The sequence below is a fragment of the Pteropus medius genome, unplaced genomic scaffold (genome assembly GCF_902729225.1).
Source record: "Pteropus medius unplaced genomic scaffold, Ma_sr-lr_union100, whole genome shotgun sequence".
Classification (NCBI taxonomy): domain Eukaryota; kingdom Metazoa; phylum Chordata; class Mammalia; order Chiroptera; family Pteropodidae; genus Pteropus; species Pteropus medius.
Window position 1 is genome coordinate 1,026,265 of NW_024354360.1, and position 62,541 is coordinate 1,088,805.

The 62,541-nt window shown below is 40.5% G+C and overlaps 2 protein-coding genes across 8 annotated transcripts; both read left to right on the top strand.

Moving 5' to 3' along the window:
- Nucleotides 1-21,272: 21,272 nt before the first annotated feature.
- CKS2 (CDC28 protein kinase regulatory subunit 2) lies at nucleotides 21,273-26,368 on the top strand. The gene is made up of 3 exons (XM_039852169.1): nucleotides 21,273-21,474; nucleotides 25,014-25,141; nucleotides 26,034-26,368. The coding sequence occupies exons 1-3, from the start codon at nucleotides 21,416-21,418 to the stop codon at nucleotides 26,084-26,086; spliced, it is 240 nt and encodes a 79-aa protein (XP_039708103.1). The 5' UTR covers nucleotides 21,273-21,415; the 3' UTR covers nucleotides 26,087-26,368.
- A 1,604-nt stretch (nucleotides 26,369-27,972) lies between these two features.
- SECISBP2 (SECIS binding protein 2) lies at nucleotides 27,973-60,253 on the top strand. 7 transcript variants are annotated; one of them, XM_039852163.1, is made up of 17 exons: nucleotides 27,974-28,132; nucleotides 29,093-29,241; nucleotides 32,754-33,003; nucleotides 33,598-33,718; nucleotides 34,995-35,224; nucleotides 37,500-37,581; nucleotides 39,086-39,294; nucleotides 41,397-41,519; nucleotides 42,771-42,860; nucleotides 44,192-44,324; nucleotides 48,467-48,633; nucleotides 49,273-49,399; nucleotides 50,907-51,057; nucleotides 51,708-51,928; nucleotides 58,481-58,635; nucleotides 58,733-58,925; nucleotides 59,380-60,253. In XM_039852163.1, exons 1-17 carry the CDS (start codon nucleotides 28,097-28,099, stop codon nucleotides 59,481-59,483), a joined length of 2,541 nt encoding a protein of 846 aa, XP_039708097.1. In that variant the 5' UTR covers nucleotides 27,974-28,096; the 3' UTR covers nucleotides 59,484-60,253. The 7 variants fall into 7 exon arrangements, 6 of the variants coding, with proteins under 6 accessions (XP_039708100.1, XP_039708097.1, XP_039708101.1 ...); XR_005650500.1 differs by lacking the exon at nucleotides 58,481-58,635 and having other exon boundaries at nucleotides 27,975-28,132; XM_039852164.1 differs by lacking the exon at nucleotides 42,771-42,860 and having other exon boundaries at nucleotides 27,975-28,132; nucleotides 59,380-60,094.
- Nucleotides 60,254-62,541: the final 2,288 nt, after the last annotated feature.

A 62,541-nucleotide genomic window follows, 5' to 3' on the forward strand; every position in this document is an offset into this window, starting at 1 on the left:
ATGCATGAATTCCTCTCCAACAAGCCAAGCTGGAAGCTGCCTGCCACTGTCTTCCTTTCACACCTGGCTGACATTCCTCACTCCAGCAGTTTCCTGGTAGGTATTTTTAGAAGTAAAGCTTCACTGGACACTCGGGAAGAGTAAACCATAAAAGCACAACAAAGTAAGTTAGCAATAATGACTTTATTATGCGTAACTACAGCACAGAGTAATGCCACATATATTGGCATATTATATAGCAGTGGACTTTAAAACACAAAAACGGATTTAGAGAGCATTGCCTAAGCGTAAATAAATTTTAAGATATATGTAATTTAAAATACTATATAATGATTACAAATAGGAATTAAGGTTTTGTCTTTATAAACCATTTCTACTTTCTTTTTCTTGGTCTCCAGAATTGTGTTTGGGGCCAGCTTATTTTGGACTATTCTACAGCTGCTACCTGAAAAGCACAAACAACTTTAACTATAAACAACCAACATCACCTGGGGAGGAAATCTGCCTAGGCCGAACTCAAATGCTGCCCACCTGCCCTGCCTCTCAGAGAGCTGATTTTCCATTAATGCCACATGGGGAAAGGGCAGTGCCTTTAAGGGTTTCAGCAAGGAGATAGCCATTCTTCCCATAGGCGCCTCTCACATGGCTGCTCTGTAGAACACCTTCAGGCCCAAATCATCTCTCTCCAGTTCTAAAGGAGTCCCAGCAATAATCCACCTTTGGGGCAGTTTCTAGTCTTGCAAATCTCAATGAAGCAGCATGCTGGTGGAAACTCAGAGTAAAAAGTATCTGGACAGTGAAAATAAATAGCACAAAATTCTTGCGCTTGACCTCATCAGTCTCTCAAAATCATCCTCAGAGCATGCCAATTCTTCTCATTTGGTTTTCTGTCCCTGCTGATCACACGTGGCATAAAAGGAAAAAGCATAGATGACACAAATAACAGACAAATGAATTCACCAAGGATTAAGCAAAGAAAAAAACAGGAGCTACTCAGTATCAACCACAAATCAGGCATTGTGTTGTCCCTGGAGAGACAAAAATAAGTCTCTGATCTTGCCCTCATGTTATACACAATCTCTGTGTTAAAACCAACGTATAAATGATTAACTTTCTCCCTCACTTCTTGGGGACACTGTCACAGGATGACTTGGCTTCAGCTGCATTCAGTCCCTATTAACATTCAGACATCCAGAAGAGAAGACAACTTGCTCAGATGGGGCCAAGTGCTTTCCAGGGAGCTGAGGGACAAGGTCCCAGTTTCCAAAGCCAACATGTATCAAAGAGACAGCTCCTCAAAGGAAGGGATGCTGGGAGCCAAAATGACAGGTGTCCGTGTATTTCAGTCAGCCTGAGATAGTGATCGGAACCATTTATGGGCCAGAGTGCATTCTCCATGTCTGTATGTCCCCTGAGTGAATGCAGATTGCAGGCCCAAGCAGTATAGGACAAGTAGTTGACACGTTCACAGTCAGTGCTGTCTCCCTAGCCTGGGCCAGGTTGTAGCACTTCTCTCAGTTTCCTTGGGCAATCACTGAAACATAGGCTGCCCAGCCTGGGCCTCTGGCAGTCAGAAGGTTACTAAGGGTCCTCAGAGGGGTCCACCTCTGAAAAATTTACAGAACAGTACAAAGAACTTCTGTGTACTCTTTACTTGAGATTCACCAGTTTTTCACATTCTGCCACATATGTTCAATCATTTTTTTCTGTCTTTCTCTCTATATACTCACAAACCCATGTAAGAATATGTCCTCATTTTGAGGAACTATACTACATTTGTGTATATACACATATAGTGTTTTATATATAAAACGTACATGTAATTTGTAAGATATTCAGTGGTCCTCAAATTTTTTGGCACCAGTGACCGGTGCTCCTATGAGAATCTAATGCCTGATGATCTGAGATGGAGCTGAGGCGATGATGCTAGCGTTGGGGAGCGGCTGCCAATACAGTTGAAGCTTTGCTCAATGACCTACTCCTCACCTCCTGCTGAGCAGCCTAGTTCCTAACAGGTCAAGGACTTGTACTGCTCTGCGGCCCAGGGGTTGGGGACTCCTGAGATATATAGACATACGTAGAGTAATACAAGCACATTTTTGAACCATCTCAGAGCAGGCTGCAGACATCGTGCTCCTTTACTCTTAATGATGAGGTATGTATTTCTTAAGCATGAAAATATTCTTTTCCCTAACACAGCACACTCACAAATTCAGAAAATTTAACATTGACACTTTTTATAATCTACCATTCTTTAAATGTCTCAAAAATGTCCTTTATAGCAATTTTTCTTTTTCCTGGCATAGGATCACATGCTGCATTTAGTTGTCATGTCCCTCTTGCCTCCTTTAATCTGAAACTGTTCCTCAGCCTTTGTCTTTCACATTGTTGACATCTTTTAATACTACAATTGTCTGTTTATTTCATAGACCATCCCTCCATTTCTGTTTGAGGTCTCCTCACTGTTAGATTTATGTTATACCTTTGTGGCTTCAGTGGTGGTGTGACCTCAGGGCGTACATATGAAAGCACGTGATCACCTCCTGCTCTACATGGGTGATATGTATTACTTGGCTAAGGCGTTGTCCAATTTCTCCTCTTTATAATTATGATTTTCCCCTTTGTAATTAATCAGTAATTTGTGTGCGAAATTATTACACATTATACCAAACTGTCAGAACAAGATAAAAACTTTCTGCATATAACTTGGCATACAAAAATTACTTCCCTAAATATTTAATAGAATCAGAAAGGGAAACATCACTACATCTAAGCCATGGATTCCCAGATGCACGACGGCAGTTCAGCCTCATCCAGCACCTCACAAAGCTCAGATAAATGAACAACAACGTCAGTCCCCTCCTGGTTCTGAAGAACTTCACAGCACCTTGACTGCAGTCTGCTGCTCCTAGCCCAGGATTATTACATCTTTTGAGTTTTTTCAAGGTAACATTGGTCCAGAATTTCCTTCCTGTTTGGCAAATTCTTACTCTTCCCTCTGGAAGCTTCAGATGTACAATTACTCTTTGCATGAAATTTACTGGAGTAGTGCGCCCTCTACTCCAGGTGATATTAATTTATCCCCTCCTCCTCCTCCACCTCCAAATTAAAACCTCCATCAGTGCAATGTGTTTCAGCAGTGGCCTTTAGGAAAATAATTTAATTAAATGGAGTCAGCTCCTCAACTCTCAAATGTTTGCGTTCTTCTAAAACTTTACTCTTTCACCAAATAAATCTCTGATTATTAGGACTTGAAATTTTTCCCTCCTGAGGGAAGCTATACATGAGGCAACTCAGGAGGCAGCCAGCACCGGTGCACACAGCCCTTCAGGAGGCGCTGCCCACCAGACTAGGAGGTGAAAGGCATCCCAGGAGCTGAGGCACTGCAGACCTGAGGAGGCACCCCGACATACTAGTGGAGATTTTCAAACTTCAGAAGTGTACAGATCACCTTTAAAGGGAAATAAATCTCTCCAATCCCCAGGGTTAACTTTATATCCATGACACTGCGGGGAAAAACTCACATTTTTATTAGAATGTTACTTAAACACATACAAAAATAGAGTCTTATATATAAGTCTTATATATTTTAAACAATTAAAAACAACAAAATTGTTAATTATATGCAAACTAACCAGTTTAATTACAAATTAAATTAACTTAAATTGAATGTGATGGATAGTGTTTTATTGAAACCAATCATGACTATCAACACCAATATGATAGAGAATCTTAAAAGATGGGCTCTTTTGAGGCCAGAGTGACTTACCAACCCCACTGGGCTTTTTGCTACTTCAAATTGTGACATTGTGATTTATAATAATGTTAACATAAAAACATCCAAACCCGTAGAGAATTTTTATGAGTTTATTTGAGCCAAACTGATTATAATTGCTTGGAAGGAAAATGTCAGTGGATTGAGAAAATGCTCTGGAGAATGGCAGTTTTGCAGCTTATTTTACACATTAGAATCAAAGGAGATATAAAGAGAGTTGTGTAAAATCCATTAGTGGTAGATTAAGGAGGTGAGAGAAAGCAAAGTAGGGAAGTCTCTGGGACTGTGTAAAGGTAAAAAGAGACATATTCTTCTTTTACATTGGCGGGTACAAGATAGTTAATAATTAACATTTACAGCACATAGAAATGGTGTTCGGTAACATAATAACAATAAAGGGTTGTGTGGTCTCCTGCTCTGGTGCCAGCGGTTATGCCTTGAGAGGTCTAGAAAAGATTTGCTCTGACATTTCAAAGATATATTATCTTAGATGAAAAAAGACGATAGATAGGCTCACTTAAGGTAAAGATTGACCTTTGTCAAGGAAGCTACAGGCCTAGGACATGTGAGTACCCGCCATGACCTACTTTTAACTAGGAATTTTTATATTCAAACCATCCTATGTGGTTACTTTTGGTCTCTGGGTTTGTAAGACCCACCATGCAGGCCTCCCCTGAGCTTGTTAGGTTTAGTATGTGGCCCCTTGTTTATCCATAATAAAAATATATATTTGGTCTCCATCTTATTTCTGGCACACAACTCCTAAAACCTTTAGAATTTCCTAGGAGTTGAGAGTGATAAAGTTGTATTTTGTTATGTTAATGAGGTGACTTTTGGACCTAAAGTAAGGATGGGGGCTGCTTGCCATGAGAACAATTATGATTAGAGTGTTAAAACTTTCAGTCCCACCCCCAGACCTCCTGGGAGGGGAGAGGGGCTGAAGGCTGACAGTCACCAAGGGCAAATGATTTAATCCATCGTGTTTATGTAATGAAGCCTCCACAAAAACCCAAAATGACAAGATTCAGAGAGCTTCCAGGTTGGCGGATATGTGGAAATTCAGGGAGCGTGGCACTCGAGAGAGAGTGGAAGCTCTGTGCCCTTTCCCCATACCTTGTCCTATGCATCTTTTCATCTAGCTGTTCCTAAGTTTTATTCTTTGTAATAAACCAGTGAGCTAGTAGGTAAAATGTCTCTGAGTTCTGTGGGCTGCTATAGTAAATTAATTGAACCCGAAGAGGGAGTTGTGGGAACCTCTGATCTATAGCCAGTCGGACTTGTAATTGGCATCTTGAGTTAGAGGGAGTAGTTGGAACCTTTAACATGGAGCTGGTCATCCATAAGCACAGGTGACAACTTGGGCTCTTAAGTGGCATCCGAAGTGTGGGGCGGTGGGGATAGGGAGACAGTCTTATGAGACTGAGCCCTTAACCTACAGAATCTGACCCTATATCAGGGTAGTGTCAGAACTGGGTTGAATTTTGGACACCTAGCTGGTGTTGCAGAATTGCTTGGTGGTGGGAGGGGATACCCCCCACACACGCACACACATGCTAGAACTGATGATCAGAAACAAAAGACAACTTCTTTACTAATTTATTGTTTTAAAAAAATTGAACCGAGTAAATTTAAAGATCTAATTGGCTTTATTAAACAATTTATGAATCTGGCAGCATCCCATCTAGCAACTAGAAATATGCCCCCAAGAGTTTTATAAAATGGGAGGATTTTATGGGGAGAAGGGTAGAGCAAGAAAGCTATTAGCAAAAGAAAAGAAAAGATTATTTGGAGGCCAGGACTTCTTTTCTTTGAGGAAAGAGAAAGGGAAGGGTTTCTATTATGTAGATTGCCTCTTCTGTCTTTTTAAAAAAATTTTAAACTACAGATGACAGTCAATATTATATTAGTTTCAGGTGTACAACATAATAGTTAGACACGTAACTCAAAAAATTATCCCCTTGATGAGTCTTGCACCCATCTGTCACAATATTTAATTATTACAATATTATCTATTAAATTTCCTAAGCTATACTTCACATCCCTATGACTGTTTTGTAACTGCCAATTTTTACTTTTTAATCCTCTTATTGTGTTCACCCAGCCCCCCAACTCCCCTCCTGTCAGGCAACCTTCAGTTTGTTCTCTGTATCAATAAGTTTCTTTCTGTTTTGTTTGTTTATTTTGTTTTTTTAGTTTCCACATGTAAGTGAAATCATATGGTATTTATCTTATTTCACTTAGCGTAATATCCTATAGGTCCATCTGTGTTATAGCAGATGGCAAGATTTCATTTTTTTTCTTTATGGCCAAGTAATATTCCGTTGTATATATGTACCACTTCTTTACCTATTTGTATTTTTATTGGAGCATTTAATCCATTTACATTTAAAGTAATTATTGATAGGTATGCAATCATTGCCATTTTATTAATTCTTCTTCGGTTGTTTTTGTAGTTCCTCTCTGTTCCTTTCTTATTCTTTTTGTCTCTTCTCTTGTATGTTGATGAATTTCCATAGTGTTATGTTTGGATACCTTTCACTTTATTTCTTGTATATCTCTTATAGCTTTTTGATTTGTGTTTACCATGTGCTTCATGTATACCAAGCTATGTTTGTAGCAGTCTATTTTAAGTTAATGGCCACTGAAGTTTGAACACATTCTAAAATCGCTACCATTTTTATTCACTCCCTCCATGTTTATGTTTTTGTCATTATTTTTTTACTTCTTTTATGTGTGTTTGTGTGTATCACTTAATTTACTATTGTAATTACACATGATCTTCCTGAAACCAGAGGGCAACTGAGTCTGGGTGCTGCCTGTGCGGCTCAGCCAATAGATTGACAGAGGAGTTGGGCTAATTAAATTAAGCACTTATTGTCAGAGCACTTGTAATCTGAGAGGGCAGCAGGTTAACACCTTCAAAACTGCCCTATCTTCTCAGTCTGGCTTACGGTATTAAGGGAAAGTCTGGGCATTGTTCCAGGGTCTACATGTTGGTTCTGGGGGGCCTGTTATGCTTCACAGCGCTATTCCTCAGGCAACGTGGTCCTCTGGTGGCATCAGCAACCCAGGAACAAAGATGAGAGTAGTGTGAAAAGAATGCTAAACCAGAAGGATTGTGATCAGTAAGCATAAAAGTATTAATCATAAGTTTCAGGGCAATTTTCTATGGCAGAGGACGTTCCAAGCTACTGAGACAATCTACTGTTAAGCTACAGAGCAAGAAAAAATTAAGCAGCGTATGCTGTGAGGCTTCTACTATGGGGGTCCCAACCGGGCCCTTCTTCATTCCTACTTTTACCTTTTAACCTTTGTACTTACTAGCTTTAGTGTTGGTTGATCCACCGCTTTCACTATGTGTTTGCCTGTGTCGGTGAGAATTTTTTTCTTTGCAACATTTTCTTATTCATATTACTTATTTATTTATTTTTCTTCATAAAAAGTCCCTTTAACATTTCTTGGTGGTGATGAACTCCTTCAGCTTTTTCCTGTTTGGGCAGCTCTTTATCTCTCCTTCCATTCTCAAGGAGAGCCTTGCTGGGTAGAGTACCTTGGTTGCTTTCCATCACTTTGAATATTTCATGCCAATCCCTCCCAGTTTACAAAGTTTCTGTTGAGAAAACAGCTGACAGTCTATGAGATCTCCCTTATAGGTCACTAACTGCTTTTCTCATACTGCTTTTAAGATTCTCTCTTTGTCTTTAACCTTTGGCATTTGAATTATGATGTGTCTTGATGTGGGCCTCTCTGGGTTCATCCTCTTTGGGACTCTGCACTTCTTGGACTTGTATGTTTATTCCTTTTGCCAGGTTAGGAAAGTTTTCAGACATTACATCTTCCAACAAGTTTTCCATCCTTTGCTCTCTCTTCTCTTTTTGATACCTCTATGATGCAAATGTTGTTACACGTGATGTTGTCTTAGAGGTGCCTTAAACTATCCTCATTTTTTAAATTCTTTTTTCTCTTTGCATTCCCAGTTGGATGTTTTCTACTATCTTACAAATCACTGATTCAATCCTTCGCTTTATCTAATAGGCTGTTGATTCCATCTAATGTAGTCTTTATTTCAGTTATTGCATTCCTCATTTCTGACTTGTTCTTTTGTGTGTTTTCTATCTTCTTTTTTATATTTCCTATCTCTTTGTTGAAGATCTCACTGAGATGATCTATTTTTTTCCCTAAGTTCATTGAGCATCCTTATAACCAGTGTTTCAAACTCTGCCTCTGATAGATTGCCTGCCTTCATTTTGTTCAGTTCTTTTTCTAGAGTTTTGTCCTGTTCTTTCATGTGGGACATGTTTTTTTGTTTTTGTTTTTATTTTTTTGTCTCCCTACTTTGGCTACTTCCCTGTGTTTATTTCTATGTGTTAGATTTGCTACATCTCCCAGTTTGGGCAGAGTGACCTACGGGGCCCAGTGGCGCAATCTCCCTGTTCACCTGAGTTGAATTCTCCCTTGTATGAATTGAATGTGCCTTCCTGTTGTGGCTGAGCCTTGATTGCTGTTGGCACATCAGTGGATGAGATTGACCCTTAGGCTGACTGGCTGTGAGGACTGACCTTGACTACAGCAGACAAGCTGTTGTTCAGAGACTTACCACAAGGAGCAGGATTTGCTTTAGTAGGGCTCAGGTGCTTGCCATATGGGAATGTCATTTGTGATGCTAATTGGGTGGTGCTCTGGTATGGTCTGAAGCTGGCCACCAGATGTGTTGGTCCTAGGGCCACTTGGGAGGAGCTCAGTGCAGGCCAAGGTCAGCTGCTACCTGTGTCCAATCCGGGAGATTATCTCTTCTTTCTGTGAGGGTTGAAGAGGGCCTATGTGACAGATTACCTGACTCGTGCTTGACCAGAAAATTCCAGGATGCTTAAGGCTAATTAAGGTTACTGCAATTAGATCAGGTATTAAATCTAGATTTGGTATCATGGGCTTTTAGCACAAGTGATGCCATTTGGAGACTGCGGTTTTTTTCTTTATCAGTTCTAAGGACCACAAAACCTTTTCTTTTTCTTCTTCTTTTTTTTTTTTTCGATTGGACATATTCAGTCTAACTCTGTTCATTTTCATAGACCCACAACAATTAAAAGAGGACTGATAGGAACAACAACAACAACAACAAAAGGTCTGGGCTCTGCAATCAATTAAGAAGTCATACATATGATGCAGAATTGATTTGTTCATGAACTTAAAACAAAAAATATAAACAGTCTGGCAGAGAACTTGAGGACTCTTTGGATCTATGGAACCTAATAGATTTTAGAAACACTGCTCTTATAACTGATTTTTTTTCACAACTTCTTTTCTTCCATTCACATTTTCCAGTAACTTTTATAAGAAAGATTCCATAGTTAGATAACTAATAAAAATCTTTAGCATTATCCAAGTTTTCACCTATGAAAAGTTGACAGAAAACAATAATAATTACAATTTAGTTACAATTTGATCATATAAATTCAGTAGAACATTACATACCCAAACCTTCAGTTTATGGAAAAAGAATTTTTTGTATGGACCAGTTGGATAGGGAATTGAATTAGTCACACTTCTCAGTTCATGGAACAGTGTTATCATTGGCCCATGTAATTCACCTTTATGGTATTTGTTCTCCATCATCCGCTATCTCTATTCCCACTTCATTCTTCCATGTAGGCACCATATTCACGTGTGATATGTAGAGGTTGGGGATATGAATGTGTGTGTGTGTGTGTGTGTGTGTGTGTGTACACACACATATATATCACATTTGTATAATACAAATGTTATTTCCTATGTATTTTCTGTATGAAAAAATTCTGGTTTCATTTACATAAATGATATTGTTTTCAATTTAATTTTATTTTTTAACTTTTTTTCTTAACATTTTCTATATCTAATCATGTTTCTATATAGAGACATGTATAAATATATGTTGCTATAGACATATGAACCTTATGAATCTGTGTGAGATATTTTGGGTAATATAGAACCACCAGTATGTTGCCACGTCATACGGATTACACATATTTAATTTCACTAAGTTCTACCAGAAGGGATATAGCAGCTTATACTCTACCAATAGATCATGTAGGTTCCTATGCCCAAATGTTCTTACTAACATTTCATAATATCTAATTTCCTAATTTGGGTCAATCTGATGAACATCTAAAAGCAGCTCATAGTTGTTTTAATTTGTATTTCTTTGATTACAAATGAGTTTGATCATCTCTTCGTGTACTGTTAGCCTTTCAGATTTTTCCCTTCTGTGAATTACCTACTTGTATCTTTTGCCAAATTTCTGGGTTTTCTTACTGTTTTGTAGAAGTTCTTGGTAAAATATTGATATTAATTCTGTATTGGAATTATATTGCAAATACCTTCTGTCAGGTACCTGACAAAGTTTATTGCAAATATTATTTGTCTTTCATCTGATGTGGTAGTTTACTATAGGTGTCCCTGTTGAACAGAAATGTTTACTTTTTGTAGTCAAATCTATCAGTTGTTTTCTTGCTTTATGTTTATTTTATGTACATATTCTGCCTCTCGTAACCCCAGGTTCACAAAAATATTCTCCATTTTCATCTTTAACCTCATAGTTTAATTTTGTTCACATTTTCTCCATATTTTGGAACAATTTTCTCAACTATACTTACCCCGATGATATAAGGTGCCCTGCTTATCAAATATCCATTCCCCACATATACCTTGATCTATTTCTACATTCTTTATTCTGTTCCCTTGTTTTATTTGTTTTTCTCAGGTTCCCTCATCATTTCCAAAGTTGACTTAACCGTTTGTGGATTTTTATTCCTCCATATAAACTTTAGAATAAGTTTTCCAACTTCCTCAAAAAACTCTGGTTTTTACTGAGATTGCAACGAAGTTATAAATTTATTTGGGGAGTATTAACATCTCACAATGTTACATTAGTGGTACCATAAATGTATTGTATCTTTCCATTTGTATAGATCTTCTTGTGTTGTCTTCACAGAGATCTTGTGCAGTCATTGTTAGGTTAAGTCTTAGATACTGTACAGCAATGCTTGCAATCTTTTTCACATCATTATGCACATAGGATATGATTATATTTGCACATGGTGAAAGCAGGCATCTTGGTACTATTCCTAGTCTTAAAGGGGATGTGTCTAAAGTGCTCCATTAAATATGTGTTTGCTTGTAGAATTTTGATACATAACTTCTACCGGGTAAAATAGTTTTCCTCTATTCTGATAGTTTTTATTATAAATCAGGGTATGACTTTATCAAATGTTCTGCATATATTGACATTACTTCTTTTTCTTTTTGTCTATCATGTGTGAATTACATTGATAGCTTGGCTCACTGCCATTAAACTCATTGCCATTGGGTTTTTGAGACAAACTCTACTTGATGTATTTTTTAATAAAATGTTAGCTTTACTTAGCTAAATTCACATCTACATTTAAAACTGAAATGACTCTAATTTTGCTTTTCTTATTCTCTTATGCCCTTTTTCTGACTCTGGTGTAACGGTTATGTTAACCTTATAAAATAAGTTAGATTGTTTTTTCTCTTTTTCTAGTATCTAGAACAATTTGCTTAAAGAGTATATAGATTTTCAAATTAGTATATAGTTCAAAATTGTATCTTGTTCGTGATCTACTCCAACTCTCTTCTAGTGTAGCAGAGGTTGGAAAACTAAAAACATTTCATGGATTTCACTGTAGCTGTGATTCTGGATGTAATGAAGTCTTCCCCAATCAGATATACTTCTGAGATTTGAATTTAGAATAAAGGTAAAAGGGGAGTATATCAGCTATTTATTGCTGCATAATAAACTGCCCCCTCCCCAAATTAGTAACTTAGAACAATGATTTATTTTTCCTTCTGATTCTGAGGGTTGTTTGGGCAGTTCTTTTCCTCATTTTTCTTGATCTTACTTATATGTTTGGTAGCTGGTGCTAACTGATGGCTGGGCAACTTAGTTCTTCTCTCCATGGCCTTTTTACACGATGATCAAGAGGGAGAAAGCAGAAGATTTAAGAACTAGCCTCAGAAATCACATATTGTCACTTAAGTGATATTCTGTTTGTGAAAGCAAGTCACAAGACCAGACCAAGGATGGAGAAATAGACTTTACCCATTGATGGAAGGAGTGGTGAAGTTGCCCTGCAAAGGGTATGTATACTAAGATGGAAGGTATTTGTGACAAGTTAAAATTTACCCCCAAGGAGAGCTATAGTGCTGGAAGCATTCTAACTTTGCTACTGCAGATGGTAACAGAAACAAAGTGATTGTAGCCAACAATTCTGGTGATAGATTCCTAATCTCTTTCAGCTTCCTAAAGTTATCAACAGCAACTAAATTAAGTACTTTAGCATGCACTCACTTCCCTCCAGTGCTCCCTATTCTAGTCATTTTGTTTTGTGAATTGTTAACAATAAACATTTTTTAATCCTCACTTTTTTAGACAACAATAAATGTACTGTTAGTTAATTTGCTTTATTTTCAGTAGGTCTTCAAATAACATCATTTCATGATAACATTGATGAGAAAAAAAATCAATTCTTGGTCAGGGCCACTATCTGTGTGGAGTTTGCATGTTCTCCCTATATCTGCGATGGTTACCTCTCACACCCCAAAGATGTGCATGGTAGGTGAATTGGCATGTCTATATTGTTCCAGATCTGAGTGAGTGTGAGTGCAGGTGTGGGTGTGGATATGAGTGCTCCCTGTGCTGGAAAGGTGTCCCACCTTGAGCCCTGAACTGCTGGGACAGGCTCCAGCCACCCACAACTGTGAACTGGAATAAGTGGATGGGAAAAGAATTAGCTTATTTTTTTTATTAATTTTCTTTAAATGTATGTATAGCTCACATTTATTTCAATGTTTAATATGATAAGTGTTTTGGGTCTTTATTTAGAAGTTTTATGACGTTTTGTGACCAGAAATATGCTGTAGGAACTTAACTCTTCTTTATGTCAATTAGTCTATGGTTAAATTGTTTTTTTAGATGGTTTCGCTTAAAATCACAGTTTCTAAGAACCTATCAATGATGTTAAGTGAGGACTTAACTGTATTGTGAATTGTTGTCTTGATTTTATTTGTTCTTTCATCCAACAATTTGTGATTGGTAACCTGTTTTTTTCTTGAGTCCAGTGCTGCTTTTGAGATTGCCATTGTTAGTCTATTCTTGTTGCTTTCTAGGTGTGATCTGCAATTTCTCCTTGGAAGCTTTTGTCTTTGATGTTTTTAAATTGCACTGTAATCTCTCTATGGTTATATTTTTTCTTATCCATACTAATTGGCACTCTATAAGACCTTTGAATCTAATGTCTTTTATATTTCCTTAAGGCTGGGGAATTCACAACCATTATTTGTACAAGTATTACCTCTCATATTTATTTTTCCTCTCCCTTTGGAACTCTCGTAAAGATAGTTGCATTTCTAGCTTCTTCTAGTCTTTTTACTTCACATTTTCCATCTTTTTATCCCTTCCCGATATTTTCTGAGACTGTTACTCAATCCTATCTTCTAGGTCACTAATGTGTTCTTCATTTGTACCCACAATACCTTTAGTTTACTTGTTGAATTTTTATTTCAACTATTTTTAATTTTTAATTTTTAACATTGCCATTTGACTCATTCTTTAGACTGCAGTTACTAATCTTTTTTCTCTTTACAGTATTTACAACTTACATTCATAATTCTAAAAAATTATTAAATGTAAAAAATAAAAACTGTTTGATGAAATACAATATTTATTTATGATAAATATTTAGCAAACTGGGAATGAAATGAATCAAAATGCTCTAAAGGATATCTATGACAATAACAAAACTGTAATAAATAGTATACCGAGCTGGCTATTACATCCTGTAGTCAGTTCATGTATCTAGTACCATGTTATCTTAATTTTTATAAGCCACTGCTACACTGCCTTAATTAGTGTAGTTTCTTTCTTAATTAATCATGATCTGTTAAAGTCCATTGAAGTGTCCTCGCTATTCTTGGCCCTTTTCTCATCCATATGTATTTTAGAGTCAGTTAAATAAGTTCCTTGACTGTGTTATTTTTATTAGAATTAGAATGACTCTATGATCAATTTGGAGAGAACTTATATATTTACCATACAGAGTCTTCCTAAGCTTGAATATAGTATATTTCTCCATTTATTCAGATCTTTTATGTCTCTCAAATTTTCATTATTTTGCTTGACAGGTCTTTGTGTATCTTTTGTTAGGTTTATTCCTAGGTATGTGACATTTGATGCTACTGTAATATTTCTTTTTGAGTACATTTTCTAGTTGTTTCTGGTATATAGAAATGCAATCGACTTTTGCACATTGATCTTATACCCAGATATATAGATAATTATATCAGTCGCAAATGAGTTTTATTTCTCCTTTTCCAATTATTAAATCTTAAATTTCTTCTCTGTATCATGCTATGACTTTTGGTACATTATTCCATATAATTGGAGGTAATAGGAAACTTTGAAGAGAATGCTTCTGTTTCCTCATAAGAATTATGTAGATATGTTTTATACAGATACCTTTATGGGGTTAACAATGTTTCTTCCTACTCCTAATTACTAACAGTGGTATCATCAGTGAGTGGCGGGATTACTAAGAGTTTGTATTATAAGAGTGGTAAATTTTATCAAATTTTTTTTCTGCATCTATGGAGAGGGTAATTTTTTCTCCTTTATACTGTTAATATGGTTAATGACATTAACAACTTTTCTAATATTACACTATGTTTTCATTTATATGATAGTATGTCATCTTTTACAGAAAAGAATTGCATGCAGTTGGCCAGCATTTCACTTAGGATGTTTACATGTATCTGTTTGAGTGACAGAGAAATGTACTTTCCTTTCTTATATTGTTCTTATTTGGTTTTGAATAAACATTATTCTTGCCTAATAGAATGAGTTGGTGAATAATCCCCAGTTTTCCCCCCACACACACCCGTGGTATGTAGAACATTTTGTGACAAGACCACATGGTTTTTTCTCACCCAATGTAGGAGAAAAAATAGGCTCTCTCAGTCAGTTGGCATATTGCAATAGAATTAGGGGACTCTGAAAACATTTACTCTATTTTGCTTTCTCATTAAGAATTCTTAATGTGAAGTTTTTCTAGTCATTTGTGAGTCCGAAATCAACACTAAAGGCTTATTTTAAGCCTTTTTTTTTACTCTGTGGGTGTGCATGCCCACTCTCCCCATGCCCAGGCCCCTGGTGGTGGCAGGGTTGGGGTACAGGGTGAGTGGCAAGGTACAGACAGAGTCAGGCCTGGAAACCAGAGAGTTAGGAAGCCCATGACTGAGAACCCACCTGGGGAGGAGTAGAGGCAGGGCCTCATGTGAGCTGAGACTCTCAACTCTCAGTGCAGGCTCCCTTTTCCTGCCAGACTTCACTTACAAAACAAAAATTCGAAGATAAAATTATTAAGAATTTCCAGCAGCACAGCATTAATTCCAGGTTCAGGGTCCTGTCTGGCTGTAGTGGTTGCACACCACAATGTCATCACGGTGTGTGACTAAATCATTTTTTTATAATCAACATTATTCTTGCCTAGTAGAATAAACTCTTCATAAAACTTGAAAGCTTGGTAAAACTCTTCCGTAAAGCCATTTGGGTCTATTGTTTTCTTTACGAGAAGGCTTTTAATTACTGCTTCAATTTAATAGATATAGGAGTCTTCTGTCTTTCTCTAGTTTTTTGAGCCAGTACAAAAAGACAGGAAAGGAGAAGCACGTGAAGGAAAAACAGAGACCAGGCAGAAAACTAAAGATAAAATAGAAGACTTAAAGCCTAACATCAATAATTATATTAAGTGTAAATAGTCTTAAACATCGATTAAAAGATAAAGCTTGGGAAAATGGATTTAAAAAATTTATCTAACTAGATGGCGCCTCCAAGAAATTCACTTCAAATATAATGATATAGGTAGGTGGAGGGTCAACTCAGAACACAGCCCCTCCATGTATTCAGAAGGCAGATGGCTGCCTGGCCCACAGCCATAGAGAAAACAGTGCACAAAGAACTCTCGGCAGTGCCTGCTCTCAAGGACGTTTTCTGCTGCTCCCATGGACATTACCTGCTTTCTCTGCTTGAGCAGGCAGCTGGTCTGCTGTTCTCATGGACACTCTCTGCTTCTGTAACTAAGCAATACATTTTGCTTTAATTGGCCTGAGAAGGAGCCTGCTCCCCCAATGAGGTAACTGCCTGCCCCCCACCAAGGCCTGCTTGTGTATAAAAACATTGCTTGCCTTTAGCCAGGGAGCCTTTTCCTGTATCTCCAACTGGCTGCTGCTGAAGCTTCACTGCCTCAGGAGTAATAAATGGCATGTCTCACCACTCTTGTCCTCCTGGTGGTTTTTTGGTAATATCCAAAGCCCAGTGCAAGTTCTAGGCCTGAGGCTCCTGTGTTACAGTAGGTTAAAGGTAAAGGGATAGAAAAAGCTACAGGATACAAATCCTAATTAAAAGAAAGGTGGAGTGGCTATATTAATATCAGAATAGACTTCAGAGCAAAGAAAATTACCAGGACAAAGAGGAACACTACATAATGGTAAAATAGTGTAGTCACCAAGAAGACATAGCAATCTTAAATGCACCAAATAACAGAGCTGCAGAATCCATGAAGCAAAAATTGACAGAACTAAAAGGAGAAGCAGTCTGAGGACTAAGCCCTATGGTACTCCTACATTTATAAGAATCAGCAAGAGGCCAGGATGGGCCAGTATAGGCATAAGGACACCCTTTGAACTAAACACTAAAGACCTCTATAAGAGCTATAAAGTGACCATCCATGTTATTGGAATCCCAAAAGGAAAGTGAAAAAGCAAGCTGTAGAATATTTTATAAAGAATATGCATATGAATCCCTAGTTCTGATAGTGATACATCTGAATTAAGTATAGGAAAAAGTCCATGTTGGTAATATACCATATCATTATCTGTGGTTAAATCTGTGATACAGGGTTGTTGGTTAAGAAGCAAGAAGGCATCTTACTTCTGATATTGTGAATTTCTTTTAAATTAGAATTAAAGAAATCTTTATTTCTGTAATTTTCAAACATGAATAAAACATACTAGGAAGAGTACTAAGAGTTTGGTAGGAATTAATGTTTTTAATTAAGAATTATATACAGAAGTACGCTAAGATATTGAAGAACAATGGGTGTGGTCACTGAAATGGCATATACAATCTGGTCTCTTTGTGCACAATTATTAGCAGAAAATCAAAATATGTTGGAGACTAAGCGTTCAGAGCTGTAACTTTAGCTCTATTCTACATGCTGTTGGTTCTAAATTAGTTTATGACCATTGTGCCCTTATTAGTAGGGAAGAGATGAATGCACATTTTAAATTACATATTTGGTCATATATCTTACACATAGAATTCACTGTCATAAGTCACTTCTATTAACACAGGGAATAAGGCTTTTATAAAATAACGCACATTTAAAATTTTATCTTGTTTAGGTTGGGCAATTTTAGTCAATGACGGTTTTGTAGCTGAACTTTTTCCCACATTGCCTACTTCACAAGATTAATGTGGAGGTTCAGATGGGACCATGAAAAAATGTTTATGCAAATTTTAAAGTGTCTTCTAGGCAGGTAATTATTATTATTAGCAGCAGAATCAATGCTATCCCCAGGCGTGAGGCTTTCTTAGCACATAGCCTGGCACTTTGATCAATAAGTATTACTGAATGAGTGAATATAGACCAATGGGTCAAATTTGCCATTGACTTTTGTCACACTGGCCTGCTGTTGTGGAAAAATCCCAAACCAGCCCAATGAAACACCAAGCAGTTACTCCAAGAGAAAAGAGAACTCAGGTTTATTACGAGGTCCCAGAGGAGCTAGTGCTCTGAAGAATTGGGCAATGGGCTCAGATGCAACATTTCTAACATACTAGAATTTTTACATAAGCTAATTGGTCAGTTTAGAGCCTCCTTCTCTGACTCTCCTGTCTCCCTCTTATAAGGACCCTTGTGATACCATTGGGACCACTACTATAATCCAGGTTAATCTCCCTATTTCAAGACCCTTAAATTAATCATATCTGCAAAGTCCCTTTTGTCATGTAATACATTTGTAGGTTCCAGGGATTCGTACATGGATATCTTTGGGGACCATTTTTCTGTTTACCATATTCATCCTCCCAGGTTCAGCTTGAACTCAAACCATTACAAACGGTTGTGGCTACCAAGGAGACTACAAGCAGTAACATTGGTAAGGGTGGGAGCTGTCACTGCAGACAGATACAAATTGTTACAAAAAGCAGGAGCTGCTAGGGGTACAAACAGTATAGTTACATTTGTTGAGCAAAAGGAAAGTAGGACAAGGTGCAAAAGAGCTCTGCAGTGAGCTCCTACATGCAGCAAGCACATTTACAGAAACAGAACAAAAAAGCTAATCAGCTTTTAATGAAAATCCTGAAATTTCCTCCTCACTGCTAGTAGGGTAGAGAAGTTCCAGATGTTGTTGGAGATTTGTGATAACTGGCGCATGCTCTAATCTTACCCAATTTCCTTTTTACCATGTAAACACCAATCAAAACCTAAACTTCCCATTTCAAAGGGAACAGGGCCTGTTTGAAAGGCCCACTTAAAAAAAAAAGTTGGTCCTAGCTTCAAAATTTCAGGTCTGTCCCTTCCTACTCAAACTCATCCTACCAACTGCAATAACTTTCTAACAGGGGATCCCTGTTAAGGAGACTCCTTTCAGTCCATCCTCTACATTCCTCTCATTACCTTTGTTGTATCTCATCTGATTGTGCCACTTCCCTGCTGAGAACATTAGCTGGCCCTACATTAATCAAAATGACCAAACTTCTTAGCAAAGAGTCCAAAATCCCCTCCCAGTCTGGCCCAATCCACTATATTAGTTTCCTACTGCTGTTTTAACAAATTACCACAAACTTAGTGACTTAAAGCCACACAAATTTATTATTTGACAGTTTTAGAGGTCAGAAGTCTAAAATAGGTTTTACCAGGCTAAAAAGGTGTTGGCAGAACTGTTCCTTCTGGAGACTCTAGAGGTCAATCCATTCCTTGCTTTTTCGAGCTTCTAGAAGCTGCCTATACTCCTTGGTTCCTGGTCATGCCACTCTGACTTCTGCTTCCATCACACCTCCTTCTCTGACCTCCTGTCTCCCTCTTATAAGGACCCTTGTGATACCATTGGGACCACTACCATAATTCAGGTTAATCTCCCTATTTCAAGACCCTTAAATTAATCATATCTGCAAAGTCCCTTTTGTCATGTAATACATTTGTAGGTTCCAGGGATTCATACATGGATATCTTTGGGGACCATTTTTCTGTTTCCCATATTCATCCTCCCAGATTCAATTTCCACAACTTTCCTTTCCATGACCTCTATATTCTCAGCCAAACCCATTCAGCATTCTCTGCATATATCATGTTTCTTCATGCCTTCACAATGTCAATCCCTCTACTGAAAAAACAGGAGACAGTATACAATAGGTTAAAAGGCCTAACTCTGGAGTTGGACTGTTTGAGCTCAAATCTGAGTCTGCCACTTATTTGCAAAATGGATCTAGACAAACTGATGTTTTAACCTAGACCTAAATAACCAGATTATATGAAAAACAAAGTAAATTAAACTGCAAGGAAGCAATTACCCAAATTCACAATGTAGAATGTTACATAGACAAAAAAGACCTGGTTTCTCTGATAAATCCATATTTAAACAGGTGGCATGTCAGGGGGAAAGGATTGTTTAAAGATTAAAAGAGACAATAACCAAATTCAATATGTAGGCCCAAGTTTGGATGTGGGTCCAAACCAATCAACCATAAAAAGGCACCTATGAATCGGGGAAATCAATTTAAAACAGGTATCAGAGAATAATGGGAAATTGTAAGTGTAATGTCATGGTGCTAAATGTTTTTTAAAATTTTCTTGATATATACACAATAAAAGTATTATTTCAGAGCAAAATGGCATTATATTTGGGATCTCTAAAGCTATTCTAGCAAAAGAGGGGAACAGATCAAACAAGATGGGCAAAACGTTTATTGCTGAAGCTGTGATTTTACATGGGAGTTCATTATACTATTGTACTTTTCTGTGTTTGAAATTTTCTACAATACATCTCTGTAAAACTATATCTCCTAGGAAGCTTTTTTTCAGGTTCGGCCAGAAAGTTAGTAATTTCCTCATCCGTCTTCCTTAACAGTTTATTAACATCTTTACCATCACAGTACATAATCAAGCTCGATTATTTAAAATACATTACTATCACTTATTACTTAAAATGTAGTGCTTATCATGTGCAGGGGACTCTATGTTGTGTACAGATGTAGAGTATGCTATAGCGTATGTGGGGGTCAGGGGCGGGGGGCAGACAAAACCTCAGCAAGCATGCAACAAAGCAAGCAACCCTGGGCTGGAAACCTGAAGGACGCTGAGGGAGAGGAATGGGGAAAGCGGAGACTTCCGGAGCACAAGGTATAAAGAAGCTCTTTCAAAAGACTAATCCTTAAGCTGAGAGAAGATAAAGGCCCGCCAGGTATTGGGGGTGTGCGTGACACGGGATGGGGTAGGTAGCTGAGCCCGTCTATGTTCTCAACTGTACTATGGTGCAACTAACACTAATCTAAGCTCAAGTTACTACAAAAATAACACATGCTCATTTGGAGAAATGTGAAAAATATTTTTAAAAAAATCACTCGTTACTTACAAAAAGAACCACTGACATCTTTGTTGCTTACAAAAAAACACCCATTTTCTTCCAGCAACTTTTACATAGACATTATTTTAAACTGTGTTCAATACTGAGAGTCAAAGAAGTTTTTAAAAATACTTTTAACCCCATTGTCCCATAGTAAGCGTTAAGAATCTTTTTACATTTTTCCATATAGAAAAGCACGCATATACTATGCGTATCGACAGTTACCGATTGTGTGACCTAACGTCGGGCCTCTGCGGCTCGGCCCCCGCCCCGCCACCCACGCAGCACTCTGGCCTGCTTCTGAAAAGTTACACGAGGAACAACCTCGGCTTCCGCGCGTCCCAACTCTCCAAACTGCCCAGTTCCCCACCCCCACTCCCTTCCCTCCGCCCCACCTTTGCCCAAGGCCTCAGGCTCCCCACCTCCCACGGACTTGGACCCCGTAAGCCCCATTAAGCGCCTTGAGCCTGCGCTTGCGCACAGGTGGCCGCTCGGCGAGCCGCCCTCCCTGCTTTGCCAAACACCGCGATATTTCATCGATCCCGCAGGTTCGCAGCCCCAACGGCTCGGCGGACCTGGAACGTTCTAAACTCCTTCGCCCTTTCCTGGTCACGCCCCTTACGTCAAGGACTTCCCCACCTCCGCGCCCTGCCAATCATCCACTTCTTCTTTCCAGCAACTTCGCAACAGGCCTCTGAGTGGCTGGTCTTGGGAGCGAACGTCGCGGAGGGGCAGCGATGATAGGCTGAAAGCCAGCCCCGCCTTCCCATCGTTTGTGCAAAGGATGATTGGTCAGCGCCTCCGTCCAATCAGCGGCGGGCTGTCGGATTCAAACCGGGATCGTTCGGCCTGCGGTCGGTTGGTCGCAGTCCAGACGTTGCCTTAGTTCGACTCGGACTGTTTGTCCCCTGTACCCACTCTTCTTGCCCGGTCGCTGCACCTCCGCGCCGCCCGCCTGCCGGCAGGATGGCCCACAAGCAGATCTACTACTCAGACAAGTACTTCGACGAGCACTACGAGTATCGGTGAGCGGACTGGCCGGCGGGCTAGGGCCAGTGTTTGGGTCGGGTCAATGTCGGAGGTCCAGTCAGCGTTGAGGCTGGGGGTCGAGTCCGGAGTTGGAGTGGTGGCCGTGTCGGCGTCGAAGCGCATGAGGTCGGGGCCAGAGCTCAGCCCTCGCCTCGCCTGTGCGGGCCCAGCCGGCCTGCCTTCTTTGTTTCGTCTGTGAGAAAGACGAGGCAAGGCGGGGATGGAGCTCCTTAAAGGGAACGGGCAGAAGGGGCGATGCTGACCTGGGTCCACGGCTACAGCCGCCTAGGCGCTCGCGGCTCTGGGCCGGCCAATGGCTGACGTCCAGCGGTGAGCTCCCGCTTCCTCCATCTGTGCCGCGGTTCCCAAGAACGCGCGAGCTAGGTAGCATTCTCGCAGTCGTCCCCCTCACCCAGTCATTGCGGGGTGGAGGGTGGAAGAATGATTTTGGTTTGTTAACAAACATTTCTCTTTTTCTTGCTTTTGAAGTTAGTGATACTGAGGAGAAAGCCTCGAAAACTTCGCTTGATTGGGTTCTGAAAATGTTTATTCGGTAGGGTGGCCTGGATAGGCGTTTTCCGGTAACCATGATGATCGAGGGCATTATTAAAGGGCTTTCCTTTTAAGACTTAAGTTGAGAAATCGAGTGGACTTTGGGCATTTTTTCTGCTAGTGTTTACCGGCCAAATAACGTTAGCTTTGAGGAATATTTGGATTCTGAGTCGTGATGTGATGCCCTAGAAGGTACTCGTTAAACTGAATTTGTAAAATTAGCAACTTGGATTGTGGGAGGGAAGAAACACTTCATTTATTGGCCTTATTGTCTGCAGGAGACTTCCTTGGGGCGTGGCTTCAAGGACCGGTTCAACCCCGTTCTCTTGGGCGGTGACTAGGAAGCTGCATTCTGGGGCTAAGCAGCGAGCGACCTTGTTTTCTGTCTGCTGTCCGTTTCAAGTTAGAATTCCAAGAATACTATATTTGAGGAAGAAAGGACATAGTGGTTGGCCCATCAATTTTTCTCTCTATCCCCTAGTGTCTTGGAAATCTTAATTCTCAGGAGTATAACTGAGGATTTCTCTGGGCGTTTTTACAGATTAGCAATACCTGCATCGTTTCATAGTCCTAGCTAAAAAAAAAAAAATCTATTTTTCTGGATATAGATAAATTTGAAGATCATCTTGTTTATATATAGTAATTACATACTACACAGTTTCAATCCTGTCATATGTTGGCATAATGATCAATTGTGTGATGTCGAGTCCAGCTGGGGACATCCAGTAATGGACAGAATGTGAGCTGTATTACTTTTACAAAATGGAAAAATATTAATTCTGAAACACATCTGGCCTCGTGTAGATAAAGATACTTTTTAGAATTTCTTCTGGCAGTAGTTCCATTTTTTAGTTTCAATATACTAGAAATCATCGATGAGCAATAAGTAGACCATCAAAATTTTAGCCTAATTTACTAGGTGGTTTGTGTGTACTAACGTATAAAAGAAAATCCTGTCACCTGAAGAGATATATTCTAATCCATTAAAGATGTTCTTAACCAAGCCACTTGCCTTTATACAAGACAGTAATTCATCTCCAGAGATACTTTAAAAGGCAAATTGATAGTGATAATAAATCAACTGATATGTGGATCTACCGTGGTTTGTATATAGTGGTGTGGCATGCAATATGAATTTCAAGTGTTTATTTTTGCCAGTATGACATCTTTGGTTTTTTTTTTTTTTTTGTAAATGTAAACTTAATTTCCTATTCCTTTTGCTTATGTTTAGGTTCTTTTGTAAATAAACTTCAAGACTTAGTTCTGTTAAATACCACCTGGAACAAGCACTATAGGATTGCATGGATTTATATTTATAAAAGCTGTATATTAGTATTTTTCTTAAATCTATCCACAACTACTGTCTGCCCTCCTAATTGCATCTTGTAGCTCCTTTGTTGTTTATATTGGCTTTTACATACTTGACAATTGTACGGTACTGAAATAAACATTGAGTTTTGGAAATAATTTTCCTTACATGTAGTTAGAAAATTATCTCAATGCAGTGAAATACAGGTAGAATTTCCATGTGAACTAGAACCCACTTATAAATTTTTCCTTTATAATCAGACCTTGATGAAAGTGAATCTGTTTCCATGGCTCATAGAGAAGACAGCGCTGTGACTTCTAAATAAAACATTAGTACATAATAAGAGTTCACATCTAGTTAGCATTACGTTTCTCTTTGAGACTAATCAACAACGTGATAGAAATAAGATAACATTTGGAGAGCCTTAAAAGTAGATGTTAAGCAGCGATTCAAGAATGAATGTGGTAGCTGGTTAAGTGTTGCTTAGAATCAACTTGTAGTTCACTGGAGTTCGTGAACTTTTAAACAACTATGATAGTAAGCATAATTTGACTTGGCCTCATGGCAGTCTAACCACATAATAAAATTGTTGTAAAGCTCACTTGTTTTGCAAATAATATGAAATTGGTACTTTAACCAACCACCTGCAGACTAGAACTTGGTTGACGACAGATTAGTGCTTATAACGGGTTATGGGTTCATTTTCCAGAGAGTAACCAGATTGCACCCTTTTCACCCCCAGCCAATTTACTCACAGGTAGATAGCCTATACAAAAAACAAAAAACCTTGGCGGCTATGGATGACTGACTGTATAAATAGTATAAAACTAGTTCTACCTGGAAATGGTAAAAATGGAGCTGGGAATTGATTTTATAAAGATTTTTTAATTCTAATTAAATAAGAAAGGGGAGTATAGGTTTGTCTTTTAAGAACTACAATTGTACATATTCTTGATGTTTTGAAATTGAAGAATATTGTATGCCTTCCTAAGAAAACTGAAGTTTTGGGTATAGGCCAGTAACTTATAGAAAATTGAAGGTCTGTGTGTGAGGCTGCACGTATGTGTGATTAGCGTTTTGTTTTTTGCTTTTAATTCTGAACTAAGTATAAAGCAACTTATGGAGTATACAAGGATCTGTATCTACTACAAATCTACAGTGTTGAGTAATAGAAAACACAAATTAACTAACAATTTTTTTCCTTATGTAAATTGCTACATGAAGCTGGGATGACAGCTCTACAATTGGACCATCTTCAATTTACAACTTCTGTGGTCTCATGGCTTCTCTAGCTCCCCTGTTCAGGTCAACCTGCTTCATAATAAACAGGAAGTAGAAAAGGAGAAGAGTTGGGCATGTTCTTTCCTTTCGAGGACACTTTCATAAGTTACTCTGTTAGTGGGGGAAAATGTTTATTCTAAATAAAATGCCTTCTGGTTTTGCACTGTATATTATCTCCTTGATTTGAACATGGGCCATCAAAAATCAGGATTAAAGGTAGTAGAGAGTAGTTAAGACTGACACCAATTATTTTGTAATATTAGACAGTTGCTTTAAATAACTTTGAAGATAAAAACTCAAATTTTAAGTATCCTAAAGATGTATGTGTAAAGTGATAATTGTAGAAAAGTATATTTACGCAGAGTATTAATACTTGGCTACATCTTTCAACAGGCATGTCATGTTACCCAGAGAACTTTCCAAACAAGTACCCAAAACCCATCTGATGTCTGAAGAGGAGTGGAGGAGACTTGGTGTCCAACAGAGTCTAGGCTGGGTTCATTACATGATTCATGAGCCAGGTAAGTTTTGCTATTTAGTAAAGCAATAACTGAATTAAAATGGTAGTGGTTTTGGTTATTTAATATCAAAATTCAATGGTATCCCAAAGTAACTGTTTTTGAATGACTGATTTTTTTTCCTCCCTATAGAGGGTTCCAGTTTTATAGTAAGTAAAATACCACACAAATGAAAATAATATTTTTCTACCTGCAAAAATAACCTGTCAAAAAATAAGCAATTCTGTTTTTAAAATCTGTCATTAATAGTATCTTAAAATATTTTACCATAAATATAATTTTGGTGTCCTCTCTTTGAAAACTAAACTTACTTTAAAACAATTTATGTTTAAAACAATTTGTGTGTCTAGGTTTTGTGTATAGAAATTTATGCAATTTGAAGTGATTTGTCTTCTTTAGCCCTCTATTAAAGGATTATTGGTATCTACCACATTAAGATTAACTTTAAAGATTTATAATGCTTTGAACAAAAGTTGAAGGCATACTGTAGAAGCTGCATTAGGTGGAACTAAAGCTATCGTTAAAGAAAAGCAGTAGTAACATCAAAAACTGACTCAACAACTTTCTTGAGGTTGAGGCATGTAATCATCTTAGAGTTCAAGAGGTTTTTCTTCAGATAATACAAAAGCAGCTGAGGAATTTAACTATAGATTCCAAGGCCCCCAGCTGCTGAAACAATCTATTGGGATGGGCCCTTGGGACCTACAGTTTTATAAGCTGGTGGGGTTTTTTTCTGTTTACTGTTGACAATGACTTTGAAGCAAAATTCATTTCAGATACCTCTCTAAGTAACATTGACCATAGATTTATTTTGGTTCAGTTGAGAATTCTTTGAATTTTGGTTGAGTGAAAATTAACCATGTTATTAAAATGATAAAACATTTTCTTTCCACAGAACCACATATTCTTCTCTTTAGACGACCTCTTCCAAAAGATCAACAAAAATGAAGTATATCTGGGGATCGTCAATTAAATCTTTTTCAAATTTAATGTATATGTGTATATAAGGTAGTATTCAGTGAATACTTGAAAAATGTACAAATTGTTCATCCATACCTGTGCATGAGCTGTATTCTTCACAGCAACAGAGCTCAGTTAAATGCAGCTGCAAGTAGGTTACTGTAAGGTGTTTAGGATAAAATTTCTTCTAGTTAGTTTTTCTTTTAATATAAGTGCCTATTTGACTTCACCTGTTACTTTTGTTAAATAAAGTTTGTATGTTGCAATTTATCACTGTGAAGTTGTTGAGGTTTATTTTAAGGTTAATTCATGAGTAGAGGTTTTTGGGTGATTCCAGTTTTACGATTTTGGTCCTGAGGAAATAAATTTTACAAAACGTTAAATTGGTTTAAAATAGCTTGGTGTGATGAGAGTATCATTTACTTCCCTTAGGAAGAAACCAAGAGCCCAGCGATAAGTTTAATAGAGCTAAAATAGGGTTTTTTTGGCTCTATTATTTGGTTCCTAGAAAACTGTCTAGAATCCCCACCTGAACAGAAGGAAGCCCAATACTCTCTGGGCTGCTTCCACTTAGATCTAAGATGCCACATCTAGTGGCCTGGGGAAAACCACTTATCCCTTTTTCTCCACTTGCCAAGTGGGGATAATGTTTCCTATAAAATATCACAGCATTTTTAAGAGTTCAAAAGCACTTTTAAAAAAAACCCTTCATGTCATATGTACTTTGTGTCAAATTGCCTCTTTCGCTGCTAGGGAAATATTTTAAAATTAACACAGGCTATTTATCTTCATTGCTATGCTGGAGAAACCTTTTAAATGAACTGACAGTAAACATAAGACCCAAGTTTGGTGGTCCTCTGTCACTCTTTAGAAAGGTGCCTTTAAACAAAATGAGCACAATAAATCTGAAGCAATCTAGAACTTATTCCTGTCTCCCAAGGACCCATCAGCTAAAAGATCCGGGGTAGCAAGCCAACAGAAAGATGCCATGTATAAGTTTTATTACGTTTAGGGTAGACCAGAGTATTGAAAAGGGAGGGAGCACAGCCCTCTTCTCTCCCCATCCCCTCCCCCACCTCCAGCATTGATTACTGCTGCCAGACCCTACAGACCCTAGGCCCTCCACTCTGGAGGTTTGGATGTGTTCAGAAGGAAACCTGAAGACGAGCTGATTGCATTCTTCCAGCTGTAAGAACCTGGTAGTCACCCAACCTCTCTTGGGGGCAAGGGGCAGGAAACCTACAATTAACTTCCAGTTTAGGACTGTGAACCTAATCAATCCCTAACTGGTCGAACTGCCTACTGTCGGCAAGCCTTTAATTCTTGCACATTCCTCCTACGCCCGAGTTCTTCCTGGTCTCCGTCTTATCCTCCCCACACCGCAGCTTCTTTCACCTCCGGATCCCCCCGGCGCCGCGTTCATATCTCACCCTAATTTCTGCTCTGTGGTTGGCTTTGTTCCACTCTGGAAAACCACACTACTTTTACAAATCTACCTTTACCAGCACCCTTCCTAACGGTCAATAGCTACTTGTTGAAAAGAACTGAGCAGTTTTAAAATTCTTTTCTGTGATTAAAGTTCCTGGAAGTTAAGACCAGTCTGAGTCTGTAGGTCTACAGGTATGCACTTTGCCTAAGTCCTCAACCTCCCACACCCCCAACCCACTACAGGTACCCGCTACCTTGTGCGGAACCTACATCGAGCCTGGCCTACTCGCATCCCGGGCAGTGCTCGCTGCCTTTGCGGATACTTGGGAACAGGCGGAGTCGGCCGACGGCAGACTGATTACTCCGCGGGCTCAGGGACTGAGTCATTCTGGTTGTCGCCACGCGCTTCCAACCGGAAGCAGAGCTGGCCGGGGCGCGTTTTTGTGACGCACTTCCTTGCGTCCGCTAGGAAGGCGGAAAAGCCAAGAGGTGGAGCGCCCGGTCCCTGTCCCACCAGCCTTCGGGGTGGCTGCTGGCCTCTCGGGCCGGGCGCCCTCCGAGCCGTGGGCCATGGCGTCGGAGGGGCCGCGGGAACCCGCAGGCGAGGTGAGGACTGCGACCTCGGGCGCCCCGGAGAGGTGGGAGCGACCGGTTTGGGGCGGCGCGGGGCGTCGGGGCAGGCGGCTGGTTCCTTAGCCCCAGGCGCGCCCACACTGCCCGCGGCTGACCTGGGTGAGGAATGGCGTCGTTGAGGTGAAAACGCCCGGTACTCTGTGCCGAGGCTGCTTAGAGGCTGCGCAGATGCTCGGGGTTCCCGGCACTCGGGGCCAGGAGCGTTTTGTCAAAGTAGCCCGCCCAAGCGTTTTCTGAAGCAAGAGTCTCCGCTCAACGTGCGCAGCGTAACCGCTAGGTGGAGCCCGGACAATCGCATAACTCGGCTTTCAAAAGAAACACCGCGTTTATGAACTGTCCGTGAAAGTAAATCTGTCAATACGGATCTAAAAACCAAAATCAGAATTTTTACTTTGAAATTACAAGGGCTCGTGCTGATAGATTTCCTAGCAAAGCTCCTTTTGCTTTTCAACAGAACAACTCTTAGTGGTTCTTGAGTGAAATGCAAATGATTTGTGTAACTTTCGAGAAATTAAATGGAAAAACTTCCGCAGTGTGTTTTGAATGCTACAGGTAAGCATTCCGTGGGTTATGTTTGACTTCCGACAGCCCCCTGGTGCTCAGTTATAACTGCAGCTGAGAGGTAAAATAACTGTATTCTGAGTTAAAGCTAAGGAAAGAAACTGTCAGTTGTGGTTCTAACTATATAATGTTTTCACTTTAATTAGTGTTCTTCTTTCTCACTTTTAATTTTGGTGGACAGCTTTTTGTCTAGTTAAAAAACGTTGGAAGAGAAATTTTTAACAAATGCTTGTCTTTACTAGGCAGAGGTATTTGAACAACAAGGCTTGGGTTAGCATTTCTGGGGCTGCTAAAACTGAGCAACTCTGAATTGTTTGTTTATGTTTGGTTGATCTCATAATGTATATAGCTTAAACTTCCTCTTTTCCTCAGGGCATCAAGTTGTCAGCAGATGTCAAACCATTTGTCCCCAAATTTGCTGGGCTCAGTGTAGCATGGTTAGAGTCTTCAGAAGCACCTGTGTTCCCTAGCTGTGCAACAACGTACTATTCCTCCTGTGTTCAGGAACTACCAGTGCCTGAGTATGTATTCTTTTAAAAGTCTTTTTGCTTTACTCGAGAACTTTGTTTCTTGCCTTTAATGGTGATTAGATTTTAAAATATGCTGCAGCTAACACATTAAATTTCTCAGAGCAACTAGAGAAGGTGCTCCTAAGCCAAGAAGGGTTTGAGCCGGTAACAACTTAAGTGTATCTTGCAGCAAAAACTCAAGCTTCAACTCTCCTTTTCTTTCTCTATACTCATTCAGTTATTTTGGGTAAGAAAGTATGGAGATTAACTACATTGCATCTATTAGTAAAAAAATGTAGTTTCAGGGTTCATTTGTGCATATAGTTTAAAACTGTCACATATCTAATGGGAGATGAAATGGCAAGAAAGGACAGGGAGGAAATGGGGCAGAGAAAAGCCCAAATAAACATCCTCTTCCAGTTCAGGGTTGGACATTTAAAAATATTGCCCAGAGAAGTAACAGGGCCTAGCAACCATGGCTATCTCTTTGTGTGGATGATTCTTTTGCTGGGTTTTGCTTTCAATCATTTTGCTTTATATATGTCCTATGGAAATGGTTTCTATAAATTTTGGTAATAAATTCTTCTAAATTTGAGTCAAAGGGCTCATGTTATCCTTTAAATTTTCCTTCTCAAGGCCCATTTTTTAGGTGTTTACATCGTTTAGCTGAATTTAGAAAAATAAGTTAAACCTATTAGATAACTGTGTAGATAACTTGTAGATTTAAGGTATGAATCACCTTTAGGCTGTGTAAGAATCATATTTCAGACCAGTTTGGTGGGAGGAGGGCTGCCTGGATCCCTGAGAGGTCCTGGCCTGACTGAAGGGACCAGGTGAAAGACATGTTTGGGAGACAGAGGAGTAAATTCCCATTGTTAAGGTGATGCCATTGGTCAATTAAAAGCCTACATAGTACAGCTGAAAAGATTAGGTTTGTTGGGTATGAAATAGGGAGCTTTTGAATTCACCCCTGGATTCTGGAAGGCTTTGACTGGGTTCCAGGCACTGGAAATAGAGAAGAAACTATATGAAGACCTGCTGCAAGACAAAAGGATTCCATGGTTGTCTATAAATAGGTTTTGGTGGGAAAGGAGCTATAGTGCTTTACAGTTGAATACATAGAAAGAATTGTGGGATTATTCATAAGAACACAAGTTGGAAGTGGGGCTGGTTTGGGGACCAGAAGTTAAATTTTGGACCTATATGTGCCCAAAGGGGAAAAAGTGAACTACTAAGTGGAAATGACATATAAGTTGGTCTTAGAGGGCTAGAGGTCTTGAAGGTACTGGATTGGAAGTGTATATGTGAAGTCCTGAGCAGAACGATGAGAGGTTTGGACTCAATGAGTCTGACAGGCAAGATAAGGAAAATGCAGAGGAGGCAATGCCATGGAATGCCTTTGGGAGGTGGGTGAGAACAAGGAGAGGGCAGGGCTTGCAAGTCCAGGCCAGTGGAGGAGCTTTTCAAGCGTTACCATAGAAGTGCCAGACCCCACAGATACCAGAAGAGGCAGCCTTCTGAATGTGGCAGGAAGGTGGCCTTGGGATACTAGAGGATTGTCAGTAGAGATGGTACAAGAAGTGGAGTAGAGAGATCAGCGAGTATAGCACAAATGCACGATGGAAATGAGATGCTGATATCAAAGGGCTGGTGCAGGATGAGGCAGTAGGTGTAAAGGAGGTTGTGGTACTGTAGTTAAGAGTCATGTGGGAGGTCTGTGGCAACTGGAGTTTTACAGATAAGCCATTTGAAGTCTCAGCAGGTGCTATGGGTTGTCTGTGAGATTCTGTATTGTGTGCTATCCTCTGCATGTAATTGTATTTGCTTTAGATGGAAAGGAAGAATATCAGCTTTTCAGAGGAAGAAGGACCAATGATGACATGTCCAAAGTGGAAAACTAGGTTGTGATAGAGCCAGGACCTAAACCAAGGTCTGCTGATTCACGGATGAATATTTTCTGGATAACAACAGCCTTTAAAACCACCACTGAATCTGCCCTTTTTCTTCTTTACCTAAATTTCATTGGTCTGTTCATTTACCCATGTTTTGGACTAAGGATAGTCTTTATTACTTGTTTTCAATCAACCAGCCTTCTTAGCCCATCTTCTCTTGTCTTCGAAGAACAATATTTCTCACCTTCATCCGACCCCCATTAGATTTTCTGAGCATCAGACAAAGCAAAATGGGGAGTCACATCGAGGGTTAGCATCTGGGGAACGGAATGTAACTTTGAGTCTCCCTCTTTACAAAGAGCAGCACTAGCCGCTGTTCAGTGGGGCAGAAAAAGGTCAGTAAAAGGGTTTTGTTTGGTTCTTAATTGAGAATATTTCATTACTAGAATAAATTGCTGATAAGTAAAAGATACTGTAAGATTGAACTTCTTATAAAATGTTCTGAATTAATAGGCAGTGATACTGGGCAGTCTGTGGTTAAGTACTGCATGGAAGCAAGAGCAGTGAACATCCTCACGAGTGTCTGAGGTCTTAGCCTGTAGAGAGTGACTCCTTTTCTCCTTCAGTTCAAGCTCTTACTTGCAGTCGAGTAGAAATACAGCTTCTAATAAGGGTGGCTAGGCCTGCATCTCCTGACAGTTGGCAGTTGGAAGGTCACATAGGATGTCTTTTTACTAGCTTTGGATTTTCCTGCTTTTTAATGGACTGACACACTTTGGGATTTCATTGATTTGCTACAGGAAAATTATCAGCCGTGGAAATTCACAAAAACAACTGCTGGTGCTTATTTGTGGGAATAAAAAGGTTGTGATTTGTATTTTAATGGAGCTCTTTAGCAGTTTATCTGTGTAACAGCTTTCATTGCAAAATGGTTGAATCCTCTGGCCGTATACCAGATTTGCTAAAAAGTCAGTATTAAATTGTATTTTGGTTTAGCCTAGCAGCTCAAGCAAATTGGAGCATTAGAGTGTTCACAGATGGTATCCATTTGGTCAGTAGAGTATATAGTTCCTGGGCCACTGTGCTTGCAGTATCCCTTTGCAGCTCTGGCGCTGCAAGTCAGCAGAGTACAGGATATGGTGGTGGCCTTGGAAAGTGAAAGGGCTGCAGCAGGATGTCCGTGGACAACTGGAGGCCCTGGGAGGCTGGCCCTGCAGATTGTTGGGATGGAGGTTGGATTTGGGCAGTGGGGGCATCTGTAAAAGGCCTCTCTGTAGAGAGAATGGTCTGGATGGCCCTTTTGGCCAGAGTCACCGAGAGAGTTTTTCTCAAATATTTGACATCTTGAGAGTGAGTAGCTGCTGGGGCATCCTTGGGCCTTCCTAATGCTCATTAAATAGGGTCCTGTCAGGGATGGTCTGGCTCAGCAGTGAAAATATAGAACTAGGTCAGCATCAGTCTTTGCTGGTTAAGAAAGAATTGCTCAAAGATTTTATTTGGCTCTTAATTAGAGATATTTCAGTGTTGAATGAATGACCTCAAAAATAATAAAAGTTTAAATTTTTCTATTACAAAATATTAAGCTCCTTGGTTTTTGGTATGAAATCTATAATATTTACCCTCTTTATTTAGGCAAAAACTCTATCCTGAAGATATGGCCTTTGGAGCTTCAACATTTCCACCTCAGTATTTATCTTCCGAGATGGCTCTTCATCCATACACTTATTCTCCTTACACCCTGGAGTCTACACAAAATGTTTGCCCAGTGCCTGACTCCCAGTATGATTACAGCCAACCCAGTTGTTACCAGGGTTATCAGATGGTAAAGCCACAATATGAGCACATGTGCCCTCTCTCACAAGACACAAAAGCTCTGTTTAAGGTCAGTAAGTGCTGTGGTTTTGTTGGTCACTTTAGCATTTAAACTGTAAAGGACTGGTTGATTCTTGCATGATACATAAGCATCACTTATGTTTTCTGTGGTGTTTAAGAGTTGATTTGGTCTAAATTTTTTAAATGGTTGAATGTTGAATACTTACAAATTTGCAACTTTAATCCTTTTTTTGAAGTAGTGCAGTTGGCCCTTGAACAACATGAGTTTGAACGGCACAGATCCACTTATATGTGGATTTTTTTTGATAAATGTATTGGAAAATTTTTGGAGATTTGTGACAATTTGAAAAAACTTACATCAAACCTATGATTTTCTTAATAGCATTTTTTATTCTCTTGCTCACTTTATTGTAAGACTACAGTATGTAATACATGTATATAACATATAAAATATGTGTTAGTTGACTATATTATTGGTAAGGCTTCCAGTTAACAGTAGGCTATTAGTAGTTAAGTTTTTGGGGAGTCAAAAGTTACATGCAGATTATCTACTATGCAGGAACTCTGGTACCCCAACCCCCTCGCTGTTCAAGGGTCAACTGTAGTTTTCTTAATTTGTGTTACTTTTTAATCTTTCCTGCAGAAAAAATGTGGTGAACAAAAATTCGACAGTAAGAAGGCTGGTGGAACTATATCATCTGATATAAAGTCAATAAAAGGCTCACATCATATGTCCATTCATGCTGACACTAATTTGAAATCAGGTAAAAATAACAAACTATAGTGTTACTACAATCTGTTTCACTCACTCCAGACTCGTCAGTGTTCTTTGAACAGCTGTTTCTGTGGGCTTGTTTATTGTGAAAAGCTGAGGCCACCAGATTTCTTGTGGGATCCTGCAGACCTTTCCTCCTGGGAGTGGCCACCTGTTGTGTGTGGGCTCTGTGATGTGCCCTTAACATATTATTACCTTATTTTACACAAGACGATGTCTAAGGTCACAGAGCAAGTAGGTCACAACCACGCACTTCAAAACATGTCCTTAAATAAAAGCAAATCGTAACTACAGCCAAGTTCATTTCTGACACAGCTTCTCTGGTATTCTGTTGATACACTTCTTAATAGGTGGGACAGTTTGTCTATGATTTCAGTTGTCCTAAACTATACCAAACCTGGGGCTATATTGGAGGACACGGATTTTTTTTCATGCCAAAAGTCATGTCTGTTCTGGGCTTGTAAACTACCAGTCTGGTCTGTGGCTTAAAGTTAGTGATTCTACATGGTGTCTTTTTTTTTTTTCCCCTATAGTTCATTTACAGATGCATTTGGTCACAGCCATTCCCTATTTATCTGATGACTAAATCTTTGTAATAGTGTACTTACTGGAAAAGGTTTATCATTTATTTACAAGTATAATTTATGTTACTTGGTATATAACTTTTCTCTTTGAGTTGACTTTACTTATAAACCAGCTGGTACATGGAAAGGTGAAAGGAAAGTTGAAAAGTTAGCTATATTAACTCTGGCCTTATAACTAAATACAGGATGGCTTTATGGCATTGCAGCGTACATCATCATTCATTTGCATTTGAAGGAGAATGATGGGAAGGAGGTTATAAGATCATTTCTACTTGTTTCCCTCCAGTTTGTTCCAGCAGACTAAAATAGGGAAAATTTCTTAAAGGAAATTTGTTAGCATCTCTTTAACTTGCAAAATTCTAAAATGTGTATTAAGAGTCATCAAAATGCGCAGGCACACTGTCAGATTAAAGTAACTATTTCATCAACGTTAGAATTACTCCAAAAATTTGCAGTGTTTTGGTTTTTCTAGTTGGTGACCCAGCCAGAGAAATTGCAGTATCTGGTCATATGTTTACACTGTTACACAGAAGGGTAACAACACTACCAAAAGTTAGACTGTTTGGACAATAATGTGTTGTTGCATCAATAGCAATAGATTTTCAATTCTGCAATGTAAACATGCGTATTGATCATAAAACATCTAAATTTTTCCCCCCATTTTTAATTCTGTAAATATAGATGGTTACCATAAACGAGCAGACAAGAAACCCAGTATCATTGAAAAAAGTGGACCTGCCTCCAAACCTGAGTTTGAATTTACCGGGTTGGATTTTCCTGAACTGCAGGGTGCAGAGAACAGTGTGATGTTAGAGACACCAAAACAGCCAAAGTGGGGGACTTTACGCTCAGCCTCTACCAACACTTCTCTTGTAAGAGAAGTAGTGAAACCCACTGTAGTGTTAACAGAGGTGAGTGCAGGCTCGTTCCCTTTGTTTTCCTCTCTCTTCTGTTGTGTGAACTGTTTACGGTGAGGCTGTGACAAGTTGTGCAGCTGTTTTTTTTTTTTTTTCCAAAGAATATACTTGTTTTTATCTGGTAGCTAAAAGGTACTGTAGTGGGTCAGGAGAAGATTCTAGCATGAGTCCAGCTGCTCAGACAACCTATTGGAAACATCTCACTTCAAGCATTATATTCTGACAGCATTTTTTTCACTACAGACAAAAATATTTTATTTAATCAAATAGTAATATTTAAAACTGCATAGTATAATTTCTGATTTTTTTCAGGCTTTTTATCTATACCTCTCTTGTTAATGATACAGCAAATTCAGTGAAAGTAATCATAGTAAGTGCATTCAGTTTGCCACTTAGTAATTTTAAGTTATGCTGTATTCACCATTTGATCTCAAAGTTTTAGTCCACCAAATTGAGGCATTTTCCTCTAAAACAGATTGACTTGAGACTTTTAAGAAAAAAACATTATCTGGTTATGAGTCCCTAAAATCACTCTGACAGATTTCTGCTAAAGGCAAGATGAGGCACATGCCAGTGTGAGGGTAAGGAGTGAAAAGAAACTATGAAGAAAACCCAGTTGCTTACCTCTTGAATGGAGAGAGGATTTCTGTTTCCTATTCTAGCCTTCATCTTAGGTGCCTGGACACTAAAGTCCGAAGGCTGGGTGGTAGTGGTTTACAGTATGCAGAAGATAAGCCATTCCCCACGCATTGATCCTTAGACTGTTAAACCATGGCATTTTCCTGTTACATGGCTGTGACAAGTAAGACTGATTGATGTAGAAGAATCATAGTCGCTTTTGGCAGTTGTATGAACCGTCAGGGCCCCAGCAAGGTATGTGGAATAGCTGAGCAGTCGAGGGGTTCCATGATTTGGTCACGGGTAGGCAGTTGATAATTCCAAGCCCATGATCTCTGTACAGAAGTAGAACAGGTGGGGCAGGTGGAAACATGACAGATACTTTACGTCATGGTCATCTGTTAGAGGTGAGTACTGTATATGTGGACATGAACTAAGGTACATCATGCTATGAGGGGAGATTTACATATTCTTGAATTGTGTGTCTTTTTTTTTTTTTTTTCATTTTTCCCTTTAAAGGAAACCTTTTTTTTTTCCTGATTGTACTAATAGTATCTTGGAACACCAAAAATATATTAAGAAGAAAAGAAAATATAATTGTCTCAAGTGGTATAGCCAAGAGAGAAAACCATGGTTAGCACTTAACCTTTTATTAATGGTACACTGTGGGTATAAGTACGATGTTAATTGTACTTATAGGGGATAATACATATGTACAGGCTTGTGTCTGAAGTTTTAAAAACTTTTTCAGCATTTTTTCAATGTCATTAAATACTCCTTTGAAAATGTAACTATTGCATTGGATCTTAGACATTGATATGTATAATTGACTTAACCATTTTTGAATAGGTAAGCCACTTATAGTGTTTCATTGGCCTTGGTGAGCATAAAAATTACAGTTACTAAAAGAACAAGCTGTTTTTTATAATTTTATTTTTTATTACTGGACTCAGATGTAATGAAATGGAAAATGGGTAATTTGTGAGGCATGTCAGCTTTAAAATTTATTTTTAAAACAGTCAAATTTGAATTTACCAGTTTCCTTTTACCTTTCGTGCTGTCGATCACTTTGAGGTGTCTCTTAATGTACTCACCCACCTCGCAGTGTCCTTTGGGTCTCATGCTCCATGTGTACGGCAATTTTCTGTCTTTATAAAAGGGCACACGTATTACAAGGCTTATATTTGTTATCTTTGTGGATGTTTTGAAAGTCTTTTGGAAATTCGGTGTGTGGGCTTGATAAATGATGCTTTCACATTTATATGGAGGCACTAGGGTTTTAAGAATGGTATTGGCACATCTGTGCTGATGTGAAAGTTGTCTGTGATATGTTGTTCTTTTAAAAGTTGCATGATATGTGTGGTGTGATCCCATTATTGGGATCTATATAAAAACGATACATAGATGTTTATTTCTTAGGCAGAGAAGTAGAGAGATGCTAGCTAAGCTGTAGACAGTGGGTGGTTTTTCTTCTAGGCAGAGATATTTGGTGGAGGGAAGTAATTTAACTTCTCATGTTATATACTTAGGTATTTGGAATTTTTAGCATAGATTTTGCAAATTTTAAAAATGACAAGGGAAACTATGTTTAAAAAGTAAATGAATACTTTCAACTTGAAATAGTAAGAAAATATACTGGTTTGCTTTTTAGGGTGAAATAGTGGTGAAAAATAATAATCCAACTGACTCTGTAACTGATAATGCTGCTACCATTCCCTCTTCATGTACAAGAGGTAAGAGTGGCTACCAAATAATATTTTAAAAAATCAGTTGTGTATTTCCTAAGTTCATTTTTAGTCCAATGCAACTGAAATATTTTTGTCTTAAAGCCTTCTTAAGGCAGGTGAAGGGTTGTTGATAAACTGACATCATTGTTAGAAGATTGAAGTAAACGAGCTCTCACATGTGTGTTGAGGAGTGTGAGATAGCAAAGAATGATAAATGAAATGTTTGTCCAATTCAGTAATAATGTTTTCAACTCAGAAATTATTGCTTCCTTAAGTATTATTACCTGTACCAGAGGTTCTCAAAGTTTTTGGTCTTAGGACCCTTTAATACCCTTAAAAAGCCCCACAGAGCTTGTTTATTTGGATAACTGTCGTATTCGCAATATTTGAAGTTAAAACTGAGAAATTTTTAAAATTATTATTAATTCACTTAAAAGTAACAATAATAAACCCATTACATGTTAACATAGCATTTTATGAAAAAAACTATTTTCCAAAATTAGACCAGTAAGGAAAGCAGCCGCGTTTGACATTTTTGCAACTCTTCGATGGCTCAGTGGATCTGTCTCGGTATTTGGCTATTTTACTGTCCTATATTATGCAGCCTCTGGGAAACATGAGAGAGACAGTGAGAGTAGGGAAGGCAGATAGCACATTCCTACTATCAGAAAAACAGTTTTGACTTCAGAGACTCCTGAAAAGGTCCTGGGAGCCTCAGGCCACACTCTTGAGAACTATTAGTCTGTCCTGTCCTGGCCAAGAAGTAATATTCAGAGATAGTTCAATAGAGTCTGCTTTTGAAATTTTTATAAGTAACTTGCCTTAACAGAAGACATTTTTACAGAAATATTTCAAATTTATTCACAGGTGTGGGTTTTAGTTAGGTACAAAGATCTTCACTTTAGAGGCTACTCTAAGGATATGTAGTTCTGTGATGACAAAAATGTATCTCACTCTCTGGGATAGCTGCAGGCTGCTGACATGATCTGCCTCATAGCCTGATGGCTGTCCTTTTGTTTTGTCTGTATATAGTTTCATGGGCACCTAAGGAGTAGTGTGGCTGTGCTTGTGCCTGTGTTCTAAAAAGAAAGAAATTTCCAGTTATTGTGATAGCTGAAGTCTAGTGACCTTTGACTTCTGCTGTTAAAAGTACACATCGATGTTAGTAGGACCAAAATTTGATCTTTAGCTCGTAAATTTTGTGTGTGCACCATGTGGATGTAATTGTGGATTATTGTTTTTTAACCGAAACCACTGTTTGTCCACCCACACCCCCAAGTGAAAACCAGTTTCTAGGAAAATCGGTTAACCTTACAAGTTAATTCAGCATGCATGTTCCAAGGAGAAACAAGTTTAGTGAATAACTGTAGTTTCCAAAGAAATGTTTTGAACAACAGCCTAAATTTACTTATTCTCTGAGTAATTACCTCCTGTGATGCATGTTTGGAATTTCTAAGGAGTTTCTGTTTACCTTTGAGTCTGTTCCCCAAATGTCGTTATCTCTGAGCAGAGTTATCCTGGACGCCAATGGGTTATGTTGTCCGGCAGACATTACCTACAGAACTGTCACAAGCCCCTAGAAATGTTACTTCTGTGATAAACCTAAAGACGGTTGCTTCATCGGCAGATCCTAAAAATGGTAGCATATCAGCTTCTCAAGTTTTATCATCACATCTTTCTTACAACAGAGAGAAACCTGTTGTCCATCCTACTAAAAAGGTATGCATCACATTTGGATAATGTGAGTCTCCTGTACCACTGGATAGTTTTCTTTTTCTCAATTCTTGACTGAAAGTGTTTCATTCTGTATTGTGGGCAATAATCTTGGTTGTGCTTGGACCTTGGGGAAAAAAGAGGACTTCAGTCAAGGAATACAAGTGGTAGCTTTATACATGAATGAGGATGTACATTTTAGACCTATGGTCTTAAAATGTCTGTGGACCATTTTGAATTGTTTAAAGGAGAGATGTTGGCAGAAATTTATGCTCTGGTGTATAAAGTGCTGCATTTCCCCCCCAGTCTTTTGCCTATTGAATTTAACTTGCTTTTACCTATTAGGGTACTAGGAGTGCAATAATTAAATTCCACATTTTTTGCAGTCATTTGGTATATGTTACTGATTCTTGTTAATTGCAACTTACATACTGTACTGTAAGACAGAATTTCAGAATCCATTTTTTCCTTTCAATTCAAATCATCTTAAACTGTCATTTTTATGATTCCCTAGATTTGTTTCTTGGAGAGTCTTTTTTGTTGGTCTAGATTTTGTTCTTGATTTTTACAGTGTACTGATACTTTTTTTTTTTAGATTGAAATATGGTTGCATTGGTTTCAGGCCTTTTGGAATATGAGGATACTTTTTGATATCCAAAGTGTCACAGACCATCCTGCACAAATGAGCACTATGTGTTTATGCTCTGTTGATGAAGGGAATGTGTGCGGTTGACAATTATAATGAGGTCAAATCTATGTAGCTTTGTGCACTTATTTGAGTACACTGGAGGTATGGGTGAGACCCCCTCTAAGTACACATGGAGACCTCTGGCTTTGAGACCTCCGCCATCCTCTGGGCACCAGCCGCACAGCAGGTCTCTGAAGGCTAGTTCTTCACTGCAGCCACCAAGTTGTGGTCCAGAGTGGTTTTCCTAATAGGCAGTTAACACTGAGAGTTAACAGATTTTTTCATTTTCCCAGAATCTTTTTAAGATCTCTTATAATCTTAGAACCCAGGTGTCTTTGCATTGTACACAGCAGGGATGATAGGGGTCATAATGGCTTTTCCCTCTAAAACTTTAGGTGTTGTGTATTTTTATTACAGAAATAACAAATGTAATACTACAAGAATCTAATTATGGAAAAGATCACCTTTCCCACACCCCTTTGGTGCCCACTCCCCATGGAAGCATGCAGTAACAACCTGGTTATATCCCACCGCAGTCGTGAAAACATAAACAGATAAATTTGTTTTTTAAGGTTCTTTTTTTTTTTTTTTAAACAAAGAAATGGGGTCATTCTATATACATTAAAAGTTGCCTTTTTAACTTAACAGAATATGAATAGCCAGTCCAGGTCAGTAGATAAACAGTCTTTTTAATGGCCTCTGAGCCTTTTAGTTCTGAAGGGTAAGTTCCCATTGGGGATGAAAGGGGGCCCCAAATATAAAAAGGCCTTGTCCCCTTAGAGCCCCATTCTGATGTAGCGATATGCAGACAGGTGCAGAATGTGTTAGTGATTAATGCTGCTAAGAGGCTGTGAAAAGCATGGAAAGGGAGAGGCTATATAGAGATTGATTGACTGGAGATGAAATGAGGGCATTGTCCTAGCCTGAGTATAGGTGTGAATGTAAGTGCAAAGGCCCTGAGGCCATAGCACGTTGGACCTGATTTAGGAAAGGAGGGGTAGTAAAGTCAGATTCAGGATGTCTGGGGTGGGCCCAGATGTTTTGTTGTAAAGGCTCAATGGATGATTCTGATGTGCAGTCAGTTATAGGAACCACTCGGCCCTGAAATGGCACACCTGGATTTATGAAAAGACTTCAAGTCAGGATTAGTTAGAATCATTAACATGGCCTCCTGAGACTGAAAACCTACCAGTTTCAAAATATTGAATGCAACAACTATTTTAACAGATTTTTTTTCCTTTGGAATTATTCTCCTGAATGCTGGTTCTTTGGAAGATAGAAAATGAGGAGCCAAACTCTGAAAAAAATTGCCATGCAGTTATACAGCTTGATATCTTAATTTTACTCTGATAACATGGAATTAAGCATTCTCTTGAATTTCCTAAAAACCCACGATATTTGCCTTTTGTTGTTGTTTTAGTCCAAAGCATCACAAGGTGGTGGTCCTGAGCAACATGAAGCCTCAAGGAAGAATAAGAAAAAAGAAGAAAAGTCTAAATCAAAATATGAAGTCCTGACAGTTCAGGAGCCACCAAGGATTGAAGTACATATTTCTCCCCTTATGTTTTGTAATAAATGGGTCTGTCTTACTAGAAATGTGCAGTCATACTGGTTTCCTAAGTGAAAATCTTCAACATTTTCATTAATAATCATCTTCTCAGTATTAAAGAAAATAGTCATCATCTATTTTCTTCATCTTATGTCTTCATTTTGGCATCTCAGCCCAGTGCCTTTCTCATAGCAGGCACTCAGTAAACTTTGGAGTGAATGAATGGTCTAGAGACAAAACAGCTGGTATTGAAATTTAAGTTTGTACCATAGCACTAATATTTACTCCTCAGTATCTTCTTCACCTGTTTTTTTCTCTTGCTTTGGCATGCTCACTTTTGCAGGGCCTCCTTTTCTATCCAGAAATTTTGTTATAATTGCTTCATAAGAGAAAAAATTTGAAATACCATAGAGCTGTCATAGGCCCTGGTCAAAAGAATATCATGGACTTGTGAAAGTGCTCTTTAGATTCTTGTCCTGTGGTACTCCAAGAATGTCCCTGTCCTCTAAGAGGCCTTCCTGAGGTCTGACCACATTTCTCATGGGTCTGCCATACTAGACCCAGCCGAGTTCCTGGCGCCAGCAGAAGGGTCAGCGGTGCTGACCAGGCGTCCAGCTTAGTGTCAAGCCAGAGCTTTCCCACAAACCTGGGGTGGTTCCCAAGGCTCTTGGAATATTCCCTTGAGAATAGTGGGGTTGTGTTTCAAGATCTATGACTATGGCAGAGCATTATGGTTTGGGCCAATGAGTAATTCATATTTCTGCCCCCATTTCCCATGTAACTTCTCCAAGGCACCTAAAATGTTGACAGAAGCACATAAGACATTTTAAAATGATTTAAACATTGTTTAGAGGACTACTGCCCCTTTCTATTTTGTAGCCTCTGACCAGCACACATGATAGGATGCTTACATCTCCTGAGTCTGGATTGATGGTTTCCCTAATGAAAAGCATTGTTGAAGGATAGGTGCTTGAACACTCTTGTGCCATGGTAGTTCGGGGCAGTTCTGTGGACTGCTCGGGCGTACCTACATACTTGGGGCCCCCATTCTTGCTCTCTGGAATAGTAGATTAGAACTTTGACTTTGTTCAGAAGCCCTTATGTTACAGTTTTTTGGGCTATTTTATCTCATCTTTGAGCACTTTTGTGGAAACTTAAAGAAAATACGAGAAAGAAAAAGGGTTTACTTGGGCATATTTGATTCTCATGATTTATGAAGAGCTAAAAGGTATGTGGTTTACTTAGGATGCTGAGGAGTTTCCCAATCTGGCAGTTGCATCTGAAAGAAGAGACAGAGTAGAGTCACCAAAATTTCAATCTAAACAGCGGCCACAGGTAAATTTTAGATTGAAACCACAATTGATTTAGGCTTAACTCTTCTCGCTAAACTAAACTCTTGAGAAAAACTGCTTTCCAGACCTCTTTGTATATGAAGACAGATGGTTTTGTTTTATTGTTCACTGGAGAAAGAGAATCCAGTATGTCGAAACAAAATTACTCTTAAGCAAAAACACTTTGTCACTTTTGTAATAAGACTATTGGTAACTAGCACTGCTATTTCAGAAGGTAGGGGAACATATACTGCCTATGAAACTTTGATTTAAAGAAAAAATTTTGATTCATTTTATTCAGGAAACAAGAATTCCTTTGCAAGGCAGTAATGTCTGACAGAAGGAAAATAAGAAAGCCATCAAAATTTCACTCTGTATAGTCAGAACAAGCCGAACTGATGATTCTCCTTGGGCTCTAGACCCACTTTAGATTCAAGAATGAACTTGTGGTTTATAATCTAGATGGAGAGCTTGTGTACTTTGGAGAACTTACGCATATTCATTGTCATTTTTGCCTTTTAAAGTGGGGTGATTATTTTCACATTTGTGAAAAGTAAAATTCTAAACCCTTGTGTGAATTAACTTTGCATTATGGTGTTATTATTTAGATACCTTCCACCCCAGTGGAAGTTCTCTATCGTCTACGTGTGCTGCACTTAGCACTTGCACCTTGACTTAAGCCCTCAGCCAGTCAGTCGGATTTTGGCATCGAGGAAGAGAACAGTGGGCAGGACAGCAAGAATGAAGGTGCTAAAGCACGTGTGACAACCCACCCTTACAAAATCCAAATCACAACTGTTTGAGAAATAACATTTGTTTAGAGTATGTCGGACTTCGTGTCTATAAATTTAATATTTATCTGCTAGATGTGATTTGGACTTACGTAAATTTTTTGGCCATAACCCCATGGTTTCATGGCAGGTAGTTATCTCATTTAGGCAGTTGGAGAATGAATAGTATTGAGGCAAAAATACTAACCATTTAGCCTCACATGCAAACTTTTGTAGCCAGAGACTTTTTATAAGCCTTGGTTTCTTGTCTGTAGATGTATACTGTTATTCACAGTGGAGATGTAGACATAATTGTAGGTGGTTTAATATAAACCCATTATTATGAAAGAAAAGAGGAAATAAGTAACCATGGTGATGAGATTGGCAGATAATGTAGGATTGATTGGGTTTTTTTTAATTATATTTTTAAATTTCAAGGTTTTTTAATAGTTTCTCATTCTGTTTCATTTTATCTTTAACATGGGGTTTTTTTGGTCATAAAATGAAAAGCACAGTTGGTAAAATATAGTATTATAAATAAACTTATGACTTTTGAACTTTTTAGAATAATTTTAAAAGCAGTGGAAAGAAGAGCCAAATTCCAGTACAGTTGGATCTGGGAGGAATGCTGACAGCACTGGAAAAGCAGCAGCATTCTCAGAATGCAAAGCACTCCTCCAAACCAGTGGTGTTCTCAGGTAAAGAGTCTTTTCATCTTATGATTGAAAGGCTTTTTCAGATAGACTTTTGTGACTGTTTTCTCTTGTAATCAGAAGTTATTTACCTGTAATCAAAACAATATAGTACTGGAATAAGAATAGGTACAGATCAATGAAATGGAAATTAAGGCCCAGAAATAACCAACATATCAGTGGCCAGTGGATTTTTGACAAGGAATCTGAGTTCATTAAAAGAACAAAAAACAATCTCTTAAAAGATTGTTCTGGGACAACTGGATTTCCACTTGCTAAAGAATGAAATTGGACCCCCCCCCTCATACCATAAACAAAAATTAGCTCAACATGGATCAATTATCTAAATATAAGCGCTAAAACTGTAAAACTCTTAGAAGAAATAGTAAATTTTCATGACCTTGGATTAGGTAAAGAATTTTTAGATAGGACACCAAAAAGGATAGGCAACAAAAGCAAAAATAGATGAATTGGATTTCATCAGAATTAAAAACGTTTGTATACCAGAGGACATTCAAGAAAGTGAAAACACAGCTTATAGAATGGAAGAAAATATTTAAAAATCATATATCCGTTGAGGGTTTAATATCCAAATATATAAGAACTATAACTCAATAACAAACTCAAAAAATGAGCAGAAGCACTTGTAAAACATTTCTCCACAAGAAGATATACAAATGGCCAATAACACATGAAACATAATGTCATAATTAGTCGTTAGAGAAATACTAGTTAAAACCTCAAGACAGTTCTTTATACCTACTGTGGTAGCTATAAGCAAAACCACAGAAAATAACCAGTGTTGGTGAGGATTTGGAGAAATTGGAACCCTTGCACACTGCTGGTAGAAATGTAAAATGATATAGCTACCTGGAAAACAGTCTAGTGGTTCCTCAGAATGCTAAATATAGAGTTATCATGTGACCCATTAATTCCACTCCTCTGTATATATCCAAAATAATTAAAAACAGAGACTCAGACACTTGTCTGGCAGTGTTCATAGCAGCATTATTCATAATAGCCAAAAAGTGAAAACACCCCAAATGTGTATCAGCACATAAATGGATAAACAAAAGTAGTCTACACACAATGGAGTATTATTCAACATTAAAAAGGGAAATTCTGACATGTTACAACATGGGTAAACTTTAAAACATTATGTTAAGTAAGCCAGACACAAAAGGAAAAATATTGTGTGATTCCACTACATAAAATATCTAGAATAGGTGAATTTATAGAAAGTAGAGTAGAAGTTACCAGGTGTAAAGAGGAGGAGGAATCCAGGGAGTTATTGTTTAATGCGGACAGATTTTCAGTTTGGGTCATGAAAAAGTTTTGGAAATGGATAGTGGTGATGGTTGCACATTGTGAATATAATTGATGCCACTGAGTTGTGCACTTAAAAACAGTTAAAATAGTAGATTTTATATTATGTGTTTTTACCACACAATTTAAAGAAGTTATTTAAATATGATTTTAAGAAATAAGATGACGTTGTGTAACTGAAAATTTTATGATACGTAAGTGCCCTGTACAGGTTACAAAGCTGCATCTGATAAAAATAGATTGCCTGCCCGTCCATGGGACACAGCTCATAACAGTGTTTGGCTTGGTTCTCATGAGTCATTCTGTCCTCTAATAAAACATCTCTTAGAGCCAAGACAGTTAAATTTGGCAAACGTTATAGAAAGAAATATGCACACTTGCCACCATAGTCTTTTAAGCATGTTTCTTCCTTCTGTAGCAGTTATTAATTTATTTAAAAAAAAAAATAGGTGCCCAAGGAAATGGTTAAGAAGCCTTTTTTTTTTTTTTTGAAGTATTTTAAAGCAACTCATAAACATCATGGTATTTTACCGGTAAATACCCCATTCGACATCTCTAACTGATGATGACTTTATTTCTAACTGAACAATCTGTCCTCTTCCCATCTAATAACACTAATGATGATTTCTTCTTAACATCTTGTATCCAAGTTTTCTTGATTGTCTCAGCAGCAATTATTTATATCAGGATCCACAATTTCATGCATTGCATGTCTGAGTAATTCTTATATATGGTAGTCCCCCTAATCCATGGGCAGTATATTCTAAGACCCCCAGTGGATGCTTGAAACCACAGATAGTACCGAACCTTATATATACTATGTTTTTTCTTGTACACATATACTAAAGATAAAGTTTAAACTTTTCTTGCACTTTGGGGCCAGTAAGTAAAATAAGGGTGACTTGAACACAAAAATTGCATTATCATCATGGCCAATCTGATAACTGAGACAGCTGCTGACTAATGGTGGGTAGTGTATATAGATAGCATGGCTGCGCTGGACAAAGGGATGACTCAATTCCTGGGCAAGAATAGAGCAGGATGCTCAGGATAGCATGAGATTTCATCACACTGCTCAGAACAGCATGCAATTTAAAAATTATGAATTTTTTATTTCTGAAATTTTTCATTTAACAGTTTTGCACCATGGTTGACCACAGGTAACTGAAACCGTGGAAAGCAAAACTGCAGATGATGGGAACTACTATATACCAAAGCTTGGGACCACTGCTTTCTTAGATAGTCTTTTCTAAAAGTTGCTTTCCTCAGCTCATCATCTTTTGGTAAAGGCCTGTAGTGCTGTCATCATATATTAATGTTTTCAGACCAATCCAGGTACTTTGGTGTAAGCTGATAAGTTATGGGTTACCTATGGGCAAAGTCAGTGTTTCCTTGGGCTTGTTAGCTTTGGGCTTGTTACATATTTTCGGATGAGATGATCAGTCAGGTGTGGCCACAAGAGGAGACACAGGAGAAGCTTAAGGAAAAAAAGCTTATTTATACTCACAGGTCCTAGAGACAAGAGGCACCGCATGTAGGGCCATATGAAGAAGCACCAGGGTGGGCAGGAGGCAGTGGACAAGAGGGAGGGGAAGGCTTAGTCCAGTCCTTTGTTGGAGTTTCTACTAGGAAGTGACTTTCCTTCCCCAGGCCCAATGTTAACACTATGGAAGGTCACTTGGCAGTGGGATGCAGGGTGTGTAGACAGGAGAGACCAGGGCTGGATGCAGGGGGTGCAGACAGGAGAACCTGTGGCATGTGTTACAGAAGCCCAGGTGAGGTCCTGAACATGGAGATGGCATTGGGGATGGGGAGAGCAAGCAGATGTGAACAGGGTTGGTATGGGAGTTTTCAAAAAGAGCTGATGACAGGAACCAAGCCAGTAACATTTCAAACAACTGCGAGCACATTTCCGCAGATAACCAGCAGCTAAGGCTAGAAATGGCGTGGGACAAGGGTGTAAGAGACACGTTCTGTACTGCAGCAGGGAGTTAGGTGAGATTTACTGACCATACCTTGGTAATAGTGACAGAGCACCAATAACTGAAATTCCAAACTTAAAGAGTGTGGGTAAATATATTTGGAAAAATATTGATGGTTGTTGAAGCTGGTCAGTGGGCATATGGGCTTTGTTGTTATACTGTTCTCTTTGGTGCGTTCTGGAAATTTTTCTAATTAAAGTATAGGGAGGAAAGTATGTACAGATTCATTATTTGCTAGGAGCATGAACAAAGTTTAGGAGGTAGAGCAGTACTGGAGAATGCAAAGGAAGTATTGAGTAGCGATCATAATCATGTATTGACTGTGGAGGGATTGTTAACCTACTGCACATGAGGGGATTTGGGAAAGTACGTTTATGTGTGGAAAATGCAAGAGTCAAGTAGAAACATTACTAGACTCTTATAAGGGTGTTATAAGATAGCTAGATAGAAGATATGCATATGGAAACCAATAACTGACTTCTGCAAAGTCTGTATCAACTGCAAGTGCTAGAGAGAGACTTATTCAAAAGGGCCATTGTAAATGCGAACGACCAGAAATATTCTCAATCGAAAATGAGATCACACATTATTAGACTTTACTGAGAAACAAATTTGATTATAGGGATAGGAAGATGGTTCTTCCCCAAATTAATTGATAAATTTTTTGGATCCCTACTAGAAGATACTAAATTTCAATGACAGCCATTGCCAGTTAGAAGAATGACTAATGGACAGTTCAGTGAAGATGAGTAAGGTTGTGGGGATAGGCAGGGTGGCTCAAGGAGCCTCTGAGACCTTCGGGGAGCCCTCCCCAAGACATACGTCCTCACTGTGTTGCAGTTGGGGCAGTGCCCGTCCTTTCCAAAGAGACCATGTCGGGGAAGAAGGGCCACCACTTCAGCCCGGTGAAGACACCACACAACCCTTTGGACTCCAGCGCCCCACTGATGAAGAAAGGGAAGCAGAGGGAGGTTCCCAAGGCCAAGAAACCGACCTCGTTAAAGAAGGTGAATGTGTTGCATTTGAAACTGGGCACTAGAAAACCTACAGTGTTACTTTTTCAGCTTAGAGATTTTAGGTTTTCATGTTCTAGAGGATGTGTTCATGATTCTCTGAGAAATGATCCCTCATTCCCCAAGTGAGGTAGCGAGATGTGAGAAACAGGATGGTCTCAGCTGCTGGAGAGGGAAGCCGTTTTTTAAATACTTTGCAGTGACATGGACAGAAAGCCAGAAATGGGGAGAATTATGTACTCATTTTTTGATACCCTCATCCTACCCAAGGTAATGTTTGCTGTTCAGATTCGGCGAATATTGGATGCTTCTTGGCAGACATTTCATTAATGTTGTCACACACGTTCCTTCATTTAATTCTCAGCAGCCTGTGGTGTGTGGTCAGTCTCAGGTGGGGAAGGAGTGTCTTGCCTGGGGCCAGCTGACTGTCAAGCTGCACGGTTGCAATAGAGCCCAGGTTGTGCATACCCTGGTCCGCACCTGGGGGGATGTGTTACTGCAGAGTCCTGTTGCCACTGTGAGGGGATGGATGGGCACACTGCCAGTAAGCTGACATTGGGTGGCTTATTTTGCAGAGGAGTTATTTTTAAGTACAAGTATTTAGTTATTTTAATCATTTATTCAATTTTAAAGATTATCTTGAAAGAACGGCAGGAGAGAAAGCAGCAGCGTCTCCAAGAAAATGCTGTGAGCTCAGCTTTTACTAGTGACGATGTGCAAGATGTAGAGAGCAGTGGTGATGACCTGACCCTTGAGCAAGGTGAGCCTTTAGGTTGCTTCTTAAGGAATCCCTCAGTGAGGGCAGCTGTGTGCAGCAAACTGTCCAGAGGTCTGCCAACCCCTGACCCCTTTGTTATAAAAGCAAGTCAGTATTGACCCCCAAGAACACAGATGTTTTCAGACTCCCTGCTTGACAGGTAAGAGAGTGTCCCCATGGATGATGGGGCTTCTGGTGCCTCTGTTCCTGGGGGTCTCTCAGGATTAGGAGATGAGGCCCCTGAATTTGATCTTTGCGGCACTGGTTGGTTTTCACGACTTGAAGTAGCTATGAGAATTAACCCCATTAACTGGGGAGCTGCTTTCCTATGAGTGTGTGAGACATGGTATCATAAAAAAAGTGTTTAGTAAACTTTTATTAAATGGTACATTCAGAAGAATACACAAATCATAAGCAGATAGCTTGAGGACTTTTCAGGAACAGAGCAGCGTCAAAAGTTTCCCTTGCCCTGGCCACCTAGGGCCTATCCCCGACTACAGCCCCACAGATGAACCTTTGGGCTTCATTCGCTGGGCATCGTGTATCAGGTGCCGCTCTGGCCAGTGGTATGTCTGTAGCCCCTCAGGGCAGTTCCCGATTGTCATTGCTGCACAGCGTCCAGGTGTATTAACATGCCAAGTGATGGGCCATTCGTGGAGCCTTCACTTTGGAACCATTAGATGCTGAGTCTCTGCGGCAGTGTGGTGTGTGTGTGTGCAGAGAATGTGAGCACTTCCTCCTGGCATTTCCTCAGGTAGATCACAGGCTCTGGTCCACTGCCATCCAGCCTTGGAGACTCCTGCCAGACAGGCTTCCAAGTGTGTTACCAGTTCTGCCCACTGGCGGGGAGAGGCCAACTCAAGGGACGTTGTTTTTGCCATGTCTGCCATCCTGGCAGATGTGTTGTGCACTCCCAAATTCCTTCTCTGGTGAGCTGGTACCTCACTTGAACTCTAAAAGTCTCTAGAAAGAATTTTTGGGGAACATAGCAATTACTGAATGTTGTGTGATGTGTTTAAACATACCCCTAAACTTACATAGTTTAGATATTTGAGTTCAGCTCTTATTTAAGGATTATTTGATAAAGGAATAGTCTCAAGCATTTAAGTGCAAAAAAATTCAGAACTAAAAATCTGCTTTTAAAACTTCCTGATAGGAACTTAAGATTAAATTTCAAATTAAAAAATAAATTCAGCCACTGACCTATGTACTTAAAAATGGTTAAAATGGTAAGTTTTAATATTTTCATAAATATTTTGCCACAATAAAAATAACCGAATTGGGGTCAGGAAGGTACCTCCAGGCCGAACAGAAAGTTGCCAGGTTCTTCTGTTTTTCCCAAGCCATTCCCATCACTCCATTGCCTACTGTGATGCTCAGCAGCAGTGTCTGAGTGTGGCTAGTGTGGGCCGCATCTGGCTGCCCTGGTGACACTGCTCTGCGAGGCGCCTTGGGGTATCCTTCTCACCCCTAGTCCTGCAGATTCTGTGCCATGACTTTTTCTTTGAAGCTCCAGGGGAAGCAGAAGCGTCACTGTGCTCCGCTTGTGAGAGCAAGTCAGAAGAGCCACTGGGAGCTGAGATTCGTAAGGAGGCGGAGACCTACCACCTGGGCCCTGATGGCACTGGCTGCCCCAAGATCCACAGCCGGAGATTCAGGGAGTGAGTGAACCCAAAGAGGACTGGGGGCGGCTGTGCTTTGGATTTGGGCACGGAGTTACCACCCTAGCCAGGAGGCTGGGCCCAGGGTTTTCATTCTCCTGGTGAAGGTGGCCAGGACCTAGTTATACTGCATGTCAGAGTCATTGAATCTGCTTCTTTGAGGTCTCTCGTCCTACTGACATGATGGCAGAAGTGCCCATAAATCCAGATTTTTGGTTGCGGGGAATGGGTGATGAGTGACAGCAAGTGACATCTAGGTTCCATTGCGTTGTTTGATTTCTCTGCATGATTTCTTAGGAAGCTCTGCCCCCTCCCCTCCCACTTTTCTTCCAGGGCAGACTCTCCAGATGTTTTCACAAGGGAAGGTGCATGTGGAATGGCTGACATGCAGGAATCACTTAGCAAGCCGTGGTGGAGGGTGGGGCAAAGAGGTTTTATACTTTGTAGGTGACAGAGGGGGAAGGTGCTTTGATCCTTAACTTCAGTTAAGTCCAGCCTGTCAGAAACCCCACTTTTGATTAGTATTGCTCATCAAAGTGTGATTTCTTGAGGGGGCCATGCCATTTCCCTCTCTAATCTGAGGTGTGATGGGAGCAGCACTGCAGTAGCACAGCCAGTGGAAAGCTGATGGCATCTGATGTTTCTTTTAGTTACTGCAGCCAGGTGCTCAGTAAAGAAGTTGATGCCTGTGTTATGGATCTGCTGAAAGAGCTGGTCCGTTTCCAAGACCGTATGTACCAGAAAGATCCCATCAAGGCCAAGACCAAACGCCGGCTTGTGCTGGGGCTGAGAGAGGTGCTCAAACATCTGAGGCTCAGAAAGCTGAAGTGCGTCATCATCTCTCCCAACTGTGAGAAGATACAGTCGAAAGGTAACAGCACCGTGTTGTCCCTGGTATGTGGCCCACCATGCCCTGGTCACCAGCCAGGCCTCAGCAGTGCAGTTGGTTTTCTCTTTTTTTTTTTTTTTCAGTTGAATAATTTGTTTGCAGAGTTCATTTGCACCTCACATGCCTTACTCTGTGAGGCAGCCAGGTCCCTGCAGGCCTCTGGCAGCAGGAAAAAATGTGTGTTTGTCATGCAGTCTGCTGGGCAGTTTGCTTTCGAGCTAGGGAGCTCACTGGTTACTCACACCATAGAGGGTTTGTGACTGGCAGCCAGACAGTCCCCTCATTGGGCTTTTGTTCATTTTAAATTCTCTGATTCCATCTGTGACTAACTCCTGTGTCCACATTAAAGTTGTGGGTTTGTCTAAGTACTTGGCCATCTTAGTGATGCCAGAAGGTTGGTTCTGTTTTGTGGTATGTGAAGTGCTGAGTGAGGTGATTGACAAACTCCCGTCTGTAACCTATCTCCAGTGTCCCTCAGCTTGTCCATTTTGTCTTCCTCAGGCTGCACAGTAGAGTAATTGGTGGTTAGGTGTAGAATGCCATCTCATATACCTCCATCTGCATCTGGACATTTATATTTCTCCCCTAGTCCCATTCCTTTCTCCCAGGGTATAAAATTCAACTTGGTGGAATTGCCCGTGTTGGTAACTAGTCTAGATCCTACACCGAGCTTTCACTTGCTATTTTGCATCTGAGGACTTGAGGATTCCTGACTTGTCTGTAGCTCCCAGGGACCTAAGAACAATGGCCCTGCTCATTGCCAGCCCAGCAAGCCCCACCCATTCTAGCCCATGGCAGGTCCAGTCTCAGCTGGCTGGAAACAGACAGCAAAGAGGTTTTAGGAACCTGCCTGCTTGATTGCATTCTGGCAGCGCCCCCACCACAGTCCTGGGGCAGGCATTGGGCCTAACAGTAGTCACTCCTCAAGCTCTCTGCCAGCTACTGGAACCCCATAAGACAGTTGCTGTATCAGGCATTCTGTGGTTTCGTCTTCTAAAAATCATTCTGGGCTCTCTGCACCACTTGTGTCCATGTCATCCTGGGAACATTCTCCCCTCCTGTTGAGTGTGGTATTTTTTTGGCTCCTTCTTTGCTCCCTTGTCCCAGGCCTACCTTGTTAGCTTGAGCACATCCTCAGTGGCTTATGCAGAAGTGGTGTTAGGGTTGGGGGTATGCCATCTGGGAAATGGTGCTTGAAATCCAGTCTTTCTGCTTCTTGACTTTTTCTCCTGGTCTCTGGAAACTTATGAGAACATCCTTGTGCCAGGGTTCCAGGAGGTGGCACAGTTTGCATCAGCACCCTCAGGTCCAGGGTATCCTTTTGGGTTTGTGCTTGGAATCCCTTTCCCTCCGCTTCTCTGTCAGCTCCTCCTGAAGTCCCTTTGCTCAGAAGCTGGGCCTCTGGCACTGTGCTCTATTGTTACTTTTCTCTTTTTTTTCCCCCTCTTTTTTTGATTCTGTTTTCTAAACTTTCTATAGGATTTTTATTTCTGCAGTTTTTAAATTCTGGGAGCTGTTTTTGTTGTTCTCTGAAGATTACGTGTTTGTCACAGCTGAGGTTGCTTTGTGGGTGTGTTATCTCTCTGGGGACGTGGAGCTCCCTTCTCCCTGTGTATCGTCCCTTTCCTCCAGGTGGTTTGCGTTTGGTCTCATGGTGGAGGTTTCCTTGGCTGTCAGTTTGTCTTTAACAGCTGCTCAGAAGCTGACTAGAAATCTGGGGTGAGGAGGGCTGACATTTAAAGGTTGTGAGCTGTGTCAGAGGTCAGTGGTTCTCGAACTGTAGTGAACATCAGTCACCCAGAAGCTGGTTTCTGCCTGTGTAAGTCCATAGGTCCCCTGAATTTGCATTTCTAGCAAGTTCTTGGGCAATGATGCTGCTCCAAGGATCCAGTTTAAGAATCTCTGCTATAGGATGACTAACTGGTCAGGCTGTTACTGAGTTGGAAGGTGACCTGAAGGGTGTCTCTCCGACTCCTCTGGGGCTCATCACACTCCCTGGTGAAGGAAGACGCTTCCATCTCCTGTGAAGGAAGAGTGCGGGGTCCTTGACTTCCTGCCGGTGAGCTTGTCCTCACAAACACGATAAGAGGTGAAATGCACAGTGTTCCGCAGACCTGCCACTTTACCTCACTGGAGGGCCAGCGCCTGGGCATTGGCTGGGTGATATGGGTCTGGACACTGACTTGCTATCATCAGTCTTCCTCATCTGTACTTCATCTTGTTTCTGAAGGTGTCCACCTAGTGAGGACAGTTGGTGAACTCTGGGGAGTTAGTTTTAGGGTATACATGAATGGTTCTTATCTATGCTTTTCCTCACTGTTGGCTGAGGTCACCTAGGTCAGTTGTGCATTTGCACTTCAACTTCCAAATATTGTTTTGCTCTGGTCTCACATTCTTAACATGGATTTGCATCTTTAAAAAACAAACAAAAAAATGGGATGTATGTGTTCAGTCGATAGTTCCGTTTTCTGACTGCCAGAAAACTGAGTTAAGAATTTACCAATAGGCATCTTGAGGATTTGTTATGCATTTAAAATACGTTGTGTAATCATCACTTTCTACATTTATTTGCTTTGGGGCATGGGGATGTTGAATATATGTCTTATAAATTTCTTCTTTGGAAAAGATAGCCAATGACTTGTAACATTTTAAAGGTAAAATTCAGTATTATAGCTATAGACTGTGTTAAAGTACTGCATTTGCTCAGAGTGGCCTTTTACCTAATAATTCTGAACTTAAATTTTTCAGTGGGAATTGTTTATGTGTGTTTTGCCTGTTCTAAATTATCTCATGGAACTTTGAGAGTTGGCACTTGGAAATGCTTTCAGCTCTCACTGACTTTGGCTAGGAGGTCAGTTGAACAAAACCATTGACTTGGCTGCTGTGTTGAGGTTTTCAAGCCTACCTTTGCTCAGTAATGAACCAGGAAGACTCTCAGGTCGTAGAACTGTCCTCGCAGTTGTGATTTATTGCAGTGGAAGGAAGCAGTGCAATCAAATGAGGGAAAGGCCATGTGGTGTGAAGCCAGGGGAACCAGGCACATGTTTTTAGTCTTCCCTCAGAGGAGTCATCTTTAAAAAACAAACAGAAAAATAGGTATATATGTATTCAGTTGACAGTCTTCTCTGTGCCAGAGAACTGAACTAAGATTTTACTAATAGGCATCTTAAGAATTGGTTATACATTTAAAATATGTTGCATAATCTTTAACAACACGTGTGACTGTTGTCTATAGCGAATCTCTGGAGAGACTCAGTGCCTGGAATAATTACTGGGGTCTGGTCACATGGGCACCCTCTGCCTGGCATGTAGCAAAGTTCCAGAATCACAAAAGTTTGTCGTCCTCAGCAGAAACCTCACTGTTCTCACAAGCAGTGTAGGTACAGTAGCCACTCTGATCAGATAGGGTGGTAGGAGCCATCCGAAAACAGAATTTCTGTTGCCAGCCAAGGGCCAACCACATAAACAGGCCTTTCTAAAGACAGCAGCAGTCAAGCCTGCTGGGTTAGCTCTTTTCCACATACTGCTGAAATAGCATTTGTGATCAACCCCAGGGCTGGGGTGGACGTGAGGCAGAGAGAGATCTTAGAGTGAGAGACAATTTGGTCAGTCTCTGGTGGTGAGTTGTAATATCTCAAACACATCCATCACCACACCTCTCCACTTCTCCCCTTTTCCCAGCCTGACCAGCACTGGTGTTTTTCTTTGAAGTTTATGTCCCCAGAAATTGCTTCCTCATCACCTCCCTTATTCTTCACATAGATCTGGAGCACAGGTGGGCAAATTAAGGGATGTGGGGCTTAAAATCAACTCCCAGTCACACCAGCTGCAGAATGAGTTTTCAGTTCCCACAGAGCAACGGTGGTGGGGAATGTGCATTTGAGAAGTTCTTCTGTTGAAAGAAATAATCATAATCATATAATTAGTCATGTATATGTTGTGCATTCCTTCTGGGAGTTGGTCTGAATGCAGAACTGCAGCAGTGGGACAAATGCTGTGACTTCCTTCCAGATGCTAGGTTAAAAGAGGTTACCATGCCAGGGTGAGATCCATGGCTTTATTACTTTATTTTGAGGAGTAAACCCCCCAAATTCCATCAGCTGCTCACAGGCAGCCAGTGTTGCCAGCTTTTTATTTATCTATAGTCCATGCATGTATATGAACGCTGTATGTGTTCTGGCCTCCTGGACCCCCTGTGTACCTTGCTTTATAGCGTGTCTCAGGATCCTTCTGTTTACACCGGTGCGTACAGATTGTGTTGCTCTTAAAGGGCTGCACTGTCCCAAACTGATGGGCACATCAGTTATTTTCAGACTTCACACCTGTCATTGAGGCCACACACTGTGGTTTATTTGTGTGAACATCTCTGTAGGTTCCATACTGAGAATGGAAGGGCGCATGTATATGTGTAACATTAATGCTATGCCACCACCTCCAGAGACTCCATGGCCCCCACAGGTGGCGTGGGTCCCCTCCTTGCTCCCTTGCCCCATGGGGAGACTGTATTAGCATTTGACTTTGGAAGGAGGTTGAGCACTGTTTCACTGTTTAAGAGCGTGGTATTTTCTGTAAACTGTTGATTTATATTTTTTGCTTGTTTGTCTTGGGATATTGATCTTTTTTATATTGATATTACTTTTTTTTTTTTTTAATAACAAGTAGCCTTTGGGTAAGAGTGGTAAATGTTTTTCTAGTTTGTCCACAGCCTGTTTTCACTTTTTTTTTTTTTGGCTATGTGGGGACTAGGTGTGTATACATTGTGGGGAGGGGAGGTTAACATAAACAATTTATTTGTAATACGGCCCAGTTCCCATCACTTCAGTATAGCATAGGAGTAGAAAAGAGTCACACTGCAAGCATCATGTAGCCCAACGTAGAGCCCCATGCCTCCCAAGACAGCAAGCCCATCTTTCCTCCAGATCCATGGCTAGAGCCAAATTGAACTCTACACAAACAGGGAAGCCCAGAATGAAGTAAGCCCCAGGCCTCAGCATGTTTCACCCTTCCCCTGTGCCTCCTCAGCCTTCCTAACAGCAGCCTTCTTACCCCTTCTACCCCTGTTGAGGCCAACTCCTACTCTGAGCCACCAGAGCTTTCTCTGTAATTAACAGGGGTGAAAGTGTTATATGAAACAAAGTACCCTGTGAAGTCTGTTCCACAGAAAGTTTAAAATGCCTCCCCATACATAATCCTAATCATATATAGCTATTTTTTATTATATTTTTATCACATCTAGGTTACGTCAGTTTTTGATCTTCCCATTCCAAGGTGATAAAAGTTTAATTTTTTTTCCCCCCTATTTTCATGTTTATTTGTTTAGGTAGCATATATTTCAGTCTAAAATGGACCTTTCCAGAGGGTGACCCAGTTGTCCCTCCTTCTCTGTTGTGGAAATGCACTTCCACATGCTCAAGCTCCCTGAGTATTTGGGTCATTTCTAGACCCTCTGTTCTGTCACTCTGCATCCTCTTGTTTACATTCTTGCTGGTTTATAGCACACTTTAATGTCTGATGATGCTAGCCTGATATTTTCTTTTTTCAAAAGATTATTTTTTACTCGTATATTTTTTCATATTTTTTATTTCAAGAAAAATCCCATTTGTAGTAAGTTATAGTATTTTAAAGTTTTAGGGTAACGTAGTAGTGACATTTTATCATTTTTGATTGTCCTGACCAAGAGTAGAAATGATGTTTGTTTGTTTATATTTTCTATTGTTTTAATAGCATGTTGAAGTTGCTCTGTAAATCTGTCATATTTCCTGATAAATTAATTCCTACCTGTTATAAACTTTGGTTGCTGTCGTGAGTGGAATCATTTCTGTTCTAGCTGGCTGCTGCTTGCATGTGTGCAGACCAGTGGTTTCTGTGTTACTTCTGCAGAGACTCCCTTATGTAATTCTCTTGTTGGTAGTAATTCTTTTGTGCTGTTGTGTTTCTGGCTTGGCAGGCACATCCCCTGCACACAGAGGTCCTTCACCCCTTCTTTTTGCTCACAGTACCTCTCCCAGCTCTCCCTGAGCACTGGCCCTGGCTAGTGGCCAAGCTGAGAGTCCGGGCTGGTGGTGGAGGGCCGTGAGCCCGCATGTGGTCATATTGAAGGGGCTGGGATGCTTGGTGGCCTCTCTGCTCCAGATTTCCATCTGTAAGTGGGGTCTCACCTCCCCCTTTCAGGGTTTTTATGAGGATACAGGAGCTAACATGTGAGGCAGTTAGACCAGTGGCCTTGCATTCAGTAAGTATTTGCTAAGACTTCGTTAGGCATAACACCAGCTGTTGACTTGATATAGATATATTTCATTACGCTAAGGAAGTGTCTGTTTTGGAGAGTGATTTCTTCCATGTGACTGAGAAGAACAGTGTACTTGCACTGCATGACCTGCTTTCTTCAAGTGACATCTGGTACAGGCCACTAACTGGAGTAAAGAAGGTAGCTTGGGTATGTTGTCGCCCATAGAAAAAAAGCCCTTTGCAACCAGTGTCCGCACCATGCCCCATGTGACATGTTTCCCTGTCGTTTCCCTTGTCCTCGGACAGGTGGGCTGGATGACACCCTGCACACCATTATCGATTACGCCTGCAAGCAGGACATTCCCTTCGTGTTTGCTCTCAACCGCAAAGCTCTGGGGCGCAGTTTGAACAAAGCTGTTCCTGTCAGCGTGGTGGGGATCTTCAGCTATGATGGGGCCCAAGTGAGTGGGGAGGGGCTCCAGGAGGGTGCCATTGTGGTTTGCAGTAGACCCATGTCCTCTTTGGTCAAGAGACATCACCTGTGCTCTTCTGCCCAAGGACCAGTTTCACAAGATGGTCGAGCTGACAGTGGCAGCACGGCAGGCGTACAAGACCATGCTGGAGAATGTGCGCCAGGAGCTGGCGGGAGAGCCTGGTCCCCAGACTTCTGTTGAGCTGCCTGCGCAGGGCCCCAGCTGCTCTGCAGAAGACAGCTCCCCAGCTCCCTCTAAAACAGAAGAGCCACACTACAGTGAGTGCCGGGGAGGGTCTAAGTCTGGGTTGAGTGTCGTACAAGTCAAGTCTTTATGGACTTTGATTAAAAAGTGACCAGAAGAGCAGCATAGCCACCCCACAGCAGCGTAGGCTGCAGAAGGCCTGGTTATATCTTGGCCGTTGTCTTAAGAGGTGTTCTTAGACCTGAAGATTTGTGAGGCCTTCTCAGGGAGTGTCTCAGACAGACCTTGGGTCAGATGACCCCTGGAGAGAGGGTGACCTCAGGACAACTGTATTCCTAGGGAGGTTGTCAGGGTCAGCAAGCACCAAGGTGTGATTGACGCTGCTAGCAAAGCAGGGTGGGGCGGGGGGGTGGTTTGAACCCATGTCAGGCCCTAACCAGGGGGCTGAGCCACTAAGCAGCGTGCTTTCCAGTAGAGACTGTCCTGACTGTCCCTGCCTGTTCATCAGCTGTACTTTCTTGTTCCCAGTTGAAATCTGGAGAAAACATCTGGAAGTGTACAGTCAGTGTGCCTTGGAGCTAGAAGAATCGCTGGAGGCTTCAACCTCTCAGATGATGAATTTGAATTTATAAGAATTCTTTTGTGTGTTTGTGTATTTGGGGTAAGGAGGGAGGTCTGAACTGTGGGGCCCTTCTTGGTTCTTCATTGACCTAGTATGTCTGTAATGCCATTTTTTTGGGAAGTTACCCAGTGCGAAGGGCACGGGAAGCAGCCTTTGTGGCATCCAGGGCTGCAAGTCCCACAAATGGGCACTTGAGTATTGTGAAGGAAACCTTTTCCAAAAGCCTTGGGATACAGCCTTGGCCCTCCAAGCACACCGAGTCTGGAAAACACTGGAAAGCTTGGTACTCCAAGTCCTCTGCTGCTGAGGAAACATCCTGTCCGTTGCAGAAGAGCTGAGCCAAATTAGTTTGCAGAAAACAGGGCAATGTGGCTGATGTTCTCTCAGTCCCAGTGACCCAGCCCTGCATGGAGCCAGTGTTAGAGCAGGAGGGCGGGGAAGGCCCCTTCTCAGGACCTGCCTGGCCTTGCCAACTGGAAGATTTGGGGATACTTGGAGAGTTTGCTAAAATGAGCCTCAGAAGAAAAAATTGGTTTTCTAACCTGTGACCTTTGACATGAATTATTTCCTTTAGTTTTTATTTTTCAAGGAAACTATATATATTAAAGTTCCTAATTTTCAGTTTTGATAATCTACAGATCTTTTCTTTCTTTTGTAAATGAACATATTCTAAATGTGATTTCTATCTCAGAAGCCAGGAGGCAAGAAGTTTACTTTCGTATTTTCCTGTAAGAGGGCTTATTTATTTTGAATAAAGAGTGATTATTTAATTTCCTTGGAGACTGGTCATCTGGCTTTCCTTGGTCTCTGTCTTACTAGTTCTTCCTTTGTCTTGATCTGTGCCTTTTGGCCTTTGAACATAATGGGACTGAGCAGGGAGAGGTTTGCTGAAGCTAGGGGTTGCAACTGCTGAAGTCTTAAACCCTCAGAGACTTGCCATCACCAGACCCTGCCTCAGTCTGCTTGCTTGCATGCGTGTCACAGAGGAAACAACAGGAAAGGAGTTTCACTGCTTTGTGCTTATCAGGCAGCAGGGTATGGTGTTGGCTTTGAAAAAACTGTTAGTTGAATTCAGTCATGCCAAATATTGTACCCCTGAGAAGTGGCCTGTGATGAACAAATAAAAGTGGAACAGTGAGTCAGAAACGGCACACTGTGTGGACAGGGCTGGTAGTATGACCGGAGATTGTGTATATGAAGCACTCATCTGTCTTATCGGTAACACTTGTTATTCCCAGTGTGTTCCCTGCCTCTCCAAACGTATTCAGAGCTGTTTCAATGGGGACATAGGCTCTGGTCGACCAGGTCCTACGTCCCAAGCCCTGACTCCTGTCCATAAGTTTCTCCCTCTGGTTCACCAAGAAGAGCAGCATCAGGAAGGTCTTTCCTCCCCTTTTGTGCCAATAGGTAGCAAATCAGCTGTAGTAGGTTTGAAAATAGATTGAGAATGAAGTTTTCAAAATTATAAGGAGAAATGAAATAACTTTTCAGCTGCACTGAGCAGCCTAGAGTTGTAAAACTAACAAATCAGGAAATCATTAAGAAATGGATTTCCAGTCAAGATGGAATAGGTAAACTCTGAGATCTTCTCCTCCCACAATCAAAATTAGGACTAAAATATAGAACAACCGTCACTGAGGACCATCTGAATACTAGCTGAACAGAATTCCTTTAACAGGATATAAAAAAGCCATGATGAGACTGGTAAAAGGGGCAGAGACATAGACTGAGAAGGTCCCACACGCATGGTGTGGCGATTAAGAAACAGATGAGAGATGTATCCACTGTGGAGGTACCCCTGAAGAGCAAGGGGTCCCAGCCGCACACAGGGCTCCTCAGCCCAGGCACCAGTGCTAGGAAGAGGAGTCACCATAACATCTGGCTGTGAAAACCAGCAGGGATTGTGTCCAAGAGAAGCAAATCACTGCTAGAGACTCAGATGCTGCTCTTAAAAGGACCAACATACAGAGACTCTCTCACAAACTCAAAGTACCAGCACAGGGTCAGCAACTCAAAAAGTTTCAGGGACATACAGGGAACAAAACTAACTACAGGGCAAGGGCTAGAAGGGCAGGGACTGGGGCAACTCTCTGGTAGAAGCGCTGGCAGGTGCCATTGTTCCTTTGTTGAGCTCTCCCATCCAGTCTTCCCAGTGCAGGAAGGTGCCAAATCTGTGCGCTCCATTAACCTAACATTGTTCACCCCACCTGGTGATTCCCTGAAACTCTACCTCACCCAACTCACATGGCCTGAGCCTTTCAGCAGCTACTCCACACAAGCAGCCTGCTTCACCTCATGTTGCAGACTTAACCAAAAATCTACAAACCTCATAGGAGTTATGGCTGCTCTAGGCTTACTGCAGGTTTTCTCAAAGGTGTGCAAATCCCACACAAATGATGGCTACCCTCAGCTTGCACTACAGACTGAAAGGTCCACAAACCATACACGAGTAGCAGCCAGCCTCGGCATGCATTGTAGCTCCTATCAGGTGGACCCAGTCCCAGTACAAGTGGCAACATAACAGTCTCCCACTGTAACTCCCAACAGGTGGCCCCAAGCCTGGTATAAGTGATGACTATAACAGTTCCAACTAAGCAGCCAGGAGGTCAGCTGGAAGTCACAAGTGGCAGCTGACCTCAGTTCACAGCAACCTCTCCCAAGCACCTCCAAGCCCAGCGCAAGCAGCAACCAACCACAGATCACTTTGTAGCTCCTACCAGGTGGCCCCAAACTAGATAAGCAGCAGCTGACCTGGGCCTGCACTAGAGCCTCTCTCAAGAGGCTCCAGACCCAACACACATGCTGCATCAGAGCCCCACCCAACCAGTTCCTCAATTGACATACCCAAAAAGAAGCCTCAGCTGGCACCAGAGCCCTGCTGAAATGACTCCTGCTCCATGGGGACAGCTTCCACACAATAGCTTGTATCCTGTAGTCACAGCCGTCCTCACAGCCAGTGGGTCTGAGGGTCAACCCCACCCACTGATGTGCCAGCAGCCATTGATGCCCAGCTACAATAGGAGGGTACACACAACCCACACTGGAAACAACCTTGGAGCACCTGGCTC

Excerpts from the sequence above, each read along its gene's own strand:
- CKS2 (XM_039852169.1), top strand. The coding sequence starts at position 21,416 with ATGGCCCACAAGCAGATCTACTACTCAGACAAGTACTTCGACGAGCAC. Across the intron at positions 21,475-25,013 it reads GACGAGCACTACGAGTATCG|GCATGTCATGTTACCCAGAG; the intron begins GTGAGCGGACTG and ends ATCTTTCAACAG. Across the intron at positions 25,142-26,033 it reads TTACATGATTCATGAGCCAG|AACCACATATTCTTCTCTTT; the intron begins GTAAGTTTTGCT and ends TTCTTTCCACAG.
- SECISBP2 (XM_039852163.1), top strand. The coding sequence starts at position 28,097 with ATGGCGTCGGAGGGGCCGCGGGAACCCGCAGGCGAG. Across the intron at positions 51,929-58,480 it reads TGAGAAGATACAGTCGAAAG|GTGGGCTGGATGACACCCTG; the intron begins GTAACAGCACCG and ends GTCCTCGGACAG. Across the intron at positions 58,926-59,379 it reads AACAGAAGAGCCACACTACA|TTGAAATCTGGAGAAAACAT; the intron begins GTGAGTGCCGGG and ends TCTTGTTCCCAG.